General features: G+C 31.8%; 3 protein-coding genes and 2 long non-coding RNA genes across 8 annotated transcripts; 1 reads left to right on the forward strand and 4 right to left on the reverse strand.

Annotated features, from left to right (window-relative positions):
• Positions 1 to 28931: 28931 nt before the first annotated feature.
• Positions 28932 to 31988, reverse strand: LOC108480638 (uncharacterized). Its single transcript, XM_017783689.2, has 7 exons — positions 31792 to 31988; positions 31600 to 31638; positions 31361 to 31498; positions 30825 to 30964; positions 30598 to 30704; positions 29837 to 29952; positions 28932 to 29655 (listed from the first exon to the last, which is right to left on the reverse strand). Exons 1-7 carry the CDS (start codon positions 31930 to 31932, stop codon positions 29287 to 29289), a joined length of 1050 nt encoding a protein of 349 aa, XP_017639178.2. The 5' UTR covers positions 31933 to 31988; the 3' UTR covers positions 28932 to 29286.
• Positions 31989 to 32937: 949 nt separating this feature from the next.
• Positions 32938 to 37400, reverse strand: LOC108483447 (formin-like protein 17). Of its 3 annotated transcripts, XR_008275601.1 has the most exons (9): positions 37249 to 37400; positions 36837 to 37161; positions 36593 to 36679; positions 36352 to 36426; positions 35411 to 35493; positions 34774 to 35063; positions 34583 to 34633; positions 34427 to 34508; positions 32938 to 33174 (listed from the first exon to the last, which is right to left on the reverse strand). XR_008275601.1 is itself a non-coding variant. In XM_053022561.1 (6 exons), the coding sequence occupies exons 3-6, from the start codon at positions 34855 to 34857 to the stop codon at positions 32948 to 32950; spliced, it is 444 nt and encodes a 147-aa protein (XP_052878521.1). In that variant the 5' UTR covers positions 34858 to 35063; positions 35411 to 35493; positions 36352 to 36542; the 3' UTR covers positions 32938 to 32947. The 3 variants fall into 3 exon arrangements, 1 of the variants encoding a protein (XP_052878521.1); XR_001871087.2 differs by having other exon boundaries at positions 36593 to 37161; XM_053022561.1 differs by lacking the exons at positions 36593 to 36679; positions 36837 to 37161; positions 37249 to 37400 and having other exon boundaries at positions 36352 to 36542.
• A 5199-nt stretch (positions 37401 to 42599) lies between these two features.
• Positions 42600 to 46209, forward strand: LOC128285655 (uncharacterized). Of its 2 annotated transcripts, XR_008276171.1 has the most exons (4): positions 42600 to 42825; positions 43993 to 44368; positions 45465 to 45623; positions 45844 to 46209. It is a non-coding gene; the product is annotated as an uncharacterized LOC128285655 (long non-coding RNA). The 2 variants fall into 2 exon arrangements; XR_008276172.1 differs by lacking the exon at positions 43993 to 44368.
• Positions 43676 to 45821, reverse strand: LOC108482574 (2-oxoglutarate-dependent dioxygenase 21, chloroplastic). Its single transcript, XM_017785704.2, has 3 exons — positions 45440 to 45821; positions 44827 to 45074; positions 43676 to 44466 (listed from the first exon to the last, which is right to left on the reverse strand). The coding sequence occupies exons 1-3, from the start codon at positions 45677 to 45679 to the stop codon at positions 43896 to 43898; spliced, it is 1059 nt and encodes a 352-aa protein (XP_017641193.1). The 5' UTR covers positions 45680 to 45821; the 3' UTR covers positions 43676 to 43895.
• A 25-nt stretch (positions 46210 to 46234) lies between the features above and the next one.
• Positions 46235 to 47251, reverse strand: LOC128285656 (uncharacterized). The gene is made up of 2 exons (XR_008276173.1): positions 46733 to 47251; positions 46235 to 46664 (listed from the first exon to the last, which is right to left on the reverse strand). It is a non-coding gene; the product is annotated as an uncharacterized LOC128285656 (long non-coding RNA).
• Positions 47252 to 72089: the final 24838 nt, after the last annotated feature.

The raw sequence follows: 72089 nt of genomic DNA on the forward strand, positions 1-72089 counted from the left end.
ATATTATAATAATAAAACCAACAGGTAAATAAGTAAAAGAAATAAAGAAAGACAAAAGTAAAATCAAAATAAGAAGGAAATGAAAGAAAAAAAAAAGAGAAAGAAGGAAAGTAGCAGAGGCACAGCCTAAGGGCTTCAAAAATTTTCAAATTCGATTGGTTAGTTAATTTAGTCCCTTTTTATTGTAATATTTATGTTTTTGGAATCCTGGTTTGAAGTACTACCTAACCCATGTCGAAATTTTAGCAATTATTGAATTTGTAAATGTTCTTAATGTTAAATAATTTTTAGTATTAGGGATTAATTTGATAGATTCTTAAGCTAGAAGTCAAAAAGGATGAAATTGTAGAATAAATTGTAAATTTTGAGTAATACGGACTAAATTGTGAAAAATTCAAAATTTAGGGGTTTAAGTGAAAATAGGGAGTTAAATTTAGATTGAAGTGAAATTTGTATAAAAATATAAGATTAATTGTGAAGAATAAAAAATTTTCTCGGTTTAGGGACTAAATTGAAATTTAGGCAAATATTGAGTTAAAATTGAAATATTCAATATGAAATTGAATTGTGTTATATTGATGAATTTTATTTGTTTTAATTCCATAGCTAATGTTGTACCGGAATCCTCGACTAAAAAATAGAAAGATAAAGTCGACGTCGAATAGCTCGGAATTCCTAATTTGTATTTTTATAATCCAAACTAAATTGTAAAATTATTGCATTTTGATTTCTTGTATATGGTAAGTATTGGAGGTGAGAACTATTGTGTTTTATAATTGAAATGGATTGATTCGGTATGTGATGAATTTATTGAATTTATATTAATTGAATTGAATTCATATGTATATATGTGATAATGTGATTATATGAAAATTTGATATTGGATATTGGTTATATTTGAAAAATAATATGTAACCCTATTAACTGTATCCGGCTGAGTCAGATATAGATGGCATGCCATAGGATTGGAAGAGTTTAGGAATTTCTTCGACTTCGAGTAGATGAGGCACTGGGTGCCAATTTGTTTCGGTTTAACCAATGAGACACTATGTGTCAAATTTATATAGCGCTGGGCGCAGTTATTACTTCGGATTTATTCGATGAGGCACTGGGTGCCAAACTGGTGTGTTGGTTAGATTTGTGTATCCGTCCGAGTCCGAGTCATGTTAATAATGGTAAATAAATAATAAAGTTTTATAATTGATATTGAAATGGCATGGTATGAGAAATGGAATTGATATAGTGAATTGAAAATAGAATGTGAAATATGTTGAAAATACATGGAATACATGAGTTATATACTCATGAATTGAATATGGAATGGATAGTGTCATTGTTTAAATGATATGTGGAACAAATTATGGAAAGCTATTATATAGCAAGTGATGAAAATTGAGTATGGTATATAATGATGTATTCATGAATTGAGTATTGCATGGCTAATGCCATTGCATGAATAAATGTAGTTTTAAATATTCAATTGTGCTTATAATTAATATGTGCATATTATATTATCTTATCTTTAATTATTCGGATTATAGAAATACCACTAAGTTTTACTCCGCGTACGATTTTATTTTCCGTGCGCAGGTTAGATACTTAACTTTTGATTGCCAATTTAACATCCAACAACAATCTTGAACTCAAATGTGGTGATGTTTATCTTTTGTGTAGGCATGTACCTAGGGTGTCTAAATAATAGTTATTTTGTGGATTGATTGTAAATAAGGTTGTAAGTTTAATATTGGTTTGGTGTATATATAAACATGTATTTGTTTTTGAAGCCATATTATGACATAATAAGTTGAACCAAATCTAGATATGTGCATGTGAATTTAAGTTAGTGTTTAAGTGCTAGGAAAAATGGATTGAATTTGTTAAGTTTATAATTTGGATTTGAATGATGCTTTGATGATATAAATGAGGTACCAATAAAGGTACATTGGTTAGACACCTAGGATGATTATTTTGACATGTTTTGAATGTGTTTGATCGTGTTTTGAATTGGTTAAACGAATGGTTTTTTTTTTTAGTTGATTAATGTCCAAGCTTGTAGGGAATGGTAAACTTATGGTTTAAGGCACATTTTAGGTCCACACGTCCAAACACACGGGCATGTAACTCGACCGTGTGAGACACGCGGTTAGCATACAAGCGTGCGAGACCATTTTGAAAGGGTACACTGTCGTATGAACCCTGCAGCTTTGAAAATTTTTCTGAGTCCCAACTTATTTCTAACGCGTATTTTGGGCCTCGAAGGCTCAAATAAGGGATAGTATGTATGAAATTGATTGGTTTCTTATCTGAATATTATATGACATTAAATGCTTGAAATTTTTTTCTGTTTGATTTGTAAATTCCGGTAATGTTCTGTAACCCAGTTTCGGAGATGGATACGGGTTAGGGGTGTTACATTTAGTGGTATTAGAGCTTTGCAAGTTTAGCCAATACTCGGACTAAATTGAGCTCGGATTTGAGTCTAGAGGTATATGCCATAATTGAGTCGAATTGAGTTGGGATTTGGATGCTGATATATTTTCTTTTGTTTTATAATTAAAAATGTCGAATGGTTATAATGATTATGTTGATGATAAATGTTATGTTATACGTGTGTATATATGAGAGTCAAATTTTGAGGCTTTACGGCCTTCACCCCCTCACCTGTACAGTCTTATACAACGAAATTTACAATATTTATATTCATTAAGCTTACAAGTGTGAAACTGAAGAGTTCAATAGCTGAATGAATAATAATGCGGCCAGAGCCGAGGATGAGTTAGCAAGTAAAGAGAGTTCTAAAAGAGATATCAGATTTTTCTGAAGATTATTCGAGATACGCAATGTTGCTATTAAGGAAAAAGTTATTCACGAGTAATTGACTTTTTTAAGTATGTTATTTAACGAACGGTTAACCAAAAATTTATTCTGAATTGATTTCATTAGTGATTGAGATAATGTGGGATCATTGATGACTATAGTAGTCAGTGGGATAGTGTTGAAATTGCAAAGATATCTAAATGCAACTGTTATAGTTTAGTATTTTACAGCGATCACCTCTGGGTATTCTATATGTTCTTTTATTCTCAGAGATATATGTAACTATTCATTTTCATATGTAATTCTTATCATATAGAAAGGCTGGCTAATTATAATGTTAGACGGAATTATTGTTAATTTGGTTGATTCATAATCAGCATTGCTCTATCTTTCTTTGGTTTTCTAATCCATTATGTTCAATAGAAGACTTGATGATAAGACTCATGTAACAACCCTTAACCCATACCCGTCGTTGGAATAGAGTTTTGGAGCATTACCGAACATTTCTGAGTAAATACGAATAATTATAATAATATAGTTTACACATCATTATTAAATCATAATGTCCCTTTATTGAGCCCTCAAGGCCCAAATCACATGTTAGAAACTAATCGGGACTTAATCGAAAGTTCAGAAATTTTTTGTGAAACTTCAAAAATTTTTCTAAGTACAAGGCTCACACGCTTGTGTGACCCTAAACACGTTCATGCTTTAGGCCCTATCCTAACCCGTGTAACTCCCTGGCTTACCTCATACGACCAAGTCACACACCCATGTGCTTGGCCATGTGCCTAACACAGCTGAGACACACACCCGTGCCTCTGCACGTGTGGTAATACTTGAGCATTCTATTTTAAATTTTTAAGATGCAGGGGACACATGGCTTAACTACACGCCCATGTGTAAGCCTTGTGTCTCACACGGTCTGGTCACATGCCCGTGTGTTAGGTCGTGTGGACTCAAAATGAGCCTTTTACATCAAGTTTAGTAACCCTGCAAATGTTGAACCTCAAGCAACACAAAAACCAAACATTCAACCAATCCAAAACATGTTCAAATATATTTAAAACATGTCTAATTAATCATTCTAAGTACCTAACCAATGTACTCTTATAGATATTTCACATATACTAACCAAATCAATCCAATTAAAACTCATTCAAACCAATTCTAATTTCATACAAATTTACTACTAAAACTTATCATTTAATAACTTTAACATTTTTTATATATATAACTAATCATTATCATATTACAATATTATTTACAAACATTTCTCAAAATGACAAACACAACATCTTAGGTACATGCCATCTACCCAAATAAAAAAAAAAAAGAAAAAGAAAACTTCACCATTCTTCTTTTGAGTTCGGGATCGGCTTTGGATGCTGATTCAACGATCTGACTTTAACCTAACCTGCGCACAGAGACAAACCGTACGTTGAGTATAAAACTCAGTTGTATTTCTATAATCCAAATACTTTGGAAAAATAATATTATAAAGCATACACTTTAAAGCATGTGTAAACATTAATCAATCAATAATTCAATTCATCAATAGCTAATTCAAATATATTTTCTCACTTTGATTCACATAACATTTAGTAATAGCAATTCTCTTTTCATGAACCCTTGGTTCGTGCATTTCATTTACACAATTCAATTCAATGTCAAATTTCAAATTCACATCCAATATCAATCTTATTGCCAATTCATTTATTTACCCCTATTAATAGGATTTGGACTTTGGCGGATACACGAATCCAATCAAAACACACTAGTATATCACCCAGTGTCTCATCGGATAATTCGAAGTAATAGATTGACACCCAATGTCTCATCGACCATGTCGAAGTAAATTGGTACCCAGTACCTCATCGAATTTATCCGAAGTAATAATCTGACACCAAGTGTCTCATCGACTCGTAGTCAAAGTATTCCTGAACTCTTCCAATCCTATAGCATGCCAACTATATCTGACTCAGCCCAATACAGTTAATAGGGTTTTCAAGTCACTTTTCAAATACAACCAATATTCAATATTTTCACATTTCAACAACAATCAATATTTCATCAATCACACACATTCATATAACCTCAATTCAATATCAAAATAATAACAAACAACACTCACCTAAATTGCTTACCATAATCATTAATTTAAAGTAAAACAATTTAAAATTAATAAATTTGGATTATAGGAATACAAACAGTAGTTTTCGAACTAATCCTCATTGACTTTGCCTTTTCCTTTTCTAGTCGAGATCTTCGGCTCATCGTTAGCTACAGAATTAAAGTAATTTAAAATCATCAATGTAATACAATTTCACATTGAATATTTCAATTTATACTCAACTTTTACCTAAATTCCAATTTAATCCTTAATCAAAACTAACTTTATTTCCTTCAAAATTTATTCCTTATTTTCATTAAATTAACACTTAAAACTAAATTTAACTCTCTAATTTCACCATAAATCCCTAATTTCAAAATTCTCTTAATTTAATCCTTATTACTTAAAACTTATGATTTATTTTACAATTAAATCCTTTTCACTTCTAATTTGAAATTCGCTAACTTTCAAATTTTCAACTTAAATCAAGTAGTATTATGTTCTAGGATTCCAAAAACATAAAAATTTCAAGAAAAGGGACTAAATTGACTTACTAATTAAGCTTTGAACCTCAAAACCCTAATTTTCCTTCTTTCTTTTCTTTCCCATTTTCCCTTGTTTCGTTTGCTATTTTGTTTCTCTTCATTCTTTTGTTTTGTTTCTTTATTTATTTATTTCATGTTTTATTTCTTTTATTTTATGTTATTATATTATTATATTATTATATTATTATATTATTATAATTATTACTTAAATAATAAGTAAATACATATATGTATTACAAATGTATGTATACATTTATGTATATATTTATTACACATATATTTTACAATTACCATACACTTGTATTTACTTTTTACTATACAAGTGTTACATATGGTTTATTTACTAATTTAGTCCCTTTACTTTTCTCTATTCTATAATTAAACTTTCACCTTTTATTCAATTTAATCCTTCCACCTAATTAATCTTAACTCAAGCTAATTCACCTAACCAAAACCTAATTAACCATACAACTAACCTCTCCGTTTCACGAAAATGGAGACCCGAAAATACACTTTTCTGATACCCATAAATTTTGGGTCGTTACAACTCATATGATGCTATTTTCTATTTCTACTAGTTGATGCTCTGAATTACATATATGCAATTTATATTGTCTCTATCACAATTGTTTCTAGTACGTATGAGCGACATTCTTCTTTTGGACTTTCTTTAGGATATCATCAATCTCTTTATCATTCAATATGGTTTTTATTCTCGGAAATTCAGTATAGCTTCACATCTTGGATTTCATTATCTCGGTTTTCTTATCATTCTTATGGTCTAATCTTATCTATCAAACATGGTTCATCTATAAAAGATATTCATTAGCCGGAGGTAATTACATTTATTAATGTTATAAATTCCGGTCCAATCATGGGAGCTTGGTGATATGGATCTCAGATTGTAGAAGTTGTATTACTACACTGGTTGTTATTGAGACTACTTTCAGTTTTCCTATTCTATTTTGGAGTGCACTATTGATGTTGAGGTATTGTTCTATCTATATGGTTGAAACGTCGATCCTATTATATCACTATGGTTTTTAATATATTTGATGGTTATGGCTTCAGTATAGTTCAAAGCTTCAATGTTAATAATTGAAATAGATTTATTATATATAATCCCTTTCTAGCTTTCGTTAAAGGGTTGACATCGGCAAAAGAGTAGACGGTGGAAGATTGAGCTCAAACTTGTATATTGGTTTTCATTCCTCAGGTAATCTTGATTAATGTCCACAAGTTAAAACAGGATGTTATGTTTTGTTTAAGTTAATGCAGTTTTTAAGGATCTTTGATCAATATTCTGAGGGTATCAGATAGATTGTATGTCTAGGTTGTCTTGACAACAAGAATAATGGATTGTTCTAAAATGTTATTATCTGAAAGATAAAATTGACTCAGTTGTTTTAATCAGAGTGAGTTATTCATTGAAAAGTTAATTGAGTTATACGCATTTGAGTCTATCCTCAGGTTCGGGAATAAATTTTGTGCATTCATGGGTTAATAAACGGACAATCAGAATGAGAAATTCAGACTCTAGAAGACTTGATACAGAAATATATCTATCAGGTCAGTTCAAATTGAGAAATGTTATTATGGGTTAAAATCGTCCCGATTGTTCGCACTTGTGTAAAATGATATTGCTTGATGCTTTCCTAGAAAAGGGGGAACAAATATTAGTTGAAAGTTACAGATGCAACCACGTCAGAAGCATTAGTTAGAGTTTGATAATCCAGGTTTCTATGTATTGTTTCAACAGATGATTACTGGGAATTTCTCGGTAGTTATACTACTAATGATAAAGTGATGACAGGCGAACATTAGAGCTACTTAGTTAAGTTCAGGTAAGAAATTTCGAGGACGAAATTTTTGTAAGGAGGAAGAGTTATAACAGCCCGTTTTTTTGTGGTGTCGAAAACAGTGGTTTCAGGGCTACCAAATCCGACAAGTAAGTTCGTAAATATTATTATTTAATATTAACAAGTCAAATGTGATTTTAAAAAAAGTTTTTGATTTGATAATTTATATTATATAAGTGATTTATTAAGTTCAAGTGGTTTTAGAAAATGAGGTATCGGAACCTTGTTTTTATAAACCGAGCTGTAAATATTTTTATAAATATTTACAGAGTGTCATTAAGGTGGTATTAAAGTTTCGCTGAAAAATTTTAATGTTTCGATTGTTAATTAATTAAAAAGGACCAAATTGGAAAAAAAGTACATTCTCGAGACTCCGTTCCTGTAAATCAGACTCGTAAATATTTTTAATAAATATTTACTAAGCTAGTTGTGTAGTTAATTAAATTTTGGTTAAGTAAATTTGCATGAATTAAAAGTAATTAGGTGTGAAGACTAAATTGCATATAGGGTGAAAATTGAATTATAGATTAAAGAATAATTAAAGAGACTAAAGAAGAAATTTTACCATTGTTTCTTTAGTGGGACAACCTAAGATATTTGTAAATTTATTATATATATTATAATAAGTAAAGTTTTCTTAAATATTAAGTATATATATTATGTTATAATAATAAAACCAATAGGTAAATAAGTAAAAGAAATAAAGAAACACAAAAGTAAAATCAAAATAAGAAAGAAAAGAAAGAAAGAAAAAGAGAAAGAAGGAAATAAGCAGACGCACGACCTAAGGGCTTCAAAAATTTTCAATAAATTTTCAAGTTCAATTGGTTAGTTAATTTAATTTCTTTTTATTATAATTTTTATATTTTTGGAATCCTGGTGTTAAGTGTTAAGTTTAGAACTCAGAATGAGAAACAGACTCGTATTACTTCAAGAAACACTGTGTAAAAACTTATTCAATGAGAGGGAGCAGTGCATGCTAATATAGCAGTGCATGCAGTTACAAAACAACAGAAACTAACCAACAATAACTACTATCAGTTAAGCAATAACTGATTACCAGAATAACTATTATTCTAACATTCTCCCGTTTCTTTTCGTTTGAATAACGAGAACACTATCTTGCTTGAGAACTCGAAGAGCTTGACGAAATGATTCAAATTGCTTAGGTGCAATGGGCTTAGTAAGAACATCAACAACTTGCTCGATGGACGGAACAAAATTCACTTGCAGTGCCATCGAGAACTTTTTCTCGAACAAAGTGGTGGTCAATCTCAACGTGCTTAATTCGAGCATGATGTGTGGGGTTTTCACTATGGACACCGTAGAGGTATTATCACACCGGACAACGGTGGAGGAATGTTTGAGACCAATCTCACCTATGAAATTTTTAACCCACGAAGTTCGGACACACAGTTGGCAAGGCTTGATACTCGCTTCAGATGAGGATCTGGACACAACAGTTGTTTCCTTGAACACCACGCATAGCGAGATTTGGCCGAGATACACCACATACCCGGTGGTGGAGCGGTGATCTTCCATAGAAGAGGCCCAATCAGCATCTGAATAACAGACAACCTCAGTTTGACCTTTCGAGAAGCATAACCCATAATCAACAGTCCCAACTAGATACCTTAGTACCTTTTTCACAGCTCGCCAATGTGTTTCACTCGGAAGATTCATGTATTGACTCAACTTGTTAACACAAAACGACAACTCTAGTCGTGTGATACACAAGTACTGAAGCATTCCTACTGTACTTCGATATAAATGAATATCAGTAAAAGGAGGACTGCTATCCGAGGTGGTTAATTTCGGAGTGGTTACCATAGGTGTAGGAGTAGTCAGTAGCTTTTGTCATGCCAGTCTTTTGCGGGATCTCCGATATATATTTCTTCCGACTAAGAAATAACCCTTGCAACGTATCTTTGCACCTCAATGCCTAAGAAAAATACAATTGCCCCATGTCTTTAAGGGCAAACTTGGTGTGAAGTTGGTGAACCACACGATCAATCTCCCAGTTGAGTATGCTCATTATCACAATATCGTCAACATACACCATAAGTAGCACTATATGATCGAGACGACACACGAGCGAATAACGAGGTATCGCCTTGGAGGTCAGTAAAACCAAGGTTAGTAACTAGATATTGTTTTAGAGTAATAAACCATGCCCTAGGTGCTTGGCGCAACCCATAAAGTGCCTTGTTCAAACTTGCATACTAGTTGCTGCCTGTTTGGACCTTGTTTCTCAAAGCCAGGAGGCTGTGCCATATAAATTTCCTCTGTTTGATCACCATTGAGGAAGGCATTATTAACATCAACCTGCCTTAAGGACCACCCTTTTATGATAGCAAGAGCAAGAACAACCCGAATGGTAGTACTTTCGAACCATCTGGGTTTGAATGTATCGCGAAAGTCGAAGCCAGCATGCTGAGAAAAACCCTTTGCAACCAGGCGAGCTTTATACCGATCCACTGTCCCATCGACTTTTCATTTAACTTTGAACAACCACTTGCAACCTACCACTCTTCGATTTGCAGGGAGGGTGGAAAGAGTCCATGTGTTGTTCTTAAGTAAAGCTTGCAACTCACTATTCACAGCTACTGCCCAATCGGGACTTTGCATGGCCTCATGAATATCAGCAGGACTATCACTTGATAAACTAGGTGTTTTGGTGAGAAATGCCTTAAGCTTGAAAATCCCTGCTTTACTACGTGTGACCATAGCATGAGAGTTGAGAGGGGCTGATAGGGGATGGGTTGGTTGTGACAGACTATTGTTAGGCATACTAGATGATGGATTTGACGAGTTAGTAATAGGATTAGGTGAGGCTAATTGTCTAGCATTAAATGAGGTGGTTAATGGCGTACTATTTGAAGTACCAACTTGAGAGCGGGAAACAACAGACGACAGGATAGGAGGTGTAGTCGAGGGAAGAACAAGAAGTTTAGTACTTGAGCGTGAAGTAGCTACAGAAGATTGAGCTGGCGAATTAAAATCTTTAAAAGGAAAAGTCGACTCATGAAACATGACATGTCGAGAGATGAATATCCTTCCATATTTATCTTGACACCTATAACCATGATGTGAAGATGAGTAGCCTAAAAATATGCATGGTGAGGAACGAAACTGTAGTTTATGACTATTGAAGAATCTTAGACTAGGAAAACACAGACAGCCAAATACACGCAAGAATAAATAGTTTGGTTTGACATGAAACAATTTTTCATATGGTGATAAACTACCCGAGAGGTGAAGAAGGCAACTTTGTTTATCAAGTATCTTGCTGGCAAAGCATCAGTCCAACAAGACAAAGGCATGGATGCATGCGCCAAGACATGGAGAGACCTTTCTCAACGATCGCCTATGTTTCCGCTCCACTAAGCCATTACGCTTTCGAGCTATATGGACATGTAATACGCTGTCGAATGCCATGATGAGCTAGATAGCTTTTGAGTGCCTGAAATTCACCACCACCATCGGTTTGCAAGGCAAGTAGCTGACAACCAAGCGATCGTTCAGCCTGCTTGTGAAATATGAAAAAAACAGTAAGCACCTCCGACTTCGTATGCAAAAAATAGAGCCATGTGTATCTGGAGTGAGCATCAGTGAAAGCAACATAGTATCGAAACCCATTGGAGGATACTGAAGCAAGACCCCATACATCCGCAACAACAAGCTGAAGGGGTTTTGAATATTCAGACAAAGACCTTGCGAAAGGTAATTTGTGTGCCTTTCCTAATGGACAAGCAACACATCCCGCTAGTTCTTTATTTGCATGAAATTGAACATTACAATGACGCAGAGCTTTAATAAGAGTATCAGTACAAGGGTGGCCTAATCTAGAGTGCCACAAACTCAATGGTGCAGAAGCAACAGTATTATAGCACAGCGCGGAGTCAGAAGGCGCAACTATTTTGCTCGAGCCAGGCAGAGACAATTTATATAACCCATCATGGACAGAACCCCGAAGTAGCACCTCCTTGGTTCGAAGGTCGCGAACCTAGCACTGTGATGGAAAAAATTCAAACATTACATGGTTGTCCTTTGCAAATTTTGAAACTGACAAAAGATTTTTGGTTATTCTAGGCACAAACAATAAGGACCGCATAAACAATGCTCGGGATTGAGTGCGAAAAGAAGACTGACCAGTAGACTTGGCAGAAAGAGCCATACCATTGCCAACATATACTTTACCTGGACCAGGATAAGAGCTACTGTCACTCAAAGCAGCAGGAGAGTTTGTGAGGTGATGAGTGGCACCTGAGTCAGGATACCAAGTATTATCAGCCACTGTATCAGGGGTAGCAAGGAAAGCCTGAGGGTGTGAAGGAACAGTTATAGGTGAACCTCCATGTTGACCCGAACCAACAGCAAACGGATTGGGCCAGGAAGAAACATTTGCTGGAGAACCAAACCAGCCTTGGTGTGCATGCTGAGGTGCACCCATTATAGAAGATGACATCCAAGGTGACGAAGTGCCACTGCTGAACAAACACATATTCGCTTGAGGAGGAGGTGGAGGTGGCCTATAGTTCATGCTTTTGTAGGTGGTGTCAAAACGATAGTAGCACCGATCAACCAAGTGACCAGATCTCCCACACAGTTGGCATTGAACCCGAGAACTCGAGAAGCGACCACGACCACGACCTCGAGAATTAGAATTGGGTCGATAAGATGGTGGGCTATTGCTGTCAGATACTGCAGGTGCATTAGAAAATGTATTGGCCGAGCTAGGAGAATCCATCATTGTGAGTTGTGTAAGCTACTGACGCGCTTCAGCATCAAGCAGCATAGTGGTAACGCCTTGTACACTGTAAGGAACTAGACTGGCAGTAATTATCGTAACAACAGATTCATATTCAGTAGGCAAGCCATTAAGAATAGCAGTTACATGTTCTTGCTCACTAATGATCTCACCACAGCCAGCAAGCCGATCACAAAAGCTTTTAACTTTCATCAAGAATTCGCGCGTGGACAGATCAGCCTTGCGCTATGAATGCAACGCTCGTCTATAAAACATTAACTGAGACGTAGATTTGCTACCATAGGCACCAACAAGAGCATTCCAAATCTGAGAGCTGGTATTTAACCCAATAAGATGTGGAAGAACAGAAGGGCTTACCGAGGACAACAACCAGGAAGCAAGTGCACTATCTTGCTGCTCAAACCGATCAAACTCAGGATTTGTTTGAGATACCCCAGCATCATCAAGAATTATCGGGGATAGAGGAACAGTGCTAGGATCAATATAATGCTGAAGTCTATATGTTTTAATGGCTAGAAGCACCTGTTGGCGCCACAGCAAGTAATTATGATCATCAAGAAGTATGTTGATCTTCTTGGTAGAAAACAAACGACTATCAACCCCATCAGAAACAGCAGATGCCATCAGAGTAGCAGACTGCACAGACGGACTGGAAGGAGCCATGAGGTATAAAGAAAACTCAAGAAGCAGTGCCCAGGAAGGAAGGGACCTCTGATACCATGTTAAGTTTAGAACTCAGAATGAGAAACAGGCTCGTATTACTTCAAGAAATAGTGTGTAAAAACTTATTCAATGAGAGGGAGCAATGCATGCTAATATAGCAGTGCATGCAGTTACAAAACAACAGAAACTAACCAACAATAACTACTATCAGTTAAGCAATAACTGATTACCAGAATAACTATTATTCTAACATTAAGTACTACCCAACCCATGTCGAAATTTTAGTAATTATTGAGTTTTTAAATGTTGTTAATGTTGAATAATTTTAGTATTTGGAATTAAATTGATAGATTTTTAACCTAGAAGTGAAAAAGAATTAAATTGTAGAATAAATTGTAAATTTTGAGTAATAGAGACTATATTGTGAAAAATTCAAAATTTAGGGGTTTAAGTGAAAATAAGGAGTTAAATTTAGTTTAAATTGAATTTTGTGTAAAAATATAAGATTAATTGTGAAGAATAAAAATCAGTCTCGGTTTAGGGACTAAATTGAAATTTAGGAAAATATTGAGTCAAAATTAAAATATTTAATATAAAAATTGAATTGTGTTATATTGGTGAATTTTAATTGTTTTAATTTCATAGCTAACGTTATACTAGAATCCTCGACTAAAAAGGGGAAAGATAAAGTCGACGTCGAATAGCTCGGAATTCCTAGTTTGTATTTCTATAATCTGAACTAAATTGTAAAATTATTGCATTTTGATTTCTTATATATGGTAAGTATTGGAGGTGAGAACTATTGTGTTTTACAATTGAAATAGATTGATTCGGTATGTGATGAATTTATTGAATTTATATTAGTTGAATTGAATTCATATGTATATATGTAATAATGTTATAAAAATTTGATATTGGATATTGGTTATATTTGAAAAATAATATATAACCCTATTAATTGTATCGGGCTGAGTCGGATAGAAATGGCATGCCATAGGATTGGAAGAGTTCAGGGATTTCTTGGACTTCAAGTCGACGAGGCACTGGGTGCCAATTTGCTTTGGTTTAACCGATGAGACACTAAGTATCAAATTTATATAGCGCTGGGCGCAGTTATTTCTTTGGATTTATCCGGTAAGGCACCAAGTGCCAATTTGGTGTATTGGTTGGCTCCGTGTATCTGTCCGAATCCGAGTCGTATTAATAAGGGTAAATAAATAATAAAGTTTTATAATTGATATTAAAATGGCATGGTATGAGAAATGAAATTGATATAATGAACTGAAAAATAGAATGTGAAATATGTTGTAAATACATGGAATACATGAGTTATATAGTCACGAATTGAATATGGAATGGATAGTGCCATAGTTTAAATGATATACGGAACAAGTTATGGAAAACTATTATATAGCAAGTGATGAAAATTTAGTATGGTATATAATGAGGTATTCATGAATTGAGTATTGCATGGCTAATGCCATTGAATGAATAAATGTGGTTTTAAATATTCAATTGTGCTTATAATTAATATGTGCATATTATATTATCTTATCTTTAATTATTCGAATTATAAAAATACCACTGAATTTTGCTCAGCGTACGGTTTTGTTTTCCATGCGCAAGTTAGATACTTAACTTTTGATCGCCAATTCAGCATCCAACAACAATCCCGAACTCAAATGTGGTAATGTCTATATTTTGTGTCAGCATGTACCTAGGGTGTCTAAATAATATTATTTTGTAGATTGATTGTAAATAATGTTTTAAGTTTAATATTGGTTTGGTATATATATATAAACATGTATTTGTTTTTGAAGCCATATTATAGCATGATAAGTTGAACCAAATCTAGATATGTGCATGTGAATTTAAGTTAGTGTTTAAGTGCTTATGAACTAGGCAAAATGGATTGAATTTGGTAGGTTTATATTTTGGATTTGAATGATGCTTTGATGATATGTTTTGATGATCTAAATGAGGTACAAATGAGGGTACATTGGTTAGACACCTAGGATGATTGTTTTGACATGTTTTGAATGTGTTTGATCGTGTTTTGAATTGATTAAACGGTTTTTTTAGTTGATTAATGTCCAAGCTTGTGGTAAACTTGTGGTTTAAGACACATTTTGGGTCCACACGGCCAGACACACAGGCGTGTGACTCGGCCATGTGAGACACACGACTAGCACACGGGTGTGTAAGACCATTTTGAAAGGGTACACGGCCGTGTGGAACCTGCAGCTTTGAAAATTTTTACGAGTTTCTGAATTAGTCTCAACTTATTTCTAACGTGTATTTTTGGCCTCGAGGGCTCGAATAAGGGACAGTATGTATGAAATTGATTGGTTTCTGATATGAATATTATATGATATGAAATGCTTGAAATTTCTGTTTGTTTGATCTGTAAATTTCGGTAATGCTCTGTAACCCGGTTTCGGCGATGGATACGGGTTAGGGGTGTTACATTTTTCTCACACACCTTTGAAGCTTTCCATCAATTTAAACATTATGTGTAGGAGTGTTCAATCGGTTAATCAACCTGAACTAACATTAATCGAATTAACTAAACTTTTTAAACCCTTAATGGTTAATTGAACCGAATTTTTTTTTAAAAAATTAACATATAAAACCCTTAACTGTTAATCTATTTATATGTTTTTTTTTTTGTTAAAATAAATATAAAACATATAAAAAATTAATCTAATTAATTGAATTTAATATATGTAAAATGCATATAAAAATATAAATTTTCATTTAATTAACTGTTAACCGAACTTTCAAAAAATTATTAATTGACCTTTGACCTAATAAATTCAGTTAACCAAATTAATTTGATTCGATCAATTAAATCAATTTTACCTAAAAGTTGCACATCCTGAATTACGTGGACTGCAGACTGAATTCTCCGTTACTGAAAAACGAAAATTTAAAGGTGAGGGACTATATTGTAAAATTAATTAAATTGAAAAGAATGAGACGTTGATAAGTCTACAAGAAACTTTATATATTAAATGTTTGAAGTGAAGTGGGAAAAGATTGTTTGGAGGTTTTATGAAGAAAGCATTTAAAGCATCATAAAAGAAAATGGTGTTTCCAAGACAGACAGGCTGCATGACACTTTGCAGCTATCAATTCTAAAGTGGGAAATTTATTGTGAGAAATCATAGACAGCATTCCTTTATGATATAATGGGTATTATTTATTTTTCTTAAATTATAATATATATGAAAATTTCTGCTAATATTGTAATAAAAGTAATTTTGATTTTCGATTGAAAGGTGATTTTAAATAAATAAATAATGACGGGCTTAATTTTGTAAAGAAATTTCTTAATTTTTAAAAGGTTTAAATTTTAATTTAAGAATGTCGAGCACCTTTAAGTAATATAACAAAACATGGATGGATTTAAAAATAATTTATCCATTCGCGAAATATATAAATCTCTATCCTATTGGTTATTCTTATTTATTTATTTTAAAATTATCATTTTAATTTTACAAAATTTTAAGAACAAATTTATTCATTAGTAATTTATATATAACTGTTGATTTAAAAAATCGTTAATGATGATAATATGTGTCAAATCAGATTTGGTTTTAATTATTATTATTTAAAATTTGGTTTTAATTTTAACTAATAATAAAATTAATTATTTTAAATCTATTAATAATATATCTTAGAAATAATATTATTTTAATATTTTAATATTTTATAAAATTAAATTTTGATCCATTAAAATTGCTAAATTTTTATTAATTTTATAAATTATTGGATATTATTCACATAATGTATTGTAATTTTAAAATTATATTTTATTTATAAAATAAAAATAGAGGTAAAAATAACACAATTTTCATATGTCATCACATTAAATATATTAATTGGTAATAAATTAAGCCTTTACATCACTTTGGACCTAAGACTTTGTAATATATATATATATATATATATATGGTTTTGTCACCTACAAGTGTTTAATTAATATCCACTTGAAAAAAAGGAGGAAAAAGAAAGAGGGTTAAATTATGTTGTTAGTCCCTATATTTAAAAAGTTAGAAATTAAGTCTTCCAACTGTTTTGATTTAAAAATATCAACCTATCCATTAAAATTGTAAGTTTATTTTTGTCAAAATTTGTCAAATTGACATGTTGATTAAGTTGCCCCCATATGACGTGTTATATGATTGATGAAAAATAAACATATTAAGTTGACAAATTTTAGAAAATACTACCAATAACGATAATAATTAGACTAGGATTGAAAAGTTAAGACGACCGTATCTTTAACTTTTGAAGTATAAAGACTAAATTTTAAATTCTATAGAAGTATAGGGATTAATGACATATTTTAACCAATAAAGAGATAAAATAATATGAATGCCACACTATATTATTGTACTCTTAATGAAATTTTAATGATGTGTCATTGATTTACCAACGATTTATAAAATTGAGTTTATCGATATAAATCCTTATCATAAATGAAAGTATGAACTAAACCTAGAAAAACTTTTTTCAATTTAGTACTAAATAATTTAAACTTAGTAGTATATGATGAAAAGTTTTTTCACAAGTAAGATGTCATTTGTACTGTGAGTTGTAATTAAAAATACAACCGAAATTGTAAAGAAAGACAATGAAACAATAATTAGTTATGTAGTTCGAAACCTTTTTCTATATCTATAGTGCCTTACTTAAAGAGTGACCCACACTGAATTAACAATATAATATATGATTTAAGCTCAATTCGTACATAAATCGATAATCAAGTCTTCAATATATAAATAGTATTAGACTTGCGATTCTCCTGCTAATATGATAAAATAAAATCCTTTGAATTTCTCCCAATTATGTGCTTGACAATGCATGAAATAACTCTTCAATAAAACAAAATCAATAACTCTTTAAATACGGTAAGTAGATCATATTAAGACTCTTGACAAATATCAGTACTTGAACGAATATCTTCATCACACATAATCTATTAAGTTATTACTCGAAATCTTTTATAAGATATAAGAAAATAAATGAGTCAAAATATGCCTAGCAATTTCAAACTAACTATCACACACACACTAAATAAATACACGAATCATCTAAGTTTTTTTATTTGATATAATGTAAGTGAAACTCACAAACGCATACACTAACTATCACATAGGTGAACATTCGAATCGAACTTTGATCTTAAATATGCTCATTTTAGTTAATAAACCCACTGAATTATCACGGAACTTAAATTATGTTCCAACTCTGAACTAATTGGACACGCAAAATGTTTGGTCAAAAGCACAATTAAAGATGCGACATGTTCCAAAATTCACAATAAATTGATTTGCACATTTCGTAGCACAACCATGAACTCCCCTTAAGAGGAAAATTTCAACTTCATCACGTGTTCAAATTGTTACCTATATATACCCTAACTTAAGGTTGACAACAGTGATATTTTCGATGATTTATATGATAACTAACACAAGATTAAACTAAAGAGGAAAGAAAAACACAGTTAAAAGCAGATATAATGTAAAATAAATAAGGTAGAATTTAGAGAATTGAAACGTGTGATAAGAGGCACATGCATTTTTGAAACATGAGATTAATATGTTAAAATTAAAAAAAAAAAAAAAAACACTGTAACATTTTTTTTGTCATGTTTTTTCGAATCAAATATCGTAAAGCAACAAATATCATGATTTATGAAAGATGTATGTTTTGGTACCTCGTTTTGTCTCGGCAATGCTCGTGGCTACAAAGAGATCTTTGATGCTGCTTTTTATTTTTCTTTTAACCTAAGCCGATGAAGCCGAGCTGAGGGAGGGGAGCCGAACCCATTCGTGTCTGGTCAGGGAACAATACAGTCGGAAAGTGGGATTTGTCGTGTTGTGGGAGCTCCATTTCGGCTGAGAGTCAAAGTATCCTTGATTGAAGGTGGACCATTGGATTGATTTTGGGACCCTCCAAGCTAACCCCCATCTCATTTCATAACATCATCCTATCAACCATTTATTATTACAAATAACTAAAGCAATGGAAACGAGACAGAATCGGTTAATTGAATCAAAATTAATATTCGATAGGTAAGAAATTAAATATAAATTAATTATTATTGAATAAATGATTTAATAAGTAGGTAATTAAATGGTAGAATTGCAATATTTAACTTTGTTCCTCCGAAATTTTATATATTTTATTACGACTTGTTTTAAACAAAATTTCTAACTATCACTATACTCGATTAAATTCAATATATTTACTAGATATTAGAAAATCTCAAACAATAAAAAATCCTTTGACAGAAAAATGAAAGCACCAAATCTAGATTACGTCAAGTTGTCCTACACGAAATAACTAAATATTTTATAGCTAAAATAGTTAATAAATAAATAAATAAAGTAACGATTTGAGAAAGGACGTATTTTTGTTAGGATAGTCAGATACATGGCATTAAAATAATCAGTTTTGTCTTACAAAATAACAATAATAGATATCAATATTATTTTGTGAATCTTTTCTGTCACATCATTCATGGTTTACTTTTAATTATTTAATAACATTTTAATAAATTTTTCTATTTTATTGACATATAATTTTGATAATTTTTTATTTTGAATCCCAGACTTGAACTCTCGAAATTTGAGTTTAGAGTTCAAGTTTGAGTTTGGGATTTAAGATTTAGAATTTTGAGTTCAAGATTAAGATTTGAAGTTCAAAATTTACAGTTCAGAGTTTAAGATTTAAGGATTAGAGTTCAAGGCAAAAAAAATAATTAAAATTATGTATCAATGACGTAGAAAAATTACAGAAATACTATTAAATAATTACAAAAAGTTATATAGTAGGGAGGGTGATTAAAATAAATTCTAGATATGAACACTGATACAATTAAACGCGGTGCACGTTATCCACATATTAACGACGTTCTCACGTACATATGAACTTTAGAAATTTAGATTAGGTAATTATTATTACATGAAAGAACACAGTACAATAAAATTTAGATGACTGGGTACCAGAATGCTTGTTTAGTATTTAGGTATGTTAACTCTGTTTCAAGGCAGATATATAATTATTACATGAAAGTACAGAGTACAATAAAATGGACAAGGGCAAGACACATGTAATAAGGTGGTAAAAGTAGGTAAATCAATTCTATATTAGATTAAGAGTAAATTGATATTTTTATTAAAAATTTTATCTATTTGTATTATTAAAATTTATTGTGATTGATGGAATAACTAGAGAGTGGCATGTGGCATGTCACGTGTACCTCATATTGATGTACAAGAATCAATTTTTAACTGCAGAAATGAATAGAATTTTAAATAGAAATACAGGTTTGGTCTTTGATTAAATATATAAAGATTAATTTATCTATTTTTAAATAGAAAAATAAAATACAAATTTAACTCGTAGTACAAAAACATCTATAATATTTTAACTATAATAAGATTTAACGAATTAATTACATTAAAATTCTAAAACATGGTCCAATAAAATAGTGACTTATTTCGTAAGTAAAATATTTTTCCTATTTGTTAATCAGCTAATACTTATTCGAATTGGAATATTAAATACATCTCGATTTTGATTGCTTGATGGAAATTTATTTCCTTGTTAAAATATTCAACCACCTATGCCTATTAGCTTATAAGCTACCAATTAAATTCAATATATATATTAACATTAATTTCGCTATAGATTATTATTATATATTTTTTTATGATACAATGTCTAGAACTATTTATAGCCTCTCCCCAACCCTTAAATAGGAGAATAAAACCCACTTCCTCCTGCACCGACAATAACGTCAATGTCAATCAAGCTAAGACTCAATCGACTAAATTCAATATAGTTACTTTGTATGTAAATTGTTTTTGGGTTTTTGTTTGATATTTATTCTGGTTTCATATAATTTTGTTTATAGTAGTGAATATAGAAGGTAAAGGTATCATGAATGTTATTGTACTAGGAGTCAGATTATATTTTCTCTCATCTACTATAAAATGGGTAAATTAATCCCTATACGTTGACTAAAGAGCAAGTTAGTCTTTTCTGTTAAAAATTTCATCCATTCATACAGTTAAAATAGACATCACTGAAGGAATATCTAGACAGTGAGACACCACATGTATCTCATGTTGATGTATATGAATTGATTTTTAACAGTAGAAATGACTAGAATTTTTTACAGAAAGATTAGTTTGCTCTTTGATATAATGTTCATGGATTAATTTATCTATTTTTTAAGTAGAGGAGGCAAAATGCAAATCGATTCCTAATAAACGGGCCTCCATGATACTTTTACCAAATATAGAACTATAAATGGTTAGTGTATCAAATAAAAATTGTATTTACAATTAAGGCTTTCATAATTAGACTGTAGTCAAAGCATTGATTTTCGATTTGATAGGTACAACCGATTCATCTAATTTAATTAAAAAATTTATATATATAAAAAAAGAGAAAGTCAATTCAACCGGGTTTTTAGTTCGATTTAACTAATTTTGAGCGATTCGCAAGTTAATTAGTCTAATCTCTCTCCATCGATATGATTAGATTTAAATAATATTGTTTAGAATTACAATTGTGACTGCAATGATAAAAGAGTTGAAATTTTAGTTAAAATGGGAAATTGGTATCACATTTAATTTTAAAAAACTTTTCTCGAAAGTTCTAAATTCTAAACAAGGCAATAATATGTCTGAAAAAGATTTAGTTAAGGATCCAACCAAATTTCGATTCAACTAAGTATGTTCGGTCTAAGAGCAACACATTGGATTAGGATAATCAATAGAGAGATGACACGTGTATATACATTACTTGGTGATTGAAATATCTTAATAGTTCCTTAGGCAAAAGTGTGTGTTTTGAGAAACTAATTTTGAAGAAGCTATCTTTGGTGCACTAAAATTATGGAAATTGTTCTTTTTTGGTGCATTGCTCTTAGCTTGAATGTTAGATTTTATTTTATAAGTAGGGTTAAATTGCATTACAAGATCTTAAGTTATGGCTTAATTTCTTAATTAGTCCTCAAGATATCAATATTTTATCATTCAATTTCTTTCGTTAGCTTTGCCATTAGTTTGGACTTTAAATGTCAACTATTGTGTGAATGGATTAGACCAAACTAGTAAGTGGAGATGCCAAAAAATTCCTTAAGAGGGGCTTGAAATGAATCATAATTTTTTGTCATAACATCAAATTTAGCCCTCAATTTTTATATATTTTGTCAATTTGGGCTTTTTTTAGCTAAATTTGGTCTTGACCTTTTAAGAAAGAGTCAAATTTAACCATCAACTTTTCAAAAAGAGTTGAATTGTTGTTTTTTAATGGAAATACTGATTAAAACGCTAAAGTTTTAATCATGGTAGACTGCATGGCAATCCACATGCACTCTTGCTAATTTTTTTGAATTTTTAGGAACTTTTTCAATTTCTTTGAACTTTCTTATTATTAAAATTTTTATAATTTCTAAATTATTTGTTGACATATCATATAAAATAAATAATTTCATGTCAGCATGAAGTATACATGGACTGTACTGCAGGGGTGAAACAAAAAAAAAATTAAGGGGGGCGAGATTAAATTATTTATTTTTATGAGAGCTGCAATTCACATTTTATTGGCTTATATCTTTACGGTTTTCAAAATGACTAAATAAAAATCCTAGCATTTTTGGGGGAAACTATAATTTTACCATATATTAACTTAAGATTTTATAAATTTTGGGGAGGACTAAAGCAATAATTTTCCATTTTGAGGGCTAAGGCCCAAACTTGCCCCCTTCCCTTTGCCTTCGGTGGGCTGCCACGCAAGTTACCACATGAATATCGTTAAAAAAATTTGATCTGCATTTCTATTAAAAAATCTATTTAACTCTTTTTGAAAGGACGAGGTTCAAATTTAGTTAAAAAAAGAAGGGTGAAATTGACAAGAGATGTAAACATTGAGGGCTAACTTTGACATAATGCTTAAAATTTTTTAAGGTATCAAAGTGCAATTTTATCATTATATTAATTGATGGTCGAATTCAATTGACTATTTTTGAGGGGTAAGATCACTTCTTATTCTCTGCCTTTGTCCTTGTGACTAATTAAAAAAAAAAAAGGAATAACCTTTCTAAATTTTAATGACATTGTTTAGTTTTTTAATATTTGATATATATATATATATATATATATATATAAAAAGTAATCTAAGATAGATTCAAATTCACATTTGACACTTAAATCAAAATCGAAATAATTGATGTGGACAAAGGATTTTTGGGTGGGTGGATGCTGATATCTTATGTTGTTAACCAACAATGTGTTAGGGTTGAATCTCGGGGACCACCCTCCCTCGTCTCCATCATAAGCAAGCCGAGGGGACAAAAATCCAGTCCAAATTTGCCCCATTTTCAAGCTCTTGACAACAACCCTTTTCCCCCAAACTTGAATATTTTGTGCATTAAATGTTCACTTTGCTTGATTTTTGTTAGGGCTTGAATCATTGGGTCATTATGAGCTATGATGTCAAAAAATCAGAGGAAGAAAAATCTACTTTTTTCCATTTCCTTTTCCAATAATTATAATAAGCTACAATATATCAAATTTTTTAAAAAATCTACAGTTAGGTGTAACAATAAGGCAGAGAACGTACTTCAAATATTTGAGACTACATTATTGAGAGAAACAATTACAAACTCGAAACATAAACTATAAAATGGACATGAAAATTGCATAGAATAAAAAAAATATAAGTTCAAGAAACTATAGAGTAAAATCTAACCATTAAAAAACACAACACAAAACAAAAGTTCATCCATAACAAACATGTTCAAACCATCGACCTTTATTTTGCCAATGTCTCTTTGGCAAACTTCGTTAATGTCTTTATTTGTATTTCAGGTTAATATTATATTTAGTATCTGAGTTTGATTTTAATGTTTAAGTTAATACCTGAATTTGGCTTCGATGTTCAATATAGTACTTGAATATTTTTTTTTTCAAATCGATGCTTGAAGTTTTTTTCTCAATTAAGTATATAAGTTTAGTTTCAATATTCAATATGGTACTTGATTTATTTGTTTTGTTCCAATTAAGTATCTATATTTTTTTAACTAAAGTATACGTGTTAAATATTCATTAGACAACATAATATCTTTTAATATAGATACCGAATTAAACTTTGAAATCAAACTTAAATATCAAATGATAAATTAACTTTCTAGACCGTTATATATATATATATTTGTGTGTGGGTGTACAAAGTTAATTTGTGCACTACAGCTTTATGTTTAAATATTTTTTATTGTTGAGAATATAAAAGTTTGAAATTAATAAATAATTATATTGAGTATATAGATTAATTAAAAGTTTGACAAGATGGTCCTTTAAAATAACATAATTGGACCCCAATTCGTATGATTTGTCTAAAAGATATGATGTTGCCAAGTTCCTCAATTTTCATGACATTAAAATAATTTAATTTAATTTAATTAGGTTTTTAAATATAATTTAAATTTCTCTGTATATTTTAATTTGAAAATAATATATAAAATAAATTTTTATTTCTCAAGGTATTTACTAGAATAAGTTCAGTAACTAACCCTCCACATTCGTAAACCTATTAAAGGATAAATCTGAGTACAAGTTTTAAAGTCAGTAAAATAATTTTATATTTAATCTATATATAAAAATTAAAATAAATATTTATAATATTTGATATAATATATTTACATAATAATTTTAATTTTAGAAATAAATCAATAAATATATTTAAAAGTAAATAAAGTTGGACAAAAATACTAATAACAACAATGATTGAATTATTAACCGTTATATTTTAATAAATATTGATGGTATCTTTTGACCAAGGAAAAGAATGAGGAAGAAACTATTTCTAACACTCATCATCATGTTTCATCTTCATTATATCTATACTATTTATAAAAAAATTAATTAAATCTCTCAAATTTTTGGAATTTCTCATTGAGTCCCTTAAAGTTTAAAATTTTCAATTAAACCCTAAAATTTTAAATTTAGACCCTTCATATTAAGATCCCTCACTATTTTTTTTATCTTGATCTCTCAATATATATTATTTCATCATTGCTTCTAATATATTCTTTTTTCGTTAAAATTTCCAATGGGAAAAATAAGAGACAAATACGTCTCAAAAAATTACTTTATTTTTAAAAATTCTAAACTATGAGAAATTATTTTATGGATCCTTCTCACCACATCATCCATGGTCTCTTTTCAATTATTTAATGACATTTCAATAATTTGTTCATGTCATTAACACATAATTTTGGTAATTTTTTAACCCTGAATCTTAAACCAAGAACCCAAACCTTGGACCTTAGAACCCGAACCCAAACCTAAACATTGACCTTGAACCCTAAACCTTAAACTTTGAATCTCAAACCCCAAACCTCAAACTATAGACCATAAACACTAAACTTTGAACCTCAAAACCAAACATTGAACATTAAACCTTGAACTTGAACCCCATAATTGAACCCCAAACCATGAATCCCTAACACTAAAGTTTAAGCCCCATAATTGAACCCTAAACCTTGAACTTGGGGTTCGAGTTCAAGGTTTGAAGTTTGAGATTCAATATTTAGGATTTGAGGTTTAAGGTTTGGGTTCATGGTCTAAGTTCAAGTTCATGGTTTAAGGTTTGTGATTTAAGGTTTGAAGTTCAAAATTTGAGATTTGAGATCAATGTTCAATGTTTAGGGTTTGGAATTTAGAATTTAGTGTCAGTGTTTAGAGTTTAAGGTTCATAAAATGATTTTTCCTAAACTATTAAGGAGGACTTTTTTTTTTATGTTGCCAAAATTTATCCCTTAAATTCAAAAATAGAGTGTAGCACCCCAAAAACATAACACATAGTCATGCGACTTTATAAATGATCAAAGTTTTGGATAAATTAATTAAACGTGGAAAAAATATTAATTATCATATCAATCAATTAGCAATTCCTCCTTGCATATTTCATAGAGCTAGAATTTTAGTTTAATAAATCTTGCGATTTTTTTTTTTTTTGGCTTTCATCTAAGTTAGTCTAACTCTTGAAACATGCAAATTCTGACAAAATTTCTCTAAAGCACTGAAATATAACGGAAGCAACTCAAAGCGAAAGAGCAACGAAAGAATTGAAAAACTATAAAAAAAGCAATGCACATAAGGTGTTTGAGTAAATGCCTTCAAATATATTCTTTAACTCATGAATATGTGAAGTACAATGAGATGATTACAAATGAAGGGATGACCTCTATTTATAGTTGAGCTATCTCAGATCCATCGGTACAAATTAAATTACATCAATGACTGAAATTAGTGTCTATCTACAAAATTAGAGTCCTAAGAAATTTAACTCTATACATCTTTATTCCTTAGGATTTATAATAATTGCTCTGGTAACTCTAATCGTGTTTCACTGGGCCACCAAGGCTACAAGTAGATGGATTTTTTCATGTGTTCCACGAATTAGGCCAGCTCAAGTGGATTAAATAAACCCCATTTGATCAATTGACCTCCACGGGATGATTTGTGTGCATTCGTCACAAGTTTTGATCCGCAGCTCGTGACACATGCATGAGCCAATGCAAGTATACAAGTAAAAGATTAAAAAAATAAATAAATAAATAAAAAGACGTCTTTGGTAAATGAAGATCAAATTGAATCTTATTATAAGTTCTGGTTATATCTGTTCTTTTTGACATAATGCTTAGAACTACCTTTAGTCTCTTCCTGACCCATAAATAGGATGATAATGCGTTTCAGCGCACTCGAATCCATGTCCTCTTGCATTGGCAACAATACTTATGTCAATTAAGCTAAAACTCAATCGACTGCTTTAATTTTTTTAAAGAGACTAATTTACTCAAAATCGAAATTAAGAGAGATTAAAAATATATTTTTTTAAAAAAATAATAAAATTATGCAAATCGAATAGGGGTTTTTCACATGAATGTTGCCGTTTCCAGCCTAGTGGGAATATTAGAAGTGCATTTCTTGGTGAAAGAATTTTGCATTGCTAGCTTCTTTGTGTTCAAAACCAAAATTTAAGTCAATAAAGCAATGTTTTACTTTTCGCTTTAATTTAATTTACTATTATTTTTCATCCATGCTTTCATCTATAACCAAATATGAACAAATTTCCTCCTAACTTTTGTTCCATAATATTTTAGATTTATATGAATGCTTTAGTTAAAAATAATAATGGAAAACAAATTGGTCTAGATTAGAAAATAATGTTGGTTTTAGAACATATTTCTCAAATTTAGGAAAGTAGATTGATTTTGGAGAGAGAAACATTATGAAGCATTTTCAGTTGAAACGTCGGAAAACACTTTCTTACTTAATGCATTTTTTTTTCAATATATCAGCTCCTTTGGTTAGATGATTTAACATTAGTGGTGCCGTTCTTGAGTCTTGAGTTTGATTCTTCTCTTACTCACATTTCTATTTTCTATTTCATGTTGTTTTAATTTTTTAAAATTTTAAATTAATATTTTATTAATAAATATATTGTTTTCAAGTATTTTAATTCATATTTTAAATTTATAACTCTTTTATTTATATATATAATAAAAATTAATTTTGATTTTTATAATATTAGAATTTATCCGTACCCATAATGTAGATGAAAAACAATAATATTTGAAATATTTTACATATAAAAATAATAATAATATTTGAAATAATTATTTAATTTTATAATATTAAAAATCACTATACTCAAAATATAAGTGGAGAAAATAAATATTTAATATATAAAATATATACATAAAAAATATATCAAACAAATTAGTTAAAAATAAAATATATTTAACATAATGATTAATATAAAAAATATATAACTACATATTTATTATTTTATTTATATAAATAAAATAATTATTAATTAAAAATGAATTTAAAAACTTAAAAATAATATATTTATTAATGAAAAGATTTTAAAAAAAGCGTGAAATAAAAAATACGGATATAAATAAGAGAAGAATTGAACCCGAGACTCAATGATGAAATCATTAATATCTAATTAAAAGAAAATACATTTTTGTAGTTTGAAATGTTAACTGAAAACACGGCTAGCAGGAAACTTTTTTTTTCTCTCTCCCGAATCATCTTATTTTTCTAACTATAGGGAAAAAAACACCTGTATTATGTTTTTTTTTTTTACCCTAATTTTTCGGGTATAAATGTGAAAAAATGAATCAACCCCGTGTGTGTCGCCTGATATTGTTGAAAAAGAAAAACAGCAGTGGTAAGAAAGTTAACAGAGTTTATTACCACCAAAAAACACGTGGATCAAACAAAAGTACAAAACCCTTTATTGCTTAAGCAATTTTTTTTATTTAAAAAAAAGCGAAGATGATGACTGAAATCTGTTAATTTTTTTATTAGAAGTGAGCGGTAGTCACGCTTGTGAGTATGAACTTGATGTTGCGCTCATATCCTAGATGCTTCTGCCTTTCTTACTTTCTCAAAGTCATTAATTACTTTTGCAGCTTAATTTGAAGGACTAGATTGATGTTTTTGAGCCCACATTATATATTTTATAGGATTTAAACATATAATGTTTGTGAAGATTGGGGATGAAATGTAATTTGGAAATTTAGAAATAAAAGTGATTTTTTTAATATCTATTTTGGCTGAGTTGCCACCATAAAAAAAAAATGATGTTTTTCAGCATTGTTTTATAGCATTGTTGAACTGCTTTTATGTCAGTTTTTTTATCTCCTTATGAATATAAATAAAGAAAAAATGGGTTCATCAACTCAACTCAGCATAACAATTACTTTGATTTTATAAGCTGTTAGGTAATTACTTTGATTTTATAAGCTGTTAGGTAAAAGTATTGTTAAGTACTTTGAATTAGATTGTATTTTGTTTCATTTACTTCATAAATAAATAAATTAGTCTATATATGCTAAATAAAGAACAAATTAGCTTAGCATGATATACACGTGACATGCCAAATGTAAATATCTAATTATTTAAATCAACTACATCAGTTTTTAACAGTAAAAATATATAAAATTTTAACAAAAATTACCAATTTACTATTTGATTTGAGATTAATTTATTTATTTCTCGAGTAGAAGAGACAATTCCTCTATAGTAATTATTTTACTCCTATGATGAAATAGATATAGATTTTAATTTAAAATAACGAACCGAATCAATTAATTATGACCTAAGCTCTTAATAGAGAGTGGGTCAACCACATAAATAATCCACTGGACTTAGACCTGACCCAGATTACACCTGTTTCTTGGAACACCCTGTCTCAAATTTGGTTTCAACAATATTGGGCTCTAACCTTTTTCAAACATGGTTTAAGCTTTGTGGGTTGCACTGTCTCAAAAAGAACAACCTTGACTTGGACTCAATAACTCTTGTTTGCATTTGTCTAATTTCTTTCTTTCTTCGCCTCATGCTAAAATTGTTACTTCATACAAACATGAACAAACGCGCAAGTCTTTTATCAACTCGTAGACGAAAATCGGCTTTAATCTGCACCACCACCAATGTCTTTTCTAACCCATTGTTTTACATGTTTTCGAGAATTTGGTGCTCTTTGCCTCCTCGTGCCCGAGTTCCAGTGCTTACTGGTGGAAGGCCTAGTCGACGAACTACTAGAATTTGCTGCTGCACCATTTTGTGATTGCCCAGTTGTTTCCTTGGCCGATGTCTGCTCAGACAATGCGAACGTATTCTGAGGATTTATGCTAGGCAACACCACTTGCTCTGACTTTGATCCAATCAACCCACAGTTTTCCTGCTGTAGTTTTGATATAGCCTCGAATTTCTGCCTCATATTCTCTAAGTCTGAATGAAGAAGAATTTCATCAACGTTAATTTCGGTTTTCTCCGCATTCTGAAACCCAAGCAAAATGAGATGTCAGATTCATTAAACTTCCAATAAAATTAAAATTAATTGATTAAACATGGAAGTATAAAATCAAGCACATGCATGAATTTCCACTGGATCAAGTATCAAAGACAATACAAGATGGATGTAAGCTTTCACAGAATCTATTAAAGATCAGATGACATACCAGTTGAGAAGAATGAGAGCCAACCAGGTCAAGCACATGTTCAAAATCCTTGGCATGGAAAACTTTACGACAAACAGGACAATTCCCCATGCTTTCTTCTACAGCTCCATTCCTATCTAAAAATAGGAGTTCAAGCAAATCATAAAGAAAATTAATATATGAAAGATCTTAGATTAGAACCAAAAAGTGTGATAAATAACATGGAACCTTTAGCAGTATATTTACTTCAATCATGGTTAGTGTTCATTTGCACCTCACCACAAAACAAATGTACAACTTAGTGCCCTAACAAATTCACAAAGTAACTGCATTTCATTTTATCTTTGAATAAGTAAATAAGTAAGAAAGATTATCATTTTTAACACATTATTTGATATAAAACTGTCTTACATTCAAATAGGAAGGGAAAATCATTTCTGAAAATCAAAACATAGAAACGAAATAACGGTCATTGCAAGAGAAGTTGGAAATTATCCTAACAAACATAAATCTTTTGAATTTAATCACCAGACTATCTTTCTTCCTTGAGCAAAGTAATTTCGTTCAACCATAGTGGAGATAATATCCTGATCCATTTTAATTTTAAGTATTTAGGCATGTTTTGCTGTTGAGCAAACGATCCAAATATGATAACAGTATATACAGAGCTGCCACTGCATGTTCACAATTCTTCAACAAATGGAACTTGTACAACACTCAAAAACATGCAGAAAATTTAGATCAAAGACGGTTTTCTAATTTGCACAGTGACTTAAACATACCTTGTTGATCTCCTCCGTTCCTTAAATGTAAAGTTGCACTAGAGACATTCTTAGCATTATTCTTGTTCTCAATTTGAAGCCAATTCCACCATCTAATAATGCATTCACTGGAATATAGGAAAATAAACATGAAAACATAAAAGAACAATGAAAATAAAGCAGGAACACGAACCTAAACATAATGTTAGAAATGAGTAAAAATTATAGAAGTAGAAAGTGTACTCTACCTATGAAAACAATGAAAACAAGACATCAACTTCATAAAAGGCAACCTTTCTGCCTGGTCATCTTCTGACACCAAAGGATATAAACACAATGGACAATCGCCATCAGGGTGGTTCATTGCGGAAAGCCTCTCAACCGCTTCCTAGAAATATGTTTTGAATCAAATTTTGGAAAAAATTCCACAACCCAATAAACTATAAAGATAGCCATTTAAATTTCCAAGTTAGAAAAATTCACAAAACCACAATTATCCATTTCACCAGTCTAGATGTTCCTATAACTATTCTACAAAAGGCAGAAGTGCATAATCTGGTTAAGACTTGTACCACTCGGAAGCTTGATACGAAGTACAAAATTAGCAAATCATTATAGCTATAAAAAAATAATTCATAATTAAAAGGTTTATGAAGTCTTGATATATACCAACTAAAATTTTCCCATGCTCTAGTCACCAATATACCTCATTCGAATTTCTCAGACATTTTGAAAACAACAATAAAATTAAAATTAAAAATCCACATTACAATACTGTGGTTACCTCACAAAGTGCTACAAGCATAAAACAAGAAGGGAGCTCACAGGCTTTGTCTCTTATGTTACTTAAAAGAAGTGTTTGCCTTTGTTCATCAAGACCCTTGGAATCTATAAGATAAACAAGAGGAGGCTCCTTAGGATACTGCCATCAAAACAGAAAGTTAGTAACAAGAATCCGGCAAATATAACTTCAAATCAAAATTTCTCTAATATAATTAATCATATTCCTAGTTCCAAAAATACCTGGGAGCTAGCTCGAATTCCAATAGCTGCTTCCACAAACTGCAAAGGAATAATAAAGAAAAGGATTGAATTAAATCCAATATCTATCTCAAAAATTTGATCCTTTCTTTGTATTTAAATTAAATAATGAAGAAATCGGAAATTAAATCCCTAATTTTACGAACCATTATGTTGTTATTCATCGATTATTACCTGCTGGGAAGAAACATCGGCAGTGCGAGGCTTGATGTGGAGGTGAAGGTACGGCGGATACGATTCAATGATGACGCAATCATCACCATAAACAGATTGCACCGCCTCCACTTCCATCTTCACTTCTTCTTCCTCCGCCATTTTTTCCTTTTTTTTTTTTTGGGGGGTTATTATTTGTGGTTTAAAATAAACAACTTTTTGTTCAGTATGCAATTAAGTTATGTGGTACATTTAAATTGGGGGCACAGTGATGGATAGGTCGTAAAAAGAGTGTTTTGCCCTAAACGGCAGCGTTTTGATTTAAAATGATGACTCATAGTGAAACTGCATTTTATTTTCCATAACTTAATCTCGACTTCTCAGAAAAGTAGTAACTATATGCTTAAACTTTTATTTACTAGAGATTTTAGTATCGAAGAATATATAAACTTTTGACATTGCTAACAGATATACTAAATATATATTCCATGTTCTCGAGGTTTTTATGTGATTTTTATAGAATATATTTCCCTATTCATGCACGATGTCATTGATTGTACATTGAAAAACTTTTATTTGCATCATCATATATTAATGAGTAATTATACTAGGTATTTTTAGACTCTGTATATTTGTTGATAACAAAATGAGAATGATTACTACAAATATTGGCAGTTAGGAGTCAAAGTATAACGCTGTTTACTCACAAAGTCAATCCGGTGGTGCTTATGAATCATAGACGAAAACTTACCTCTATGTCGTAATTGGTTCCTATCAACGGGTTTTCCATCTTGTTGCTCACTAAAATTGTTTCTGCATGCAGAATGGCAAGCCAACCGGATATGTTCTAATTCTTGCTATACATGTTTTTTTTTCTAGTGCTATTCATATCTTGGTACATGTGATATAAAGGCAATAGAAGTAGGTACTGTATATGGCACTACAGCAAAATTGATTTTTAGTGGCGTTTTTTTAGGCCTTTAGCGGCGTTTTTGCAAGTGCCGCAAAAAACGTCTCTATAGACGGCGCCGTAAAATTTTGCGGCATTTGCGCTTTTCTAACAGACGCCGCTAAAGGTCTGGACCTTTAGCGGCCCTTTTCCCACAAACGCCGCTAAAGGTCATAAAAATTAAAAAAAATAAAATATTATAAAAAAGTCCTGAAAAATATAAAAAAATTAAAATTTATTATCAAAATATTGAGAAAAAGAATAATCTATGATATAAATACATCCCGCTAAACAAAATACCGCACTTATCATACTACACCAGAAATCTAACAAAATACAAATAGAACAAAATAATGATAGAATGCACACTTTAAGATAAACAGTTAGCTTAAACAAGTCGTCACTATGCATGAATTCAGCTAATCCTGGACCATGTATCCAACAAAAACTCAAACCTGAGAAAAAAGAAAAAAAAGTTAATGAATGACACATATAACATCAAATTAATAATAAAATATACAATTAACAAGTCAATATTAACGCTACATATAACATCAAATTGCACAAATTAATATACTCAATACATTAGCAGAAATAACATCACATTGAACAATGAATTTAACACATTCGAATGGATCAATTTTAAGCTCACTAATGGTTAATTTAGCATGTGAACAGCATATAAATGTTTGCATTTACAGCATGGTTTAATCAACTTCAAGCAGGAAACTAAATGCTGTAAATTTCCAGCATTCAAATCATATATGGACAACATTAATATGACATTTTCAAGCACCTTAAAGACACATTTGGAAAATTTGAAGAACCATTAATCATGTTATTAATCATGTTATTAATCATATATGCAAGAATTAGAATTTGTTTCAACAAAAATCATTGATCATGTTATTAATCATGTGCATTTGCATTTACAGGCGTTGCATCTAAAACCTACATAGTTTAAATAAAAAATATCACCAAATCCATGGCCTATCCTCAAACAATCTATTATTTAGATACATAAACAAGTCAAACAGAAAGCAGCTCATGGCAAAGCATTTTCCTGATCCACTATGTTAGTTGTTTTTATCTTTATTTCTTCCCTGAGTTCAACTTTAAATTTAAAGTTGCATAAAAAAACATGACACCTGGGACAAGTGGCTTTGGCAAAAAAAGAAAAAAAGAAAATGCAAAACAAAGGAACTAATAGCATAACAAGGGACAAAGAATTGATTGACACTACTATCATCTAAAAATTCAAAATGAAAGACATAAATGTAGAAGTTCGACATTAAAGGACATAAATGCCAATGTTAAAGAAACTGGACCACAGGTTAAACCAATTGGTTTGATTGTTTCTTATTTTATTTTTTATGTTTAAACATTAATTTAATGTAAAATAAATAGTTAATATAATTAATAGTTAACAATAATAAGCATTTACCTTAATGGCATGGTCTTTAATTTAGGAAAAAGGGAAAAAAAATAATTGGTTTTTTACCTGTTCAATAAATAACTAGTTTTTGATCGGTTTGAATATTACCCAATTCTTAGATAATGCAAGGACTGGACAGGCGAACCTTAATTGGTTTTAATAATACATTACATGTGGTTTAGCTAGTAATATTTTCTCTGCATAATCTTTTTACAAGCTGCAATTGTAGCATCAAAGACTGAAGCCAAAAGGAGAAATTGAATGTCACTTACCCCTTGCAGTTCCTTGGTTCAATGTATTTCCCAGATAGAGAATTTTCTTCATGAGATCCTTCAATTTAAGGAAATTTTGTACCTATATAACCAATACAAAAGTTGTAAGATAAGAACGAATAAACACTGCCGTCATCAACAACATTAATGATATACCTCATTACATGCAGAATTTACAGTATTTAAGCTCCTTTTAAATTCAGAAACCTGCAGGTGGTAAAAAAATGTAAGAACAGAGGATAAACAAATGATTCAATAAAAGAAAAAGGAGAAACAAGAAGGAGATTAATTATTGAATAATATTGTAAATTTATCAAATCAGATTTACTATGGAGATACCGCCAAACCTGAGTTCGGAACTGAATCTTGAAACAAAACACTCTTAGTTTTGACTCTACTCGTGGCACTTTCATCATTTTTGAAAGATACATTATCTGCCCATTCTTTCCTTTTCTTTCTCATTTTTGAATTAGATAGAACCCATACTACCACTAAGAACCAAGGCAGCTCTGACTGAAGCACAAAGCCCACTTTACCCGAACAGAGATATAAAATCAATAGCCTCTTGCAGTTCCTCTTTTCCCATCGAGAGGAGTAAGGATTTGGCAGCAAGATACACATCTTCAGAGCCACCAACCTGGATCACATGGCATTTTTATCATAAGTTTAATACTACCTAAAAGTGTTGCCAACCTAATATCATTTGTGTTTCTAAAATACCAGACTTCTGTGGCAACTAATCTTACATGCATCATTGAAAATATAAAGTAAAAATTATAATATCTTGCAATGAAATTGATACTAAACAGTAAACTCACGAACAAGGTTAAAATAATTGGAAAAATATTTACTAGTAGACTCCTATCCTGGGGAAGAACTAAAGAAGGTTGGGAAGAAGTTTAATGAGTGTCCATATACATTCAATGGAAAAAATATATAATAGGTCAACTCTAGAAAAGAAGGTGATCAAAAATGAATTCGTACCATGAAAGTAAGTGAACCAGCTTCAGCAGCTACAACACATCTAGAGACGGGAGCATCCAACATGACAGGGTTCTCCCAATTCTCTACATAAGTTATATGAATTCAAACTGAAAAAATATATGTGTTTATGCGTGCGTGGATGTATATTTATTTAAAGATGAAGGTTGCAAAGGAATGAAGACATATCATGCAGGTTCATCTCAAATATAGCTGTCTCATTCTCATGTTTGAATGTTAATGTCAACACAATGGTGATCCCAAATTAACATCTAACACCAGAAGTCCAATGTTGCTGTTGTTGAAAGAAAAAACCTTATTTAAATAATAACTTTCATGAAATTTTTAAATAGTTTTAACTTTAAATTAAGTATAAATTTATTAATAGTTTTATAACCTTAAATATAATTTATCCAGAAAAGTTTAAAGATAGAAAAAAAGAAGATATAATTTAAGTACCAGTAATATATAAACTTTCAATATATTTTATTACAGCCTGCAATAGTTTTTGTTCATTATATTATATAAGATCTCGCAATTTCAATATATAAATTATATTTACAAAACAAAACATTACGGAAAAAAACTTTAATTGAAGTTATACTTTAAGTTCAAAGATAAAAGACACTCTATATGGCATTTGATATTTTGTAAAAAATGATTTTAATCATTTTTCAACTGAATTAATATCAAGAACTAAAATATAATATAAAATCATAGATAAATATCTCGGAGATAACGTGAGTCAGACAGAGAATGGTTTTAAAGAGAGCTTCTACTTCATCCCAAAACCAACAGAAAACAGCAAATTCTATGGCTACGGAGGAAGAGAAAGGAAAATAGTTAGAAATTAAAAGAACAATAATCATAACACAAATTAAAGTTGAAATAGTACAAGATTTAAGCACAAAGGGCGAAAATTATATCAAAGAGAATTGATGCACCTGTATAGCTCGTTTTTCCCCTTGGAATTTGGGTTTAAGATCCCCATTGGTCTCCAAAACCCCAGCAACATTTTCCTTGTCATTGCCATTGCCATTTTCAGCATAATTAGAAAAGCTGTTGTTTAAGTGTAGACGGAGTGCTAATCATCATATTTTCTCCCACTAAACAAAGTCAGACTGGGAATACCACTCTGTCTATCCCTATAAAGAATATTAAATGTGTATGAAAGGACCAATTTACCTCCTCCACAAATCAACAACAGCAACATTGGACTTCTGGTGTTGGAACTTGGAACCCTAGTATAATTTACACAACATAATTCACAACCTGAAAACATTAGGATTCAACTCACATATTTGATTCTCAATAAGAATGAAAACTAATGAACTCTATTTTATTACTTCAGTAGATAATATTTCATCCTGCATTCCTTATAATATTTCTGGTTTAACACAATGAAGAAAATAGATAAAATAGAACCTACCTTTTTCCTTTATAACATTACAGCAAGAACCGATAGCCATAATTGTAAACAAGAATACAGAAAACCAAGTTCTAGTTAATAAACAACTTCTATGGATCTAGCGAAAGAATGATTTCACAGTGAAAAGAGGAAAGAGGAAAGAGGAAAGTTTTTGTCAACTAAAGTTGGAGAATCTTTTTGTTCCATTGAACTATAAGAAAACAGAAACAATCAAACACCAGTCTGCCGCGGGATTTCATGGCACTACCGCCCCTATCACCACCTCTTCCACCACCTCCTCTTCCTCTCCCTCTTCCACCATCACCTCTGCCCCTAAACCCACGGCCTGAAACATGATTAAACCATTAGGAATGCCATAACGAGAGTCTGTAACTAAAAATGATAGGAAACGTAAGAGACGTTGGTTACTTACCTCTTGGAGGTCTCATCGCTGCGAGAGTTTGAAGTAATGAAAGTGAAGAATCAGAAACTAAGTGAAAACAGAGAGTGTGAGGCGATAAAAATGTGTTAAGGCAAATGCTAGGGTTTTGGCGAAAAATGTAAATGGATATTACTGGCGTATATTATGTAAATGGATTAAAAATTTGCATAAAATGTAAATGGATTAAAAAATTGCATCGTATATTATATGCACAAACTGTAAAAATATAATTTTTATAATGTTTTGTATATTATGTAATTCTTATGTATTATAAAATTTATAATACATAAAAATTAAATTTATAATAATATTATATATTACTACAATGTCAACATTAAAAATGCTAATACAATTACATATAAAATTTTAATAAATATAAATTAAAAATTTTAATACAATTACATATATAGGATATTAAATATTAAATTAAAAATAATATAAATATATATATATTAAATTGGGTTTAGGTTAAGCCTTTTATTAATATGGGCATACTTTGATAAAATTTTAGGCTCATATATTGAATGAAGTGATACTTGAATAAAAATAAAATATATTAATATCATGCTTAAAGCACAATCATGTTTAAGTTAAACAATTATGTTTTTTATTAATATATATTCAATGACTTTAAAAATTAGGGTTTTAGTGTCGGGCATGAGAAAAGAAAACATTTCAAAAGGAAAACAACCCCGTTTAAGTTAAATTTCCAATTAAATTTATAAATACTTAACGTAAATTTACTTAAACCTAATGATATTGTTTTAATTTTTTTATAAATATATACATGTTATTTTCATTTGATATTTATTAATTTTTAAATATAAACAAGTTAAATATTTTTAATTATTATTATTTTTCTATTAGTCATTGAATTATATGTAAGTTGTGGATTTAGTCATTTTACTTTAATTTTGTTTTTTTAGTCATTGTAATTTTGAAATTTTGAAATTGTAGTATTAATTAAATGGTAGCTATTAAATTCATTAAGTTTTGCTATTTCTAAAATCTAATGTAACAAACATATTACTCACAAAAAGCCGATTCTGAATTTAATGGTTGTCATTTGTGTCAAAATTAAAATTTCAAAAGTCGAGAAGTATAGGGACCAAGAATGATCTAATTGGATAACATGAACTCAACCTACAACTTTACGCACAATATCAAGACTAATAGCAGAATTTAACCAAACATATATAATTGCTATCATTTGAGTGATCATGACTAAAATTTTAAATTTTGAAAAGTACAAAAGATAAATTTGATCGATTTGAAAAATACAGGACTAAAACTAATCAAATTAAAATATAAGGACTAAATTTTAAGTTTAAATTTCACTTAAATAAATTAAGTGTAGAGGAATTAATTTGAATTGAATTATTTTAATATATCAAAATATTTTAGATTAAATCTTAAACCATTTAATATATATATAAAGTTTATCTATTATCTCTTAAATAATTTAAACTATAATCATAAGTTTAATATATTCAAATTAAGATTATCTCTTTTACAATTATATAAGAAATCATTTAATATATAAATTAAAAATACTAATTAATCTAAACCCTAAACCTCTTAACCCCTATCCCATAAACACTAAACTCTAAACCCTTAACCCCAAACCCTTACACCTTAAACTTTAACCCTAACCCCTAAACCCTAAATCATAATCCCTAAACCCATAATTCATCACAAACCTTCAAATACTAGTTAACTCCTAAACCTTAAACCCTAAACCATATATCTTAAACCATAGTGAACTCATAAACCTTAAACCCTAAATCATATATCTTAAATCATAAACCATAAACTATAATGATAATTAATTCAATATTTTAAATTCAATACTATCTCTTTTACGATTATATAAGAAAATATTTAATATATTGTATAACCATAAATTTTAATAATTATTATTTTAGGGTTATAGATTAGTGTTTATGGTTTTTGAGGTTTAGGGGTTATATGACTTTTAGCAGCGTTTTTACAAAAGCGCCGCTAATACACTGGTCTTTAGCGGCGTTTTGCCAAAAGCGCCGCTAATGCTCGGTCATTAGCGGCGCTCTGGTCTTTAGCGGCGTTTTACCAAAAGCGCCGCTAGTGCTCTGGTCTTTAGCGGCGTTTTACCAAAAGCGTCGCTAATGCTCAGTCTTTAGCGGCATTTTACCAAAAGCGCCGCTAATGCTCAGTCTTTAGCGGCGTTTTAGTAAAACCGCCGCTATTGCTCTGTATTTTAAAATTTTTGCAGCGTTTTTTGATAAAACGCCGCTAAAGCCCTATTTTCCTGTAGTGTGGGTTGAGCCATTCAGTCCGGCGTAAAGACTTGCCTGAAAAGTAAGAAGGTCTAAATAAAAATATAAATTCAAAAAATGGGCTTGGGCAAAAAATAAGGCTCGTTTAGAAAACGGGCCAGGCCTCACGTAAATTTTTGGCTAAAACATTATTGTTTTGCTACTGTTTTCCCACTGTTTTGCTGTCATTTCATTATTATATTGCCACTATTTTGTTGTTATTATTTAAATATTGTATAACTATTGTTGTATTGTTAATTTTACTACTATCTTAAAGGCATTTGCTTGTTAAGCTGCACCTATCTTAGTGTTATTTTAATATTTTTAATATTTTTTATGTATTATATATATTTTTTAAAAATTATATAAAAATAAAAAATTTAATACTGGTCGAGCCCGAGTTTAACATCTATAATACAGACTAGACCTGAGCTTATAAATTTGTTAGAGGTCTAGGTTCGAGTGGCGCGGTTTTATTTGGGTGAGGCCTTGGACCAAATTGTTGATTTTAGGGCATGAATTTTGGGGTTCTTAAAACATCCCAGGCAGGGTCAAGTTGGTTGTGTGGGGAGTATATTTCAAGCTTGCAATATGAATTTGATGACATAAACATCATGTGTAGAAACGTGAGGGTTGGTTAAGGTTTAGCAGCATGATGATGTAACATTATGATGATTAATCAAATATTTAAAGTTGGAACATGAATGAGAATTCCTCCCCCTATCACCTTTTTATGGACTAACGTCAGCCATTAAGACACCTTAAAGAACAAGTGGGACATAAAACCAGGGGTGGGCAGACGCATGAACCATGTGCTCTTCCTTTAATCTTCATCACTTTTCCTTCTCCCAGCTAGCCATGTGATTTCCTTTGATTACCGTGTTACCGAAATCTCTGTTTTTCTTTTCCCAACCTTGTGGTTTTGATCACACACTGCAACTTGACAGCTTCATATTACTGTCGAAAACATCCAACATCTTTGTCGTTTCAAAGCTGTCCGATACTAGACTTTTTAGATTCATTACGTTGAATTGGTGACATGGAAACACAACAATATTAGCATTGACTAATAAACAAGCTGGCATTTCTTCCTCTTCACATACTATATGTATAAATACTCGTTCATTATGCACTTTTACCAGAAGTGAAACCCTCTATCAACTTAAAAGGACTGTCTGAATTTGGGATGAATGTGGGATTTCTTTCGTTGCATGTTTCCCTTTCAAGGTTTTGTTTTTCACTTTTTTGTGCTTTGTCTGAATTGCACTGGATCTCTTGCATGGATGAACTAATAAATGATCATGATCGGGACATGGTTTCAAGCATGCTTAAATACGTAGTATCCTCTAATCTAAATGGGTAGGAATCGTGTAAAAAAGTTTTTTTCCTTTTAGTTTCAATCATTGCAATTTATTGCTTTATTTTCTGAGACAAATTTATTTGCTGCTAATTTCCCTGTGTCACTCAGGCCAGCTCTATAAAACATGATTCATCATCTTCTATGCTAACTGGACTTGAGAAACCAGGTAACCAAAAACCTTTATCTCCTCCTTATTTTTTTACAGTGGAAGCAACTAAAAGACTGTGAAGGGCGTTCTCTGGTTAAACTAATCCATTTTTATTACAAGGTTTAAAGAATTTGAAGGTTGCTAACGAGGAATGAATCTAAATTATGCTTTAATGTAATAATCCCATTTTATTTTATCTTTTTACTAAAAATAATTCTATTGAAGGGAGCTGTTCTTGAATCATGAAGGTGTTATCTTCTTCTCGGGTCTTGTTTTGTGCCCATAGTATATCTGGTTATATCAGATTTTGTCTCCCAACTTTATAAAGAGCCTTAATAAATTCTCAAAATTTGTCGTGGCATCTAATTCACCCAAAATGTTTTAATATTTTAACTTTGGTAAGATTGAAACTCAAACCCTTATACAATATTCGTAAATAAAAATACTACCACTTGACTAGAAGGTAAATCCTGATTGATGAGTTCAACCCCGCAGGCACTATACTATCACTTCTACCATCAACTTACAAGTGAAATTTATGAGCAAGTCATGATGCTGCTAAAGTTAGCATATGATGTGCCAAGTTGGGTTGGTTAATGTTAATGTAAAAAATATTGATCTAATTAAGGTTTTAGTGCCTTTATTATATAAAAATTTTGTATTTAATCCTTTTGATTTAATTAGACCTAACCTAGTACATCTACAGGTCAAAATTGATAACATTTGGTTTTAAAGTAATGAAATGAATTTTTACTATGAGAAATCAACCAAAAAAATCATGTCATTATCTTACTAATGGTTGTTAACAGCGTTATTAATTTGCATATACTAATAACGCTATGAAAAAGGGTCAATGCCATTAATTTTTTGTCCCTCAATTAGGATAACAACAAAATGGTGCTTTGAGTGTAACTTAATTTATGTAAATTTGTATATATTTTTCTTTATCAGCCTGAAATGTAATGTCTCTATAAAATATTTTGGATTTTGGAGTAATTTTATTTGATTAATTGAAAATTGACTGAATTAATCGAAATTATTTTGGTTTTTTTTTGGTGGCTAATTCAATTAACAAAATTTCAGTTCATTTAAATAAATCAAAATTTCTAATTCATCACTATATAAATAATTTTACATTTTATTGATGAATAAAGTGAGACAACTTTGCAAACTATACTTTAAAAAAAAAAAGGGAATAAGTTAATAATTTTTATTATTGGCATTGGCCCCCTCGTTTGAAAAAAGGATGTAGATGCAAAATTGTAAAAGTTGGGAGCCACGGAAGCAAATTTCAGAAAGGAAGCTGACGGAAATGACACGTAAATATTACGTCATGTTAATTGTAAGCCAGTTTTTCATAATTACGAGAAATTTATCTGGAAAAAAAAATCAAATATTGATCTCCTCATTTTCCTCAACGTGGATCATGCCACATCATCATTCGACACGTGGCGCTTTATTTATGAGCGAAATTCTGTGCTGGGCCCCACACCAAATCTAAACCAGCTATTTTCGATGACTAACGTGTATACACACGTACTCAAGTACTTGATCGATAACACGTCTCATCGTGTTATGAAATCCATGGAACTTAAAATAATAATATCAATTTAAAAAAAAACGTATGAGCTTAGAAAACAGCTGTTAAAAAAAATGTTATTTTTCCTCCGACTGTACGGACTAAGGAGGAAACGGAGTAAACAGAGAGCTTCGCCGGAATCATAAGGGGGAAAATGGGGGTGATTTTGAGCGCGTTTGATGTATGAGTAAGTGATTTGAATTTTAGACCTCAAATTTTTTTTTTGAGTGATTCAACATGTTTTGTAAGTGATTCAGATTAATTTGTTAAGTTGTGGTAAAATTTGGATTAACATGAGAAAAATCCAATCTCCCTAGTGTTTGTTTTAGGCTCGTTTGTGCTTCACATTATGCGATTATATCCTTAATTAGGAGTTTGTGGAAAAGGAATAGTGGAGATGGATTCAGAAAGTAATTAAGTAAACGAGCTGATTGGATTCCAATCAATGGAGAAAAAAAAACTGAAAATGATGAAAATTGGAGATAGAAATATTAGGTTTTTTTTTTTTTTTTAAATTTTGGGACTAAGATAAGAGTGGCAATTGAACTTCAATTTTAGATTAGGATAGATTATTGAACAATGATTGCTAAAAATGCTGTGAAATAAATCCAAGTGTAAATGAGATGATTTGATATGCTAAGCACTAAAATTATTAATTACATTTATATCTGGACAGCGTTGTTAGAATGCCTTGGGCTTTTGCTTGGTGAAAAAAGGATAGAGAAGGGTAAGAACAGAAAAAGTGTTTAATCCGATGAAAGAAGTTATGGGATCTAACCATTAGATTCAAAGTTTTTGCATCCATACTCAGTTTCTATCCTTCCTACCAAGCAAAGCTTTGAAGGTTGCAATTGAGTCGTGTTATTACTTACCAAGTGTTTAGAATTCAGGAGGCAACACAAATACCAAAAAAGAACTGAATCATTCTTACCTTTCTACTATTGTGCTTGGAATGGAAGAGCCTATTCGAGTACTTTATATAAAATATTTGTTTGTTGATTGGCTCGTGTGTGGCTGCTGACTCCAATATTGATGCAAAAACCTGGATAATTTATTGCTTTGACATAAAGATTTCTGCCACTCAAGTTGAGGGAGGTGGGGACACAAACACTTTGCTAGTTTATTCTTAATGGTATTATGTTCTTCTAACCATATGCATAAATACCCGATAACATATTTGATTAAAGCTAAAAGCATTTGTAGCGTTTTGCCTTTTAAAAAGTCTAATGTATGAGCACAAACTCTGTTGCTTTTCCTTCATACAGACTTCTTAATTGAATCAATGAATCTTTTGTCTGCAATGTCGTTGCTTGAGATGTAATCAAGAAAATCTCTGAAACTGAACTCGTTGTAGGAGACAGGATGTTGCTCATCCACAAGCTCTGGTGCTGGTCCTATTTTCTTGTTTATAGGTAGACTGTGAAGACTTGCTATGGACAACCGCTTGTTCTCCGCGCTTAGAGTCACTTGATGAACAACACTCTTGTACTGTCCATTGCTCATCACTTCTATTTGATCTCCCAATTGGACTAGTAAGGCGCCTTCAACAAATGGAACAGAGAGCCATTTCTTCTTGTTGTCCTGTAGCTGTAGCCCTGGGCCACTCTGAAGCAGGACAGTTAGCGTTCCGTAATCTGAGTGTGGTGGCATACCTAATGTGAGGTCTGGTTCAGGACAAGCTGGATAGCAATTAATGGCCATTAGTTGATTGCCTTCTTCAATTTCCTTCTGTAAGTTGCCAAAGTTCAATCCTAAAGTTTCTAAGATGGCTTCCATCAGTTGCTTGTGTAGCACTTGTACTGCCTTTGCGTAGTTTCCCATTTTATCCCTTAGGGAAAACATAGTTTAAAGTCAATGCATCACAATAGTTTGAGAATGATTGGAAATGCATAAAAAACGGAAACCATGTGTTGCTTCAACAGAAAAGAAAAAAAGACAAAAGGAGAAGCTATAATTTGTCTTTTCTATTTCCTCTTTTGTTGTTTCTTCCTTCTGGAAGATTTGGAAGGCATGCATTATAGTTCTTAGACCTAGAAGCTGCCAATTTTAGCCACATTTAAGACTTATGCTTATGAAGTACCAATCAGAATTGATCCTCTTGTGTTGTTTCCAATTTTGCCCTTAAGATGGAAGGTAATTGCTTCTAACAAATAATTTAAGAGATCCAAGATAATGATGGCTTGCTTACTTGTAACTTGGAGGATTTGAAGGCCATAGATGGATCCAATCAGAAATAGGGTGGGAGTAATGCTTGATGAAGTCTCTCCAATAGTGAACTTTATCGCTTGCATGATTCAAACTAGTACCATACCTTACGGGGTTATGCACATTATCTGATAATAGAGTCATTTTCTCCTCGAGAGACAAGTTGAAAAACTCTGTTGCAGCAGCAAGGGCGTCATGGATGACGGGGAGAGGGATGCCATGGTTAACCACCTAAAAAAAAAATGTGCGTGCTTTTATGTGGACAATATTATATTAGCATGCATGAATTATGATGTCTTGCTATTATATGTAATATTAAATTGTATTGAAGCTTTTTCAGTAAGCAAGCATCCCCCATATATATGTTGTGCTTTGTTGTCTGGGGTGTCAAGTAGAACATATATGGTATAACTGTAAATTTTCAATTTAAACTCATACACCCACATACATATTGTGTGATTCAGTTGGAATGCTAAACCGATAAACACACAAAATAACATTCATAACATCTATCTAATATATGCTGAAAAAAATACAGTTACACTAATGTAGACTTGGGGCTACAGTAAACTAAACTTGCTAACCCTGAATGATACCTGAAAGAACCCAAGTTCCTTACAGGCGCCTTGTATAGTATCAAGTGTTAGAGACCTTTGAGAAGCATGGTGCAAGGTGGAAAGGTCTATAATGGGAAGGGTTGTGGTGAGGTCAAGTGTAAGGTTCGGACGTTGCGATGGAGGAAGAACATAGCGTTGAGGCACATGAGGTACCCTCATCTTGGTAAGTGTCATTACACTAGTAAATAGGTTATCCGAGCATTCTCCCTCTCCTTCCATACTTTGAAATATCTTTGCTAGTAAATAGCGAATGATCAGTTTTAGCAGCCTGTTCTTCCTATTTATATGCTAGACGTAACTATCAGGTTATGTACAGTTGCAATGAATATTGATATGGAGCTGTGATCTTAAACATTATATGTTGCGTGTTCATAAATGCGCAGGAAAGAAGAATATAGCAAGAGAAGCCACAGAAGAACTTTAAGCATGAGGGCGTGAAAAGGACAAAGGTGAACGCGGGACCCACGCGAAAACGCTATGATGTTAAACCTGAATGGGTACCGAAAACAAAGTCGCTGTACATTTGGGGGCTGTGACACCCACACACGCAATTATGGAGCTTGAAGAAGTTTTTAGTATATCACCATATTTATAAACGTCAGACATGAGGCATTTGATCATGTGGAAACTAGTGGAAGAATTAAAATATTTATATATTTTTTAACTTATTCTGGTATGATATACTGATGTAGTTAACATTGAATTTGTATCAATTCTATGCTGCTGCGTCTACCTTGTTTGAATATGAAGATGATGATGAAATTACATCACTAACCCTCTGTTTCTTCTCTACTAATTCAACTGGAAAAAATTGGCCTAGGAGTGAAGAGCCGCAAGCAAGTCGGTGGTCTCAGGTCATTTTTGTTTGTTGAATACAACATAACCCACACTCCGACGGACTTTACTCCATGTTTCTACTAAAAAACAGTATATTTTTACTACATGAATTTGTTTACTACAATTGGTGCGCAAATCTCAGGATCAGTTTGGACTTTAGCCAATGTCAAAGCCGACAAGACTTAAGTCTTTAACTGCCCACAGGTTTTGGCTTAAAAGGAGGGCTTTTTATTGGGCAGTACTTGTGCATGCAGACCAGGTGATGTATTTCGTTCAAATTTCATGCTCTGATTTGGGGAAAGCCAGTGGAGAACTCACATCTGTTCCCTATGCAAATTGAGGAGGGTGTTGATGGAAGAGATGGTGACTGAAAAGACAGAATACCAGGTCAGGTTAATTGTATAGTTGTTGAGTCAGCAGTCAGCAGGAGCTTACCATAAATTGGATGGAAAAACAGAGTAAAGAACAGGTAGACTAGTCTAGAACCATAATTCTCAGTTGCTGCTGGGTTAAGGCTTATCCTTATTGTCCAATTTCTCTTTCTTTCTCTACGGGCTTCAATTTTGAGTGAGGCCATGAATGAACCCACTCTTGCCCATACCCATGATTCACCACAGATCGTCCTGTGAACTGGGTGGCTCGGATCAATCATGCCCATACCCAAGACTTGTAATTTTGGCAATACCCATCCATTTTCCCTTCGATAGGAGTTCGTTACTCTACTGTTTGGTCGAGAATCTGTGGGAAACAATGGCGGCCGAGGACGGCGGAGAACTTTACCTCCGTTACTACGTGGGGCACAAAGGAAAATTCGGCCACGAGTTTTTGAGTTGGAATTCAAGCCAGAAGGTAAGCTCTGTTATGCTAATAATTCCAACTACAAAAACGACACTATGATCCGCAAGGAGCTCTTCCTCACCCCAGTGGTTCTCAAGGAATGCCGCCGCATCACCGAGAGTGAGGTTTGTTAGAATTGTAAATAATATCTAATATAAAATTAGAACTTAATTATTAAATAATTAAAACCTAATAAAACTTTAACTAAATTAGATAACTTTTAATTTGGACTAATTTATCATGATAGTAAATAATAACATGTAATTACTCTTATTATATATGTGATATCCATATTTTCCAACAATCTCTCACTTAAACCATATATATATACTAATTACTCTATAATTACATGTCATTATATATCCTTATGAGCTCAAAATTTTACTATCATATTCAAAAGGTAATTCGAATAATCTCGTTTATTAATTATGTTAACATAGAACCAATGCGACTTTCGTTACATATATCGTAACTAAATCCAACCATGATCACGTATATTAACACAACCAAATGATGACATAGATCAAGTATGGATGTCTAGCATGGAAATTACATGCAATATGATCTAAACATGTCTATTTCCAGCTGGTCCTCCTCAAACCTTAGTGAGATCAAATCTTACCAAAATCAGAGTGTGAATAAACCAAATAAATTTTATTTCTACAGAAAATAAACTTAATATTCGTAAACTAAAATAATTAAAAATGTGTCTATAACATAAAAGCATTTAAAAGTACGAACTCCTACTAAAACCAAATATCCTTAAATGATATTACACCCATATGAGCAATGTGCTCATGAAAAATCTTGGGTGTAGTCCCTTAGTAAGCGGATCTGTAATCATGGAGTTTGGCCTAACATGCTTTATAGGCCCCTAACCACTCTGAATTTTTACTTTAACAACAAAAAACTTAAAGTCTATGTGTTTTGACTTTAATGTGCTCCTGTTGCTATTGGAATAAAAGACTGCAATTTGTTTTTACAATTTGCACCTTAGTGACTAAAACTCGTATCCATATTCCATCAAATCGGAGTCTATATACTTGATAATCTCTAACTGATTAGATCTCAGATATGTGAGCATGTAATTTTTTGTTTTCTGAAAATACCTTTAAACCCTCTTGGATGCTATCCAATGGTCCAAACCAGGGTTGCTGAAAATATCTGCCTAACATCTCAACATTGTACACAATATTCTAATGTATACAAACTTGAACATACATTAGACTTCCCACTGCTAAAATGTAAAAAATCTTATGCATTTTTGTAATCTCAAAATCATTCTCAGGGCATTGATTAAGACTATACTTATTATTGACAAGCAGTATGTCATTAACATATAAAACCAAATATAGAACCTTACTCTCACTAAACTTATGGCATATACAATTATCGACAAAATTAATCTCTAAACTGAATGAGATAATCATTTGGTAAAATTTGTAATACTATTGACGGGAAGTATGCTTAAGTCCATAGATGAAGTTATTTAATTTGCAAATCATTAACTTTGCATCATCAAACACAAAGTTTTCTAGTTGCACTATATAAATGTACGATCAATGTTACCATTGAGAAACCATTAACTTAATATTCATCTGATGCAACTTAAGGTCAAAATATTCCACTAAAGCCATTATAACCCTTTCTCTAATGGACTTTTTTAATAACATTCGTTCTTGAGGTTGTTGAGTTTCTTATTCTGGAACAATTACCTCATTTTGAATAGGGAGTTGTTCAACATTGTCTTATTGAGGTTTTGGATTCACTTCTTAATCAATGATAGATATGAGAACCTAAACATGTAACGACCTGAGAGTCAAGGGTGTCGGGAAATATACTTCCGGGACCCCGCCTTTGTGTGTGTCAAGTTTTTTAAAAAAATATATTAATATTAAAATTTTAGGAATTTCTTTAGAAGTAATTGAATATTAAATTGATAATTTAAATAGTAGAGACTAAATTAAATATAAGAAAGAAATAGTTACAAGGACTATTTAAGTAAATAGTCCATTTTGATTTTAGTCAAATGGAGTTAGTGGATGTATATGAGACTAATATATGTATATAGGTGATATCATTACTATGGATAATAGGATAACTATTATTCTAAGAGAAATAAATAAAAGAAAAGAAATAAAGTGATAATAAGGGTTTTTTACCTCAATATTATAAAAAAAAATTTATACACCAAAATAAGTTGTCAGCCAGATTAATTACGAAAATGGTATGTTTTTTTAGGTTGTGCCTATCTGACAGGCACAACCGATTTTTTTAATATTAAATTTTTTTTCGTTTAAAAAATTATTATTATATTATTTTTTTAATATTTATATTAATATATATGTAAAAATACGGGTTTTATACGGGTAAAAATACTCAAAGCGAATTGAGCTCATCGGTGTAAGCACGACTAGTCGTGCTGACAGTGTAGGCACAACACCCTTCTCTCTGTGCCTTCCCCGCATGCTGCCCATTTTTCTCATGAGTCTTATTTGGGAAAAAAAAATTTATGGGGGACCTTAAAAGCATGGTCCCCCCCACCATATTGAAGCACCTACGGGTGAGAAAGAAAGGAGAGAAAGGAGAAGGAGAAGAAGAAGGAAGGTGAAGGAGAAGAAGAAGAAGAAGAAGAAGGAGAAGAAAAAAAAAAAAGTAATGTATTATTTTAGTAATTTATTATAAAATTATGGTGTTTTGTGAGTTTTTAGTATGTAAATTTTTTAAAAAAAATTGTATAATTATTTTGTTAGTAGTTTATGATTAGGTTATAAATTATTAGTTTTTTTTGTATTTTGTTATAGTTATTTGTTTTGTTAATAATTTATAGGATTAGGTTACAAATTGTTAGGGTGCGTTTGTTTGCCTGTATTTGATTTTCCGGAAAATATTTTTCTCATTTTACGCTGTTTGGTTGCTTGAAAATATTTTACACGGTAAAACATTTTCAGAAACACGGGTAAAATGGGATGCTTTTGGGGGAAAATGACTTACAGATTTTTTTTCCGTAAGACATTTTCCAAAAGCTCCCCCTTGGTCGCTCTTCATACGTCCTGCATATTCCTTCTTCTTCATCTGTCTAGGTACTTTCTCCTTCTAGTTCTTATGTCTTATTCTTTAATAAATATTTCATTTTTTTCCTTAGCTTTTCAATATCTTCTCTTCTTAGGGCTGCTTTTTTCATTCCCCCTTTGTGCCGTTCTTCATCTTATTGCTTCTTCTTCGTCAAGGTATTTAACATCTTCATTCCTCCTGCTTCTTATTATATGCTTACTGTTTGATTCAACTATTTCTTAACGAAAATATTTGTGGAAAATCAATTGATTTTCAACCCATTCCTAGAAATTTTCTAGATCTTATCAGATTTAGGAACAAAGAGAAATTATTAGCATGTTTTAACAGAAAATTTACACTGATTTTAATCCACTCAAGAGGTAACAACGTTAGTACTAAATTGCTTTGCTCACTAAGGGATTGCATTATTCTTTCATGCTTTCAAGGATAAATCCTCTTTTTCCCGTTTCTTTCTCTTTTCCCGATTAACACCTCTAAATCCTTCTCATTAACACCCACCGACCACCACCATCATCGTTAACAACTTGGTCACCACCGACCCATCATCGTTCACCAATCACCATTGTTGCTTCTTGACCGCCAACCCGAAGGTAACACCACCAATGGTGGATTTTCTTTCTTTCAACTGTTTGTTTTAAAGCTCGCCTTTGAAAAAAATGGGTTTTGAAGCAATGAGATTGGTTGAAAATGCATTTGAAAATGTAGGTTTCCATTTGTCTCTTAAATCAAGAATTTAAGCGATTTAGTTAATCGATCCTACATTTTAATCATTTATCCATTTATAAATCAACTATAATCTGCATTTTACCTTTTGCTTTTGCTTTATAGTAGTTTCCGTTTCATATAGTAGTAGTATCAACCAAATGGAATCTAAATGTTTATATGAAAGGAATCAATTAGATAAGTAAAGAATGTTATAGTGAGAAATTATGTCAAAACAACATACTAGTTAAGTCATGTTCTTTAGAGTTGCACTTTAATTTATATGTCTCCTTTGCTTTGAAAAATCTTCCTTATTTGATGTCTTGAATTTCTTACTCTCTTGATCTGATGGTGGAGATGAATTCACTCTTTTTCCATATAGATGTTACTATGCTAGTATATCTTAGAGAGATCTAATATGTAAGATAAATCTATCCACAATTCTTGCATGCTCCTCGCTTAGTAGTCTACCACTAGCCTTTTCTCCTTTTCTTTAATATTTGCTTTTATTCATTTGAAGCACGTGAGTTTATCGCTACAGAGAGCTCAAAATAATATGGTCTATGTTTACCTCGGTGACCTAGGTCGCAACAAGAAATTTGTCTCTTAAATTGAAAATGTAGGTTTTCTAGAATTAAAGAAAGAGTGCTCTTACCATTGCATCATAACTACGATATAGCGCTCTTACAATTGAATGTTCAGGTTATTTACAACATGTCACCCTCAAAAAATTAAAAGAATTGTGATGTCTTAGAGTTGTTGGCTTTTGGGAGTTGGGATAATTAAACAGCAGATGGAAGATATTTAACATTTATATTTTCCTCTCTCCAAAAACAGCAAATTTATGAATTTAAAGCTCATCTCTTGTTATTTATTAGATTGCCTCAATCATTTATTGCATGAAAATGAAACATTCAATCAAAGAAAGGAAGAGGCAGAACTAGTCATAGATTTTGATATCAATGGAGATCAACTACAAAGCCAAATCAGTCAGTAAGTAGTAATAATTTTATATCAGGTGAATAGTAAATCTAAGATCAGCAAGCTAATAATATTATTACAGCATGCACATGATGATATTAGACATGTCTTAACTACAAGGACCTTATAATTAGTTGCTTAATGTATTATCTATAGGTACTTTGGATGTTAAAGTTATGCTTAATGTATTACTTGGATATTGTTAAAGTCATGTTCCTAAAATAAAGTCGATTGTATTGTCTTTTCATTTCAAATATCAAAACCATTAAATCAACCGTAAGGTTTAGCAATGGGCATTTTGCATTTTGCTTCACCAGTTTATTAACTAAAAAACTAGTACAATAGTGAGGATAATAAAAGCTCAAGAATTGGCTTGCTGCACTTGATGGACATTCAACGGTTAATTGGTTTTGAGGATATTTTGTATAAATATAATGATAGCACCAATACTCTTGATTGATGATTCTTTGAAGATTTTTTTAAAGTTGGTTGCTCATGTAGATGAGCCTTTTCGAAAGACATTTGAAGTTTATGTTTCGATTTGATTTAAAGTTTGTCTTAAAAGAATTAGCTATTTAGGATTGGTAAAGTTCAAACTTATGCCTTGATTAAGAAGCTTTAAACATTTGCTCTAAAACTGATGGATTGATTAAATTGGTATTAATCTGATTATATAATTTAGCTTTGAATATAATTGGACCTAATTTGCTCTAAAACTATTGGTAGCTTATAATTGTCCCATTATATTGATCTTTAGTAATATATGTGATCTTATGAAAAGTTTACGTATTTTTTGTAGTAATCAAATGTTTGTGTGGTATTATTTTGTGTAGATGGATCGTGTCGAGATCAAAATGCAATTGTTGCAGTAGTGGCTTCAGTTTTAGCTTTTGGGGTTCTCTGGATTAAAATATTAAAAACTAGGAAGGAAATTACTTCTCACCCTCGTGTGAATCGAGATTATGAAAGAAAAATTATATTAATAGTATTTTATATAGTGGTGACCAACATTGTATTGATGTGATAAGGATGAGACCAATTGCATTTTTAATTTGTGTGATATTCTTAGTAGAAATAATTTGTTACAATCAACTAAATCGGTGAATATTAGGGAGCAAGTAGTTATATTTTTACATATAATTGGTCATAATGTAAGGTTTCGAGTGATAAGATCTAGATATTATAGGTCAATTGAGACAGTTCACCGTTACTTTAGGGTTGTATTGAGAGTCATTTTAAAGTTGTATAAGCTAGTTATTAAATTACCTAATGAGTCAACTCTAGTGAAATTAGAAACAATCCAAGGTTTTATTCTTATTTTAAAGATTGTATTGGAGCATTAGATGGAACTCATGTTCGTGCATCTGTTCCACTTAGTATTCAAGGAAGATTTAAGTGGCAGTAAAGGGGACGACACAAAATGTTTTAGTGCCATTACTTTTGATTTGAAATTTTCCTATGTTCTAGCTGGTTGGGAAGGTAGTGCACATGATTCTCGTATTTTAAGTGATGCACTTTCACGCCCAAGAGGATTAAGAATTCGGAAGGTAAGAATTAACATTAAATACCAACTAGTTCTAGTAAGCTCATAATTTATTAGTAATATTATATTTTGTAAAATTGTAGGTAAATATTATCTTCTCGATCTTTGGATCGGCATCCGAAATGGATATATTACCCCTATCGTGGTGTCCGATATCATTTAAAAGAGTTTAGTGATCGGGGCCTGAAAATGCAAAGGAACTCTTTAATCTTCGTCATTCATCATTGCGAATCACCATTGAACGTGTTTTGGGATTTTGAAGAAACGGTTTCGTGTATTAGATCTTGAACCATTTTGGAATTTTCAAACTCAAGTAGATATAGTTTTGGCTTGTTGCATTATTCATAATCATATAATGGGAGTTGATCCTAGTGATTTACTTAATCAAGGATTATTTGAGGAGCGACTCGATTTGATAATACCAACTCTTACGAGCGAGAAGAAAGAGAAGAAGCAAGAGAATGGTCGCTAAAAGAGACGAAATTGCACAAACTATGTGGGTTGATTATATGACTAGAAATATTAGGTAGTTTTAGGGTTTTGGGGTTATTTTTCTATGTTATGTATGTTTTAGTATTAAAATTATTTTTTGTTAATGTTGGTTGGATAATGATATTGAAATTTTAGTTTGTTGGATTTTGAAATTATTATGTCTTGAATTTGTTAGATATTGAATTTATTATGTTTTAAGCTTGTTGAATTTATTATGTTAGATATTGAATTTATTTAGTTGGATAATGATATTGAAATGATTGACAATGAAAATTCTTAATGTAGAATGGGTAAGGGCAACAAAGAAGGGACCTCCAAGCAATTCATTGGACAAAACCGATGGAACATCTTTTTCTTGAAATTCTAGCAGAGGAGGCTCGAGAAGGAAATAAGCCTTCTAATTCTTTCAAAGCGTTTCTATTAATCGAGTTGCCAAAGCTATTTCGAAAGATTTCAAGTCCATTGCGATCTGAAGCATGTGGAAAATCATTTGAGGACTGTAAAAACCGATGGCGATTATATGCACAATTCGGGTTGAAAGTGGTTTTGGATGGGATGATAACTTGAAAATGATCACATGTGATAGAGCGACATATGATGCAACAGTGATGGTAATATATGTATATATATATTAAGTATATTTCAATTGTTTTTTACTTGTTATTCTAATTGTGTTTATCCAACAGGCACACAAGAAGTATGAACCATTTTTGAATAAAAGCATTGATCATTATGATGAAATGGCTTTGGTTGTTGGCAAAGATATGGCAACAGGGAGTTTTGCCAGAACATTTGCTGATATAGATTTGGATGATGATAATCAAGATTCAGTGCCTGTAGATTGTGAAAATGAAGAGGTTGAAGAGGTAAGAACAAAAGTATCTTCATCTGGCACATCCAAACGTAAAAGAAAAAATACTCAAGAAAGTGACGTTGATGAACAAATTAAATTTATGGGTGAACAACTTGGCAAAATTGCTAATGCTTTGGAACAATTTCTGCGGATAAGACACCACGACTTTACGAAGAATTGATGTCGATGGAGGAGGAAGGATTTGATGATGACTTCCTGTGTTCTGTGTTTGACTATCTAGTGAGTCATGAATCCGAGGCCAAAGCTTTTTTAGTTAAAAATAAGAAGCATAGAAAAATTTGGCTTCAAAAATTTTCGCAAGGTTGAAGATATTGATACTTTTAATGTGGTGTAATATTATAGATATGCACTTGGACAATGTTGTTATTATGTGGTGTACTACTAATTATGCATTTGGATAATATTATAATTTCTACTATTAATTGTGGTTTGGAAGCTAATTTATAATTATTTAACTCTGGTGGTCTCAATTTACTCTCGATTAATATTCTAGCTTATAAATCTTTTGGTTGTAATTAAATTTAATTTGATATAGATAAATTATATTCAATTTATTTATAGTTTTATTTGATCATTATTAATGGAAATAATTATCATTATACCTCTTAAAAATATAAAATGGACGAAAATATTTGTTTCACTTCATATTATTTTACAAATAAAGTGTAGAAATTTAACCAAAAATGATGATAATAAATTATTAATAATTGAGTATTATTATATATTTAATTTAGCTAATTTATTTATAAATAAATCATTGCAATATATGTAAAAACAATTTAAAATATAAATTTATTAATATATATATATAAATTTATTAATATATGTAAAACAGTTTTTCGGAAAATATTTTCAAGAAATCGCAAACAACGAAAATATTTTACAGATTCATCCAAACACGAAAAAGTAAATCATTTTCAGAAATCATTTTCAGAAATCATTTTCCGAAATCATTTTCCGGAAAACATTTTACCTGCAAACAAACAGAGCTTTAGTGTTTAGTGTATTAGTGTATTGTGATTTTTTAGTAATAATATATTTTTAAAAAAAGTTATAGTTGATTTGGTTATATAAATTGTTAGTGTTTAGTAGTTTAGTGTATTAGTGTATTGTGATTTTTTAGTAATATATTTTTAAAAAATAATTTTATAGCTATTTTATTAGTAATTTAAGATTAGGTTATATAAATTGTTAGTGTTTAGCGGTTTAGTATTAGCGTATTGTAATTTTTTAGTAATATATTTTAAAAAATAATTTTATAGCTATTTTATTAGTAATTTAAGATTAGGTTATATAAATTGTTAGTGTTTAGTGGTTTAGTATTAGCGTATTGTAATTTTTTAGTAATATATTTTAAAAATATTTTTATAGCTATTTTATTAGTAATTTAAGATTAGGTTATATAAATTGTTAGTGTTTAGTGGTTTAGTATTAGTGTATTGTAATTTTTTAGTAATATATTTTAAAAAAATATTTTTATAGCTATTTTATTAGTAATTTAAGATTAGGTTATATAAATTATTAGTGTTTAGTGGTTTAGTGTATTAGTGTATTGTGATTTTTTTTAGTAATATATTTAAAAAATATTTTTATAGCTATTTTATTAGTAATTTAAGATTAGGTTATATATTGTTAGTGTTTAGTGGTTTAGTGTGTATTAATGTATTGTGATTTTTATTTAGTAATGTATTTAAAAAATAATTTTATAGTTATTTTGTGTTAGTATATGATTATAAATTGTTAGTGTTTATAGTTTAGTGTTTTGTAATTTTTAATGTAATTTTTATATAATGTAATTTTATATTATTATATATTTATTTGATAATTTTATTGATTTATTAAAATGTTGATTAAATTTGTTGTTACATAATTTTATAGGTTATTTGGAAGTTCTTCTAATTAGGTATGTTTCTAGTTTTTTTTAATTAGTATGTTTTTTATATTTAGACAGTTTATTTGTTTTTAATTATATTATTATTGTTATCTAACATAAAAAATTGTAGGTAAAAATGAGAAATTATGAGATATTCTTGTATTTATTTCTAAAATTTGAAAAATTTATTGTATCTTTTGAAATAAGAAAAACTGAATTTATTTTTTTTAATTGCAGATTTGTAACAAATGGGTTCTTTGATTGATAATACAAATCACATATCAAGTACCATTAAGGAGATGGTAATAAAATTTTATTTCATAGTCATGTTATTTGTTGAATTAAATTATATTGTATTAATTATTTCGCTAATATAATAATGTCGAGTCGTCTGCAGTGTATTGAGAGGCCGTGTTAATAGTATAGGGTTTCACCGGATGAGCGCCTAATACCATTCTTGGAGTTAGCGGGTTTGGATCAGCAGACATTGATCCGGCCTTTTGATCTGCGATATGACCGATTTCCGCTTTAGTCGGCGATGGCGTCCGAGACCCACATTTCATTTGCCATGCGGGAGTGCACCATCACTCTAGAAGATGTTGCAAGATCTGTTCGAGCTCCCCATTGACGGGAATGCGGTCACGGCGTAAGTTCGATTTCGGTAAGCAACCCTTTGCTATGAATTACTTGGGCGCCGCCAAGTGAGGAAAATTTGCCGTTTGAGGTTGTCATGGCTAAAGGCCAATTTTGAGTATTTGCCGAGTACTGCCAATGAACGGGAGGTGATGCAGGCCGTTCGAACTTACATTATGCACCTTATAGGGGGTGTACTTATGACGGAATCAAACGGAAGTACTGTTCACTTGATGTACTTACCCCTATTATCTAATTTGCATAACACCCGTTCATACAGTTGGGGGTCCGCAGTGTTAGCCATGTTGTATCGAGAACTTTGTCGGACGACAGATCCTTCTGCGGTGGACAGAGGCGGATGCCTCATACTGCTGCAGTCGTGGGCACTTTACCGGATGCCATTCTTGGCATCAATTAGTCACTAATCATATATATTTCCACTCGTTAATAGGTGATGAATTTTTATGCATTGTAACAATTAGTTGACTTTTTTTCGGATTATGTTGTTCTAACAATTTTTTTCTTAAATGGAGCACAAATCCGGGTATTGGAAGATCATACACGGTTCTGATATACCGCCTGATGATCGAGAATCATTCTGGAGAGTGGGTAAGTTTTTTCAATATCAATTTTATTTTATTATTTTATTTCACTCGACCTACGTTAATACAAAAAATGTGATTAACTGTGCAGTTCTTTTGGATGCCGTATTCTGTTCTAGAAATTATGGCAGTTATTCCCTCGTCTGCCCGCGTCTACTCAAACTTATGGTGCATTAGCGCACCCGTTATTAATTTTCAGATAGTGGAGTGGTATCATGGCGATCGAGTGCTTGGCGATTCGGTTGCATTCAATATATCCCGAGTCCACCAAGATGCGATTGGGGATATCCATGGGATGACCGGGAGGGGAGGCATGGCCTTGATTGGGGAGATGAGCATGAAGAATATGTTACGATGTGGAACAACCGGTTTGAGAGGGTACCTCAGATGGATCGTGGCTTGGATCTTCAGCCCTCGTTACAATACCTACAGTGGTACTGTGAGATACGGAAACCATTTTTGTTTGGTGGGAAGTCGATGGTAGTCCCCCCACATACGACACGAATTGGGCAACATCTTCCAGATCCGAATCATGCACCAGAGCTGGAGCCACAGCAGGAGCCAGAGCCGGAACTACACTCTAGAGGTAGTTCTTATCATCCAGATTTACGAGGCGATGACTATTTCTTGGGCTCTTCAGGCCACGGACATCATTCAGAGTTTGATATCTTCAGCCCACTACCACCTCAGTACTCCAATCATCCTGGCTCATATTCATCTCAGTACTCTACTCCTTCCGGCCCGTATCCATCTATGTACTCAACTCCTCCAGAGCCGTATCCACCGCCGTACTCTACTCCTTCCGGCCTATATCCACCTCCATATTCTACTCCTCTCGGCTCAAGTTCATCGATGGCATTTGAGACATATGATTTTTCGTCTATGTTTCACACACCCCCACATACAGATGAAGAGAACGTTGATCGTCGTAGTCGTCCGCAACGTGAACGTCGGGCTCCACAAAAATATACCCCTAGAACCACACCATCAAACCATCAATTTTAGGGGTTTTTTTTTATCATTAATTACAAAGGATAGTTATCATTTCCCCAGTTGAAGAACGTTATTATAATAGTAAATGAAATACATAATAAATCCGGGTTAAGTATGTATGAACACAAATAGTCATGCTTCACCCGGAGTAAGTATGTAAATTGTATATAAACATGTGCTTGAAGAATTTTGGATTTGCTTGGGTTGAAGTGCATAATTGCAAAAAAAGAGGAGTATTAAAAACAATCAATTTTAAAATGCTTAAAAAATCCATTTAATACTACTCGGTGGGATTTTTTCTTCCAACATGTAATTAACAAAATCTTAATTTCTATCTGATCGTGACAATTGTCCAATATGGTAGTTTCGAAGCGGGCATTTATTCCGATTATGACCTGGTAATCTGCAAACTCCACACAACTTCCCATCAGATTTCTCCTCTAATGTCCATTTCATTACGGATTCTAGATGATTGCGGACGACCTTTTGGGTTCCTACGCAACCCTTTGTCTGGGACAAGCTCGAATGTCGTTGGAAGAACCTCCCAAGTAGATAGGTCAGGAAGTACGGGAAACTCATTCTCCCATACACGCAACGTGCGTTCGAGGGTATACACTTCATCGATAAATTGATCCACGTTGAGCGAGACTTTAGCACAAGCTGCTACAACATGTGCACAAGGATAATAAAGTGTCTGGAACCTCCTACAATCGCACCGTCTATTTCGGAGATCAACTCCGTAGGACCTAGGTGGTATACCGGGCCGACGACCGATGGTCTCTGTAACGCGAAACGTTTCATTACGTCGTGAATATACTTCTACATTCATCGACCTCGCCATCCAACGGTTTGCAACCATTGCATCCCTGACATATTCGACAAACACGCGTCCTGCCTCTATCTGGTTGACTTGTTACTGACCCATTCTTGGCATCAAGGTAGCCAACCTGTAGAATGTAGCCGAGAAGACAGATGAAATCGGAAGATGTCGTGTTTTTAATAACACAGCATTGATGCCCTCCACCAAGTTTGTAGTCATTTGAAAGTAACGAAAGCCCTCGTCAAAACTTTGAGCCCATTGCCACGGCTCCATGGTACCCAACCATTGTCGGAAAGATGTGTTCGTTTGACCTTCCATGTCATTCTCAAGTCGAGTCATCCTTTGCGGGAAAATGTGTGGCTCAAGCTCGTCTGTTGTGTATGTATTAAGAAAATATAAGTTACTGATCTCATCACAAAACATTAGGTTATATATTGAAAGGATAAGTTTATTCTTTACCCATTTTCACAACTTGTCTCTTCCATCGCATTCTTATAATCTCGATGAAAGTTAGGCGCAATGTGCCGTATCGATGAAGCAGATCTCCATGGCACACGGAACGCCTAATGGCGACAATTAATCATTTCCTCTATCGGAGATGATGCAAATACTATCATTACTAACAACATACCTCCGCAGGTTTGTAAGGAAGAATTCCCGACTCCATATTCTCTTTATCTCGATGGCAAACGCAATCGGAGCACGTTATTGTTCCCATCCTGAGCAATCGCAAGAAGTAAAATCTGTGTATATTTACCGTATAGCCATGTCCCATCTACTTGCACAAACGGCTTGCAGTGGGGAAATGCACATACACATGGATCAAACGTCCAGAACATCCGTTGGAAAATTCTTTTTCTTGGTTGTAGTTGCTCATCCGGGCCATCATAAGGTCGTGTCTGCAACTCAATGGCAATCCCTGGTACGTACTCCCTTATAGCGGCAATCCATCCCTGCAACTCATTATATGATACATCAAAATCTCCGTACAATTGCTCCATTGCCATCTGTTTAGCTATCCATGCCTTCCGGTATGACACTCGATACTGGAATCGTGCCTGTATTTCGGCAATCAGTACCGAAACCTTAATGGTCGGCATGTCTTCAACCATTGGCATGATGCACATACAGATAGTTTTGGAATCAAGTTTTCGATGATCTTCTGTCATACGTGATGAAGTGCATGTATGAGGCCCAAAAAATTTTCGTATCTCCCACATCTACGACTTTTGGATAAATGCAGCTCGTATCCGCCAATTGCAGCCTTCCGCTGACTTCCAACACTCTCCAATATATAATGTCGATTTAGACACGACGACTTTGTAATCTACTGATATATTCATACTATACCGTTTAATGGCAAATACGCACTCTTCCTTATTTTCGAATCTCTGGCCCACGAACAACTCCTCAGGATCAGAATATACGGCCATTCGATGAGCAGATTGTATTTCAGGGTACTCTGGGAACTCGGCTACATGCGCCGCATCGGGGTCTATCCGAGACATATGTACCCCAGGATTATTATGTATCACAATACGACGAATCTGGTTCTCGACTGAAGACGCATTAACATTTACTTCCTCATTCACGCCTTCATCGTCAATATCATCCGGGACCTCATCCACGTCGGGATCACTTTCACTATCGACTTCATGATTAGAAGGATCACTACTATGGTATACATCATCACCAACCACAGCAGTCTCAGGTGCAGCATTAAGATCAATGTCGATCCCATGTATAGTTGATTGACTACCAACGTATGATACTGGAACCACCATACACGGTTCTTGAGCTCCATCTTCTTCACCTAATGGAGTGGCATCTTGATTTCCTCCACACCATTAACTCGACAAATAAGCGAATCGGTGCATTTTGGTTACTCCAAGTCCCACAATAAAGAGCGACCATTGTCTCCATGCCTTCATCGTCTACAAGTTCCATTTCGGTGAATTTTATGGGATCCGTCGAAACTGGAAACTTGTAGAAAAGTTTCGAGATCCTTCTCCCAAGCGTTTATAAATTTTTTCACTAATTTTTCCTTCATATCATCAAAGAGATATTTCTATTGAATCTCATTGCTACTTGTTTGCGACATTCAAATATACATCCTACGCTTGTTGTCAAAATTTCTCCATCAAAATAAACGCATATGAAAAATTGATTCTCCATATTCAATACTAGATCTGTTAAAAAAAATTCAAAATTCTCAAAATAGTTTCGAATAGCAAAAAAGTTACATAAAATTTTTAATGCAAAATTTTTTATTAGAAGCTAACAAAATTATTAATCTAACAAACTTTTAAATAATAAAATTTCTAACAAAATTCTACATCGTATTTAAAATAAATAAATTAAAATACCTTATCCTTCTTCTTGCTTTCCTTTCTTTCCTTCTTCTCACTCTCTTCTTACTTCTATTTTGTTGCTAAATTTTACATCGTTCTTCATCGATTTTGGGAATATAGAGGGAAAAATTAAGCATGTGGGCTCCACTAGTTGTGCCTGTCAGGTAGGCACAACATGTATGTATGCTTCCATATACACGGGTTGTATACTAACCCGAAAAAAAAATATATATATAATAATAATTTTTTAAACAAAAAAAAAATTTAATATTAAAAAAATCGGTTGTGCCTGTCAGATAGGCACGACCTAAAAAAACATACCATTTTTGTAATTAATCTGGCTGACAACCTATTTTGGTGTATAATTTTTTTTTTATAATATTGAGGTAAAAAACCCTGATAATAATAATAGATAAATGAGAGGGTAGGTACAAAAAAGACAGAAAGAGAAAGTGAAAAAATTTTCTGCTCTTGCTGCCGAAAATTTGGAGAAGAAAAGGGGAAGAATGTTCAACATGGGGGGTTTAATGCATGCCTAAATTGGTAAGTGATACTTGGTTGTTTTGACATAAAAATAATATTTTTAGTGTTTTAATGTTATGAATTAGGTTGCCCATCTTGAAATTTTGTGAAAGAATAAAAGTGATGGAAGTTTTCATGGATGAGAAATACAAAGTTTTGTAGACTAAAGTGGGCAAATTGTATGGTGATTTGTGAGTAATAACTTCTAAGGACTTGAAAGTCATAAATTCAAAGTGACATAGTTAAATGGTTAAATTTTTGTAAAGGTGATGGATTGTTTTAGATGGATTATATTTAGTTGGAATTCTTGTAAGTTACATGTAGATGTTAATGATTTAATGTGGTTAAATTCTATGTTTAGTATTGAGGATCAAATTGAACAAGTGATTAAACGTTGGGATAATTTTATAATATATAGTAGAATGGTGTGAATGTATAAATATAATTATTAAATTGATGAAATAGCATTAATTGAATGAAATTATGAACTTTGGTTAAGGAACGAATCAATTAGACGCGAATCGTGGAAAAATGAAGGAAACGAAGTAGCTATCGGCCTCACTGTTACGACTATTTTGTTAAGGTAAGTTAGTGGACTCGAACTTAATTTTACTTTTAATATTTTTTTAAATTGATTAATGTTAAATTAACTCTTGATATAAAATGTATGCATATTATGGAATTAATGATAAGAAAATAAATGAGGAAATTATGGAAGTAAATTACCGTACAATTGTCGATATAATCGACTAGTGCTGGGCACAATCTTTGTCAGCTTGTCTGACTAGTGCTGGGCACACAACCGCCGATTTATCTGACTAGCACTGGGTGCAATCACCCTTGGTTTATCCAACTAGAGCTGGGCTTACTATAATTATCTTCGGTTAATCTGACTAGCACTGGGTGTAAATATTGTTGGTCTATCCAACTAGAGCTGGGCTCACATTTTTTAGTGTTGGTTAATCTGACTAGCACTGGGCGCAACCTTTTCTGCGGTTTATCGCTAGGCGCTGGGAGCCACGTTGTTAATCGATTTATGATAAAGTACTTGAATTATTGAGAGAATCGAAATCGTATTTGACTATGTTAGAATTTCATATTAATGGAGATTGAAATTGTGTTTAGTTAATAAATGGAACCTATTAATGATAAATTGATTTACATGTTGCAGGTTAGATAAATAGTAAGATTGGACTCGGCATTCTAAAGGAATCACGTACTCAATGTTGGTGACATTTTCTTTTTGTGTTTGGCATGTACCTAGGGTGCAAATTCAATGATAGTGTCCTTTTTGTGTAGTGAGCTCTAAGGTACTAGTTTTTGTAAATGCATATAATTGTAAATACCTTGTTGACATCTTATACTATATTGAAAGTAATGTTTGTTTAAATGAATTGGTCATTTTAGTGATCTATCTAGTCGCATGTTTGATAGAATCTTTGATGAATGTATATATGAGACTTGACAATTGCTTGTATGCTTGAACTTGTTGAATTAGTATATTAAGTATAAATATGTTTAAACAAGTATGTGATAAAATGAGCAATTTGAGTGTTTGAATAAATGTCATGATATATCATGCATAAAACTTGGTATTGGCATTTATTTGAGAGTTATAAATTGGCTTGTATATGTGCTTGGATGTTGTGTAGGTGAAAGACCAATTGGGTGAGAAAAGTGGCCTGAAAATGGCCTATTTTTAGTCCACACGGGCGTGTGTCTCAGCCGTGTGTGACACACAGCCATGCGCACAGGCGTGTGGTTTGGCCATGTGTCCTCTACACCTAAAATTCGAAAATTAAATTGTCCACATGACCTAGCCACAGGGCGTGTGTCCCCTGTTTCTTTGAAAATTTTATATGTTTTTCGAAAAAGTTATTGAGTACCTAGTTTAGCCCCGAACTAATTTTAATGATTATTTTAAGCCTTAAGGGCTCGTATTAGAGACTATATGAATGTTTATTAATGGTTTTTGAATTGATTGAGAAATGTACATGAAATGTTTGATTGATTGAGTTATAAGTTTGGTAATGCTCAATAACCTTGTTTCGGTGACAGATACGGGCTTAGGGTGTTACAAAACATCATCAAAAGTTATAGAAGGAATTGAGTTAGAATTCAATTCCTCCTTAAAAGCAATGTCTCTAACCTTATTTCTTCCTCCAAGTTCAATATCCTCAAAATGTTGCAATTCTCGTCTTAAAAATATTCCTAATTGTGGGATTATAAAACTCATAGCCCTTAGATCGCTCAGAATTTCCTTAACCCTTATACTTTATAAACATCAAAGAAGTCAAAAATGATGTCATTTCAACCTTATCATTTTTAGTAAAATGTTACTCAATTTCATTAAGAAAATCTTGGCCTAAGTAATATTTTCAGATTCTGTGCCCCTAAAGGCTTTTCAAATGTTGTGCTTCATGATCATTAAACTCATGCAGTTTGAACAATCCCACCTCTCAAAATCCATTTTAACATAAGGGGTGTTTTCCGTAGTGAGAGGTGCGGGTTGTTCTTCCCTTAGTGCAATGTCTATGTTCATACAGCCAAGCCCTATAAGTAAGTGTCTTTTTCATTCATTGAAATTAGTCCTATTAAGTATTGTATAGAATTTATATTAGCAGATATTGTGGCATTAGAAGATGAATTAGCTTAATATAGAACAAAAAAAAAGAAGCTCACATTAATATTCATAAGTAAACAATAAATTCAGGATAATGTCTAATCCCATCTCAAGATACCAAACACAACATTAATATCAAGTCTTTGGATAGTAATATTAACAGTAAGTGGTACTCTTGTTGTAGCAATCAAACTTTGACAATAAATTATATCAAAAAATTTACATATAATTTGGAATTTCTAATTGTACTTAGAATTGTATAATGTATAATTGTAATTTGTCAGCAAAGTTGTTTCTTTTTTTTCTTCAAATTCAAAGAATTCTTCTCCCTTTATACATAGGTCATCGATTCAGCATAAGGGGCATCAAATCGTTTTATCGCCATGAGTGTTTTATATCGAAAAAACATTTTTGTTTTGAAAATATTTCTGTATTTAGTAACATAGTAGTAGAAAGAGTACCCTGCTGCATCTGAACTTCAAATGGGTTTGCCTTTAACCATGTTAATGGTCCCAGATTATTGGTTAATAGAGAATCAAAGTCGATGTACCAATGAATCACGAAATGCTATGGTTCTATAATATGATTTTAAAAATTTATTCAGAAGTAATTCGCATATTACTAACATAAAGGACCTTATAATTGTCACACATTTATCACCATAGATGTTGAAATTCTGTCAAATATTAACTTACCTTTGGGTCAATTAATAAACACATGAATCACAAAAATAAATAATCATCTTGATATTTTAAATAAACTAATCTACACAAAAGAGGTCATTTTGGCTGCATTTTATTTCAACTAATATATTTAAAACATTAGACATACTTAATTAAAACCTAAAGCCAAAATCTGAATTTATTTATTTCAAAATATTTCTCTTAATTTCATATTTCAATCAAATTAAAATATAATAATATATATATGTATATATATTTATCCCAAAACAACATACAATGATGTTGGCAAATATAATAATAGTTGAATAAATCATAAACCATAAACCTCACATAAGACTTCAAATTTAAACTAAAATAATTTGAATAAAGGTAAACATCATCTCAAGATATTAGACACTCTATTAATTTTTTATCTTTGGACAAAATATTAACTTGTAAGTGATATATTTGTGTAATAATCAAACATTGGCAATAAGAATATGTCGAACCATAAATCTTCCTTTGGGTCAATTTCTTACTCACATGTAAAACCAAATAATTGTCACATGTTTATTATCATAGTTGCACATGTAATATTGTAAACCTTCATTTGGGCGGTCAATATTAACATAACTTAAGTTACATGCACACAACCTCTTATATTTTAAAACAAAATAATTTATATAAAAAATCACTTTAGTGACTTATTGCTTCAATTAAGTTATTTTAATATATATATATAAACATACTGATATTTAAATTTAAAATTTACCCAATATTCAAATGTCAAAACTATTATTTTATTGCTTTATAGACTCCGAAATAACCCAAAATAATGTTGTCTCAATAATGCAATAAAAAACCGAAAACCTTAATCTTTGACTTTTTTTTTTGTTGTTCCAAAACCATATATATCAAAACCAAACTAAAATAATGTAGTGGGTTAAAGTCAAATAATTAACAAGTACATGTATTCATAATTTTGGCATGGACAAAAACACTAAAGCAATTCATGCATATACATGTATTCATAATCAAATAGAAAAACTTACATTGAATTTACCATGTAAATCCAAAGTTGTATTTATGATTAAATAGATATTCACATGAATACTTGAAAAATATTTTTAAGCCAATATGTAATATCCCGAATTAGGGCCTAATCGGAATAGTGGTTTCGTGACCACAAATTTGAGATAGAAATAATTATTTTATAATTATTTTGAGGTTTATGATATGATTGCATGATTGTGTGAAAATTTCGTGATGAAATTCTATGCATAAAGTACTTAAGTTGAGATTAGGACTAAATCGAATAATTTGCAAAACTTGTATTCTAGAAGTTTTTAGTATGAAATTGCTTTGGAATATTAATGAGGAGGTCTTAAATAGAAATTTGACCAATTTCTGAAATTTTGGACAAAAATGGGCTTGTATATAAAAATTTTCAAAGAAAGGTATTAAGGGTATTTTAGTCATTTTGTAATTAAAATTAATTAAAAGGGAAATTAAGGCCAAAATGTGTTCATCTTCATCAAGCCTTGGCCGAACCTTACCTCTCTCCATAGCTAGGGTTTCTTCAACTTCCAAGCTTCATAGTAAGTGATTTCAAGCCCCGTTTTTAATGATTTTTATGTTTTTGGAATCCCGATAGCTCGATTTAGCTTATGCTAACAATAATTCAACCTAGGGTTCATATTTGGAAAAATACCCATAGGTGAAATTTGTGTATTTTGGTGTTTTATGATAGAATATGAGGTTTTAAATTATGTTAGACAACTTGTGCTACTCGGTTTTAAGTGAAAACGAGTAAAATGGCTTAATCGGTAAAAATACCTAATAATTCATAAGTACATGTTAGAGTGTGAATTTGATGTTTCCATAGAAGGGAAAAATGATCAGCATGTCATAAAACATAAGAAAATAGGATGAGGTTTAATTTACGAGCCTTGGGGCAAAAGTGCAAATATATGAAAGTTTAGGGGTAAAATGGTAATTTTACCAAAGTTCGTACTAGGGGCTGTTTTGATGAATGTATGTATTAAATAAATTAATTTGGTATTATAGATCAAGAGAAACAAGATTCAAGTCGTGATCGAGGGAAAAACAAAGTTTACGAGGAATAGGCTCGATTGCTAATATTTTGTATCGAGGTAAGTTCATGTGTAAATAAGGTAACATAATTTTTATTTTAAGTGATTTAATGATATTGATATTATACTTATTATCATGAAATATTATGCTTTGTGAATTAGTATTTGGTAATATGCAAATTGTGTGAACAACTTGATAAGTATGAGATGCTAGCAATTATCGGTTTCTATATTTCGAAGAAGACGATTAAAATGTGTAATTGAGAAGAATCCCGTTTGAACCTTGGGAATAGATTAGGATACAAGTGACATGTCACTAGGATGGTTGAGTTCCGAACTCGTTGAGTTGAGTCCGAGTTCGTGAGATGTAACTAGGCATCCGAGCTCGTTGAGTTGAGTCCAAGTTCACTTATGGATGCGAACGCCCGAGCTCGTTGAGTTGAGTCAGAGTTCGTTTATGGGCGGGTTACATGGTAGCTTGACTATATAGATTTCAAAAGCCATTGAGCTTGTTCAGTTATGAGTACAGCACTTACGTGCACACTATCCGCGTATCCAAAATTATATTCCGATGTGTTCAACGGGAGAATCCTAAGAGAATATGGAGAATAGTTAAAACGAAAGTGATTCGATGATGAAGGTGTTGAAGAAGTGAAAATGGACAGGTATGAGTTTAATCCTTGGTTGAGAACTTGGTGAGACAAAATTGTGGTAAGATAGTAAGTATTCTTATGTTATGAGTGTTTTAATGATGTTTATGTTGGATTGCATAATCATGTTACTTATTATTTGCATGTGAACTTACTAAGCATTTATGCTTACTCCCTCCTTTTCATTCATTGTAGTTTTGACAAGCTGGCTTGAGAATCGGGATTGGTCGAAGGCTCGTTCACACTATCCGAAGACCCAAATTGGTAAAATGGCTTGTATATTTTGAGAGTGGCATGTAAAGCAATATACTCACTTTGTATAAATGATCATATGATATGGTTATGGTTTGAAATGATTAGCTATTGGAATGGTTAATCAAGTTTATATATGATAACATGTATGCTTTATGTCTTAACTAAATCATGAAAATCCTTGAAAAGATAAAATTGCCCACAAAACAGAATCAGACAGCAGTAGTGACGTGACTTTGAAAATTCACTAAAAATAGTAGAAATGGAATTAAATAATAAATAAGTTATGAAATCGAAGATTAATAAGTCTATTTTCATATGGATGGAACGAAATAGGTATATGAGTTATATTTTATGAGATATTTAAGTTTTTGTGGAATAGGGCCAGAGTGGTCTCTGAATCCCCTATTCTGAATTTAAAAATTTACCATAAATTGTACAAAAATAATTATAAGTCATACTTTATATGTACAGATTCCTTATTTAGTCTAGTTTTAAGAGAAATAAACGGCATAATAATTGAAACTCTTTAAAGGGAGATATCTGATTTGTAATACACAGGGGTCAGAGCAGTTGAACCCTGAAACAGGGGAGACTTTAACTAATAAACTGTACTAATTGGCCTGACCAAAAATTCTAGAAAACAATTAGTAGATAGATATATGAGTCTAGTTTCAGGAAAAATTTATGGATCTTAATTTCGAGTTTCGGAACTCGAGATATGAATTTTTAAGTGACTATGATGCAGTTAGTCAGCTTGTTTGAAAATTTTTAAAATAAATTGTTTGAGCTGTTTAATCAATGAATTAAGTTTAGTAACACCTCAAACTCGACTCTGGCGACGGTTTCGGGCGTGCGGGAGTTACACAATAAATCTTAAAAACAAAATCATAATAGTTGGCATATCTCATAGTTCATATTGTAGACCATATCAACATAATTTAACTAAATATTTGGAACCATAAGATGCCAAAACCTAATATTATAGAACCAAACTTAAAACTAAATTATTTAAATATGTATATAGTTGACATGAATTTGCACCAAAGCACCCATAAAGTTGAATATATAACTATAGCAATAAAATAAAATAAAAAATTAACAACTTCAACTATATCCATCAAAACTTAATTTCATCAATTAAACTATACAAGATATCCTATTGAATAATGGTTATAAACACATATTCATGTTGAAAAGTCAAATTAAAAAAAAAATAGGTGTTGAAAAGTCAAAATTGGGAGGTGCAAGTGGCACCGAAAGAAAAAAGTGATAGGCAAGTTGTTTAAAGTTGAATGGGATAATTGCAATTTTGGTCCCTAATTTTTTAGGCCATTTGCAAGTTAGTCCCTGAACCTCAACTATAAATAGGCCTAACCATTTCTCATTTCAACCATCCCAACCAATCTTTCTCTCTTCTCCCATTTGAGAATTCTTAAGGAATTCTATTTGTTTGTAATATTTTGAAGATAGTAAAGTTATCATCTGGTGTTAGTACCCAAGGACGTAGGTATAATTTACCGAACCTCGTTAAAACTCTTGTGTTCTTTTTGTCCTATTTTTCTTTCAATATTTGAGGGTATAATAGTAGTATTTAATTGTGCTATTAAATTACGTTAGAAGGAATATTCGACTAAGGAAAGACTTGGTATTTAAGAGATCCTTGTGATCCACCTCTCTTCCACAGGAATTGAACTTTGTGTGATTTTTAGTACAATAATTTACGCTTCCGACCCTATTGGAACAACAAGTGGTATCAAGAGCGAAGGTTAATCGTAGTTTGCTCTGTGGTTGCAGTTTAAACGATCTTCCACATCGAAAAAGATTTCCTTAGGTATATTGAAAGATTATGGAGAAAACGGTCGGTGTAGGAGCTTCAACATCGTCCATATGGACAAGACCGACAATTGCAAATGCAAGATTGGCCGTGGAGATCTTTGATGGCACGGGCCATTTTGGTATGTGGCAAAGTGAGGTTCTAGATGCCCTTTTCAGCGAGGTCTAGACATTGCCATTGATGAAGAGAAACCAGATGATGTATAGGAGAAAGATTGGAAGGCGATCAATCGGTTGGCATGTGGCACAATTCGATCATGCCTTTCTCGAGAGCAGAGGTTTTGTTTTTTCAAAGGAGACTTCGCAAATAAGTTGTGGGTGGCACTTGAAGAAAAATTTTTGAAGAAAAACAGTCAAAATAAGCTCCACTTGAAGAAAAGACTGTTTCGCTTCACATACGTCCCAAGTACCACAATGAATGATCACATCACCAAATTTAATCAGTTAGTCACTGATTTGCTGAATATGGATGAGACATTCAAAGATGAAGATTTGGCTTTGATGATGTTGGGGTCACTTCCTGAGGAGTTTGAGTTCCTAGAAACTACTCTACTTCATGGCGGGAGTGATATATCTCGGCGAAGTCATGCGGCCTTATCGATTATGAGCAGAGAAAGAAGGACAAACAGAAAAACTCAATCGAGATACTGAAGCTTTAGTAGTCCGAGGTCGTTCATACACTCGGAAGAAAACTCAAAAGGGAGATCAAAGTCAAAGTCCGGACTGGGAAAGATGAATGTGCCTTTTGTCATGAGAAAGGCCACTGGAAGAAAAATTGTCCAAAGTCGAAGAATAAGGAAAAGTTGTTGTAGATGCTTGTGTTGTAAAGCATGATACCGTGACTCGAACTATCATTGGTTGCATCATCATCGTCGTTCCATTCGGATGAGTGGATATTGGATTCGGGTTGTACCTATCATATGTCCCCTAACCGGAGTGGTTCTCGATTTAGTAGAACTAAATGGAGGAGTTGTTTATATGGGCAATGACAATGCACAGTAAAAGCTGTTGGGATAGGTTCAATCCAATTAAAGAATCAAGATGGATCAACCGAGTTCTAGCGATGTTGATGCGTGCCCGGTTTGAAGAAAATCTCATCTCATTGGGAGCCTTGGAATCCAATGGTTCATTATTACTATGAGAGATGGGGTTTTGAAAGTGACATCTGGTGCACTTGTGATATTGAAGGGCATCGGGAAAAATAACTTGTATTACTACCAAGGTAATACAGTTATTGGAGCGATCATTGCAGACTTCGATAACAAAGACTTGGACTCAATGCGGTTGTGGCATATGAAGTTGGGACATGCCAACGAAAAATCCTTGCAAATTCTGGCAAAGCAAGGATTGTTGAAAGGTGCAAAGGCTTGCAAATTAA

This window comes from Gossypium arboreum, chromosome 12 (assembly GCF_025698485.1).
Source record: "Gossypium arboreum isolate Shixiya-1 chromosome 12, ASM2569848v2, whole genome shotgun sequence".
NCBI lineage: Eukaryota > Viridiplantae > Streptophyta > Magnoliopsida > Malvales > Malvaceae > Gossypium > Gossypium arboreum.

Excerpts from the sequence above, each read along its gene's own strand:
- LOC108483447 (XM_053022561.1), bottom strand. The coding sequence starts at position 34,857 with ATGTATCTTTCAAAAATGATGAAAGTGCCACGAGTAGAGTCAAAACTA. Across the intron at positions 34,509-34,582 it reads TAAATTCTGCATGTAATGAG|GTACAAAATTTCCTTAAATT; the intron begins GTATATCATTAA and ends TTGGTTATATAG. Across the intron at positions 33,175-34,426 it reads GAACCAAGGAACTGCAAGGG|GTTTGAGTTTTTGTTGGATA; the intron begins GTAAGTGACATT and ends CTTTTTTCTCAG.
- LOC108480638 (XM_017783689.2), bottom strand. The coding sequence starts at position 31,932 with ATGGCGGAGGAAGAAGAAGTGAAGATGGAAGTGGAGGCGGTGCAATCT. Across the intron at positions 31,639-31,791 it reads CCGATGTTTCTTCCCAGCAG|TTTGTGGAAGCAGCTATTGG; the intron begins GTAATAATCGAT and ends ATTCCTTTGCAG. Across the intron at positions 29,656-29,836 it reads GCTCTCATTCTTCTCAACTG|AATGCGGAGAAAACCGAAAT; the intron begins GTATGTCATCTG and ends CTTGGGTTTCAG.
- LOC108482574 (XM_017785704.2), bottom strand. The coding sequence starts at position 45,679 with ATGGAAGGAGAGGGAGAATGCTCGGATAACCTATTTACTAGTGTAATG. Across the intron at positions 45,075-45,439 it reads AGGAACTTGGGTTCTTTCAG|GTGGTTAACCATGGCATCCC; the intron begins GTATCATTCAGG and ends TTTTTTTTTTAG. Across the intron at positions 44,467-44,826 it reads TCAAATCCTCCAAGTTACAA|GGATAAAATGGGAAACTACG; the intron begins GTAAGCAAGCCA and ends GTTTTCCCTAAG.